General features: G+C 31.9%; 3 protein-coding genes and 1 long non-coding RNA gene across 4 annotated transcripts; 1 reads left to right on the top strand and 3 right to left on the bottom strand.

Annotated features, from left to right (window-relative positions):
* Nucleotides 1–12,964: 12,964 nt before the first annotated feature.
* On the bottom strand, nt 12,965–13,964 carry LOC114400042. The gene is made up of 3 exons (XR_003663891.1): nt 13,793–13,964; nt 13,643–13,712; nt 12,965–13,104 (listed from the first exon to the last, which is right to left on the bottom strand). It is a non-coding gene; the product is annotated as an uncharacterized LOC114400042 (long non-coding RNA).
* Nucleotides 13,965–14,199: 235 nt separating this feature from the next.
* LOC114398732 (kelch-like protein 18) lies at nt 14,200–16,253 on the bottom strand. Its single transcript, XM_028360895.1, has 5 exons — nt 16,112–16,253; nt 15,826–16,025; nt 14,826–14,977; nt 14,418–14,604; nt 14,200–14,247 (listed from the first exon to the last, which is right to left on the bottom strand). The coding sequence occupies exons 1-5, from the start codon at nt 16,251–16,253 to the stop codon at nt 14,200–14,202; spliced, it is 729 nt and encodes a 242-aa protein (XP_028216696.1).
* A 44-nt stretch (nt 16,254–16,297) lies between these two features.
* Nucleotides 16,298–17,044, top strand: LOC114398731 (vegetative cell wall protein gp1-like). The gene has a single exon (XM_028360894.1). It carries the CDS (start codon nt 16,298–16,300, stop codon nt 17,042–17,044), a length of 747 nt encoding a protein of 248 aa, XP_028216695.1.
* A 24,984-nt stretch (nt 17,045–42,028) lies between these two features.
* On the bottom strand, nt 42,029–43,380 carry LOC114399099 (putative nuclease HARBI1). Its single transcript, XM_028361205.1, has 2 exons — nt 42,642–43,380; nt 42,029–42,561 (listed from the first exon to the last, which is right to left on the bottom strand). Exons 1-2 carry the CDS (start codon nt 43,069–43,071, stop codon nt 42,176–42,178), a joined length of 816 nt encoding a protein of 271 aa, XP_028217006.1. The 5' UTR covers nt 43,072–43,380; the 3' UTR covers nt 42,029–42,175.
* Between the last annotated feature and the right edge of the window lie 28,709 nt (nt 43,381–72,089).

Genomic DNA, 72,089 nt, shown 5'->3' with positions numbered 1-72,089 from the left:
AGTTGAACATTGTGAATGCTGTGCAAGTTTAATAGCCCGTAATACTAACTGATAAAAGAAGCATTTATTTGATCTGTGTTTTTTCTCTCTCTAAAAATGTATATATGCTCATTGGATGGTGGAAAATGGTTGTAGAAAATATGCACAAGTTATAGCTGTTTGAGCATGATTCTCATGATTTGAGCCGATGTTTACTTCCACCCAGCTTGCCTTCAGCTTGCCTTCATAATGTTGATATGCATTTTAAAAAAAGTAATTCCTCTCCATGTGCAAATCTAATTCGTTCTCATTTTCACATATCAATGAAGTTGGGTGCCTCGAATTGCATAGAATCAATTACATCAAATCAAAGTTGAAGCTGGATTTGGATCAAGTCAAAAGTTTCAGGTTCTTCATGTTTTGTCGGGTGATATTTAAACCAAATGAGCTTTTTTTTTTTTATCTATGCCTAGGAGGTCAAAGAGTTTAGGAAATATATAAATGTAAATTATTGTCGACGTTCTATTTGAAAATGGCTGGGAGAACCTTTTATACTCCTTCCCAATAAGATTTTGACTAATAAAAGAAATAAACCAGAGCCAACAATGCCTCACTAATGCAAAGAATAAGCATAAGTTTGTCACAATTACATGTCAATCCAAGAACCTGAAAACTTGCTTCCAAGAAAATACCAGATCCAATTTGACACAGTGATTGCAGTACGTGTACAAGAAAAAATAAAATCCAAAGAAAAAGTAGAAAGAAGAAATTTAGAAGCAAAGGATTTCACATCTTGTCAACTTAGCTTTTGAGGCAATCGCTAAAGGAATATAGGTAGGCAAAAAGCATAATGAAGGAGAATCCATCAAATAAAGGATGCAACACAAAGCAACTTACAAATTAAAACATCAACCCTGAAAAGGTAATCTGTACTTCCAGGTATAAATAGTAATATTTTCCAACCTTAACCAACCTGATGACCAATGACCACCCTTTTTAACATTAAAAAATATCAAAATATACTATTACAATCCACACTGCATCCCAGCCTCCACAATTAGCAAAATGGTAAAATTCAGTAACCAAAATAAAATTCTACAATAATAAAGTTGACAACCCCAAAATAAATATTTGACACATGCCTATGTTCAACTTCAACATAAGGTAAAATATTATATAAATAAACATGATCACGGATTGAACAGACAATGACAGAGAACAAGATCTGAAAGAAATTGAAGTAAAGCATCAATTTACTATCACCTGAGTCCTTTAGATTAAAACCTCATTTTACAGTAAATTTGCAAAATTAATTTTCTTCAACGAAAGCATGAATAAACAGGATAATCTAACTTCAATAATATTGAGCTCATTCTTTTTTCTAATTTTACTAACCAACAAGATAACCCAAAGCAACTAAATTTCGATTATTTTAAGAAAAATCTGACATTACTTTAGCTTCAGACAGATAATCAGCCCTTAGACAGATAACCCATAGAAGCTAGCAATTATACATTGTTAGTTAGGGGAAATTAAATATAGTGCAGCATTGACCTTGTTCAACTAAGCTTCGACTTTCTAATTTCTCTACTTTCTGAAAAAAGATAGACATCCTTGCTATGTATCCATGCCTCTCATGATTGATGCACATGTTAATTAATACTATATAACCTAACAACTTTTAACTAAGCAAAAAACTGAATCAATATAGCAAGCAATAAAGCAATTTTAACTAGCAAAAAAGTAGCTATACTTAAGCCAATCAATTTCCTTCCAGCTCAATGAGTTCCAATTTTGTTTCCATTAGTTAGTAAATTAAGAAACATCCAACAAACATTAAAATATTCAACTAATTCACTACATGACCCAAATATTCTGATGCTTAGAACGGTAAAAACCAAACCTGTTGCTCAAACGCCAAGTAAAGCCTTCTCAACTCCTCCTGTAGCTCTCTCCAGAACAGCACGAACCTACACGCACACCCGAGCAATTAGACAAGAAATTCAAAACCCAAAAACCATTATTAAATGAAATTAACCAGAAATATGCAAACACCATGAGTATACTAATTACAGTGGTGAACACCATGAGTATAACCAAAGTAATTGAAAAAATAGAAAAGGAATCTGAGATTGTGTCCTCAGAATGTCTTCGTTTGAGAGAGGGAGAAAGCACATACGAAAGGGAAAAGAATGACCCCCAAATGGCCCTAACATCTGAGATTGTGTCACTCTCTTATTTCACCTCTGTTTTCAAACTCCGAAACATTAAAACCCCCAAATGGCCAAACCCTCAACACAATTGGTAGCTTTTCCTTTCAGCAATGACTATCGGTTCGATACAGAACAAGGAACAACATGCAAAGAAGTATACATTAGAAGTAATCAAATGGAAGAAAAGCAGGAGAACATACCTTCAAGTAACACTCACAAAAGGAAAAGCTTAAGTGCCCTCGGTATGACTTTGTCTGTGCTGTTTGGTTTGCTAGAAACTTTCTCTGTGACTTTGTAAAGAAGTGTCGTCGATAACAATGTCCAAAATTTGAGTTCTTCTTGTCTGTGCTGTTTGGGGGTTTTTGTTTCGAAGAAACCGCGAAAACGGAGGAGAGGGTGTGCGGGGTAAGAAGTAAAGTAAGAGTGTTCTTCCTCAGCTAGCTAGGGTATACCAAAAGTGAAAATGATATACAAAGGCGGTCTTCCATAAAAAACTTCGTTGTCTTACTTCCTCATAATTACAAGTTTGCCACCGAAAGACATTCTAAGACGGTCGTCTATAACCGCCTTAGAATGTACGACGTTAAAGAAAAAATTTTTCTCCTTTATTACAAAATTGCCACCGCTCCGTACTCTAAGACGGTTTTTAACAACCGTCTTAGAACTCGCGTCTTAAAAAAGCACTTTTGTAGTAGTGAAGAGAGACCAATTGGTTAGGAACATCTTCAATCTAACATCTATCAAGAGAAGAAAAAGCTAAGTTTGCCAAGGCATGTGCAACTTGGTTTCCTTGCCTCTTAATAAACTTCAGAACAATTGTCATATGGCCCTTTTACAACAATCTCATTACTATGATTGATTATCAAAGTAAAGGTTTAGAGAAAAAGAGAATCATACATAGAATTTATATTGGTTCAATCTTATAAAAACCTACATTCAGTTGTTCTAAGACCCTTTAGAACTTCCACTAACAGAGAATTAAGTACAAATACTATGCACAAGCAATTCAGTAAAATTATGCTCTTCTCTTAAACCCTAGAAGAGAAAGAACAAGAGTTGAAACCCTATCAACTCATATAAACCCTTGATAACCCTAATCAGGGTTAAAAACTAGAAAGAAATTAAAATAGGATTAAATACATTTGAATGTGCAAATCACAATATCTTCAAGTCTTTCTTTCCTTGCTCAAACCATGATGAAGATTGAATGAATCTTGATCATCATGAACCTTTCGTTGAAATGCAGAGTGGTTCCCTTAAATGGCTCTCAGAAAGTATTTTCAAAAGATAAGATCTAATCAAGAGTCACTAATGAGAATGAAAAAGTAAGGGTATATATAATTTTAACAGAAAAAACATATTTAATCGACTAACTAATAAGGTAATTGATTAATTCATTCAAATCCCTCATGTTTTGCATTTCTAGAAACCTGGTAATCGATTATAGAATGGGGTAATCAATTATCTCGTTTCACAAAGAGTTTCTCAAGCTTCTATGGTTTCTGGAATAATCGATTATCAAATGTGGTAATCGATTATTTCAAAACACAGAGAACTCCTAAGTTTCCAAATGCAATCTAATTGATTACAATATGTGGTACTCGATTATTTTGAGCTACAAAGACTCTCTTCTTTTGAAACTATCTTGGGTAATCAATTACAAAACTTGGTAATCAATTAATTCGATAAAAGTTGCCAATATTTCAAGAGAAGTATATTGCTTGTTCTAATACTTTGTAATTCATTACATAAGCTTGGTAATCTATTACACAATATTGAACTTATTGCTTATTAGAAACTTTAAGATCAATCCATGTATCTTCTCATGTTTGATAACCACTAAGCATGGATAAAGAGAACTATGTCTAAAACACTCAACATGCCTAATCTAAAAACATCCAATACAAATGACACATCTTTAGAAATTTGTTTGGCATTGCAAAAGTATTAAAACCCAAAGATCCTAAGACTAAAAGATCCTAATACTAGTCTTCAAGGTCTTCAAACTCTTTGATTCAAAACTACCTTGGACCCGAGCTCTGACTCCAAGAACTTTGTCGCAACATCCATAACTTCCCCTTGAGAGTTGCTGACAATCATCCCAGGCTTGTACTTGTGTTCTTCCTTATTGCAGCATCAAAATTAATCTTGTAGGTCCCTTCCTCTAGAGCTCTCCATGAAAATAGCTCTTGAACATGATCTTCGAAAAGATGCTGGTTACGTGTCTCACTTCTTATATTTGAAAACATCTTTTAAAGGTTTGCTCACAACTTGGAATTCTGAAGTTATGAACAGTTGGTTACCGTAGCTTCCATTTCTTCATTTGCATCTTTTTTACGACTATAGAGCTAGTCCTAGAAAGATGATATGCAACCAACTTCAATTCTGAGTCCCAGAGGGCACTTGAACCAGATGCACTAGACTTTTGGGCACATGACTAACGCACAAAGCATTGTTTCTTCCACGTTAACATGCCTCTTAGCCAAATTTGTTCAAATTGGTAGGATGTTGGTGCATGCTCTCCAAGCCATGTTCTTGCATTTTGGAAGCACCAACCCTCCTAGATGACCTCGCCTCATCCTAGTTTCTTGATGAAGATTCCATTGGGTGGTATCTTATTCTCGCCACATGATAACCAGACTTCACTGTGTAAATACCATTTGTGGTATACTTCCAAAACAAAAAGTCATTTTTCAACCTCAAAGTTCTCGGGATTACTTTGATGCAAGTCACTATGTGGGGGAGAAAACAAATTATCAAGCAAGTCATTGTTCCACAAACCTGCTTCCTCATTAAAAATCTTGTGAACCATCATATCCTCTTTAACATATTGTTCTTCATCTTCAAGAATATGTTCACCAGGGATGTTTGGAATCCACTTATCCCACAATACATGGATATTTCTGCCATTGCAAACTCTCCACATGCAACCATTCTCCAATATTCCTTCAGACTCCATAACACTTCTCTACATGTAACTAGGACGAAAACCTTTGGTAGCTTCCTATATTTGAAATCTTGGAAAGCACCATGCTTTAATGACCCTTGTGATCAATGAGTTCCCATTAACCATTATCCTCCACCATTGTATCGCTAGTCAGGCAATAGTGAAAGTTCTAACATAGCAAAAGCCAAGACCACTTTCCTTCTTGTGTTTTGCCAGTTTCCAAATCATCCAATGGATTCTTTTTTTCATCTGTATCACCTCCTCAAAAGAAGCAAGTTGTCATGCTCTCTATCTCATCACAAATAGATTGAGGTAACAGGAAACATCCCACAACATATGTGGGAATGGATTGAACAATAAACTTGATTAAAACCTCTGTTCCTGCCTTAGATAGAGCAATCTTCTTCCACCCCTTGAGCTTCTTTCATACTCTATCTCAGACAAATTTGAACACCATAGATTTGGATCTTCCAATGAAAGTAGGGAGCCAAATACCTTTATGACTTTTCATTGCCTTTACACCCAACAACTGTATAAGGTCATTCACTCTGGTACTATGCATATTTTGGCTACAAGAAAGCTTAGGTTTGTTAAAATTAATCCTTTGGCTAAATGTTTCCTCATAAGCTTTGAGGATATAAGAGATATGTGTGGCCTCCTCCTGTGAGGCTTCAGCAAAAATAATAGTCGTATGCAAAAAAAAAAGTGTGAGATCATGGGATATGATTGGGACACTTTTATCCCTTACCTCTAATTCCACTGACTTTATAAGTAAAGCAAAGATAGCTTCAACACATAGAATAAACAAATATGAGGATAATGAATCTCCTTGTCTAAGACCCCTCTGAGGGTGGAAAACTCTATGAGGACTCCCATTTACCATAATTGAAAAAGAAATAATAGACACACATGTGATAATGAGAGCAACCTAAGAATCAAGAAAACCCATAGTGAGAAGGACTTGGCTTAAAAACTCTCACTCAACTCTCTCCTAAGCCTTTGACATGTCCAATTTGAGCCCCATGTATCCTTTATTACCTTTGTCCTTCTTCATATAATGAAAACACTCAAAGAAAATCATGGCATTATCAGTGATCAGTCTATTTGGGAAAAAGGCACTTTGACACTTCCCCACAATATATCGGATAAAGTTGTTTTCAGCCTATTTGCAATGGTTTTGGTGAAAAGCTTAAAAATGACATTGCATAAACAAATAAGCCTAAAATCACTAGCATGGATAAGATTTTTTTATTTTGGGATCAAAACCATATGAGTTTTATTTATACCTGTAGAGTCTCCTTCTTCATTCAAAATATGCAGAACTTGATCCAAAACATTAGGACCCACTATTTCCCAAAACTGCTTATAGAAAAATGTTGGATTATGGGATGCATTTAGGCTAATGCCACCACCACTTCCTCCTCAATGACTTTTTCAAGAGGACTTCTCACATACAATCCATAACTTTCTTCTTAATTGCACCTACTACTTCGTTAACTCCAATGGGGTTCGGTGAAGTGAACAAAGTATCAAAATATTGGGTGAGGACCTCAACTATATCTTCATCTTCATCAAAAAGGACTTCATTATCATTCTTGATATGGTCAATGGAGTTAGTCTTTTTTCTTTGGGAAGCATTCTTATGGAAAAGCTATTGTTTAAATCCCCATTTTGCAATCAATAATTGGCCCTTGAATGTTGTTCCCAAAAAATCTCTTATTTCCAAAGCAACTTGTCCTACTCCCTCTCTATCTGAATAATATCACGATGAACCTCCTCAGATAACTCCTTTTTTTTTTTGCAAAAGCTTGAGTTTTTTTCTCCTTTATTTGATCTGTTTCCCAAAATTTTCAAACTTCTCTCTACCACATAAGTTGAGATTAGTTCTTGTTCGGTTTAAATTTGATTGGATGTTGTCACCCGATCTCCATGAACAAGCCAGCATACTCTTGCACTCCTCCTCTTCCACCCTGACCTACTCAAATATGTACGACCATTATTTCCTCCTTTTAGGAGAAAGTTTGTAACAATTGGTGAATTAAAATTTTTAATAATTATACATGGTTCCAAAATGGTAAAGGATAAGATCACACAAAATTTTAAATTATTTGAAAAGCTAGAGTAATCCTAGTTTTTTTTCATGGATGAAAAGTGTTAGAATGGAAGACATCCAATATTATCGGAGAGGTCGCTAATGTTAGGTCTGGACGATCCACTAACCACTTGACGACCTATCATACTTTGGATTTTGATGTTTACAAAAGTTTAAATTATTGATGAACTAATGAGTTGCTATTAAGTGAACATGACCTACTTCGTAAATGAGATTACTTATTATTATATTAGCATCTACAACTCTCATAAGTATGTGTCCACTCTTAAGTGGAAATTTTTTTTGTTTAAGGTATACTTAGAGTCCAACACATTGTTAAATAAACCACGTCCACTTATTGTGAAAATCAGTGTTTACACACTGAGCTGTTATTACTAACATCCACTAGACTTAAAATAACTTATACACTTATTTTATACCCTCTTAAGTGATGTCCAACAAGATACTAAAGGACAATGTTAACCACAAAGGGAAGTGCACATTCTCGCTTTACGAATTTCAATTTCGTCTCTCTTTATTTGAATTCCTGACATTTCAAATTTAAGGAAATGACAAAATATAAGGGAATAGAAGGTTTTTTGCAGAATATTCCTCAAGAGTCATTTTCATTGTGGGAGAAGAGCACATGCATTTGTCTGTACCTTTATTCCTATCCTCGCCATTCAGAGCATGCGTGTTTTCACCTCCAGTAGTGAGACAACAGACGTATTAAGGCTCAACATTGATCCCGTAACAGATCCTTCTCTAAAGTATATAAAAGGTGTCTCTTGCTCTAAAAATCAACAATGAAGAATAATCAAGTAAAAAATGAGTACAAGTTCTCTAAAGTGAAGCTCTAATAAATTGGTGGATGACATACTCAACACATAATATTTTCATCCTTTGCTAAAAAAAGTTATTTGTATTTAAGCTTAATTGTTTATCTACTCTTTGAGTGTTGTTAGATCATTGTATTCATTCAAACTTTTGTTTGTGAAAGCTAGGAGTGACTTAGTGGTTAAACAATAATTGGGTGTTCTGTGATTCAGGGGGAGTCTAAAGGTGTGTCAAGAGTCGCATAAAGAATACTTGTATAGCTAGGAGTGGCAGGATAGAAAACTTGTTTGTAAGCAAATTTTTTATTAGTGAAACCCTTCATAATTGTGTAAAGGAGAAGTGGACGTAACTTTGTTTGAGTGAACTAGTAGAAACCAAGTGTTTCTACTTATCTTTTAAGCTATTTAATTTAGTATTCTTTTAAGCTTATCTTGACACATTTTCTCACGAAGTGTTTACCCAAAAAACCTTTGTGAAAATCCTACTTCATTATTATTGGACGATCCAACTTTGTTTTTCATCAAAACTAGTTTTTCAACTTGGTGGACGACACTATTAAATCTATCCATTTATATTGGTGATAAAAGTCATTATTTCCACAAAAAAAATATTTGATTAAAACACTATTCAACCCCCTTCTAGTGTGATTGTTGATATTTCAGCTAATGAGATGTTAGGGTTGTTAGCAAAGGCCTACTCAAAAATTAATATACAAGTCTAAACTACAAGTAAATTTATCAAATCATAGTTACTTTAACTAACTCTTGAACAACATGGGATTTTCCTACAATGGATTGTCCTCTAAGCAAGATTTTATAGGAATTAAGGAGAATTGAACCTGCATTTAGAAAGAATAGGAGAATTAATTGTAGATTATCGACCACATTCACGTAGAATATGACAATTAACCCTGAATCCTTAATCACTTGTATCAACTCACATTGGCAAAGAGTAATTAAAGTTAGAGAAAAATATGGTTTTAGTCCTTGTACTTTCGGTCAAATTTGATTTCAATTTTCAAATTGATTAACTTGGTTCCTATACTTAAAAAAAGTGGATTTAGTTTCTATTTGGTGCCTTAATCATAAGTGTTCATGGACTAAATCCATGTATTTTTTATAGTATACGGATCAAATTGATCGATTTATTACAACTAAAACTAAGTTTGACCAAAAATATAGAAACTAAAAACTTATTTTTATCTTATTATGTTCTTTCATTAAAGTGATCATTATGTTCTTATTAACATTCACAATTTCATTTATAAAACATGTTCCTTATATCAAAAGATCATTTTTTTAGAGAGAGAGAAAAAAAAGACTAAGAATGTGTTTGATTCAATTTCTTTTAGCTTTTTTCCTTAAGGAATTTGGGTTAAGCTTTTTAACAAAAATAAGCAACTAATTTTCATAAAATAAGATTTGGAAAAAAAAGTTTTAATAAGTTAGAAGAGAGTTTTTTTCACTACTTTCTACAATGGTTATTAAAAAACCGTTTTAGAAAAGTAACACATTCTAAGACGGTTCTCAAGATGAGCTCTTGAGAACCATATTCAAATGATTACATTCTAAGATGGTTCTCAAAAAACTATCTTAGATTATAATTTTTTTTAAAAGAAAATAAAAATAAATTTAGGATTCTAAAAAACCGTTTTAGAATGCTTACAATTTAAGACGGTTTTTTCATACAACTGTCTTAGAATTTTTTTTTTAAACAAAAAAAATTAAAATAATTTTAGGATTCTAAGACAGTTTTATGGAAAACCGTCTTAGAATGTAATCTAAGACGATTTTTTGGAAAACGGTCTTAGAATGCCTTTTAAAAAATCCATATAGCATATTCAATTCCTTTGTCTATTTGTTTCTTTTTCTTCTTCCTTTATTTATATATCTTCTCATATTATAAATTAAATCATAATTAATTCATTATAAGACATTATAATTAAGATATAAATATAAAACAACACTAATTAATAGAATATAAAACTAGCAATTTTAAAGAAGAGAAATTATTGGTAAACTAGGAATAATAAACATTGAACTTTTTCACTATGTTCAACGTTAAATAATAATTTAATTAGTAAACATTACCAATTAATATGTGATCATTTAAAAAGACATAATAACTAACTTTTAAATTACCACAGGTTGCCCCCTCTGTAAGTGTCAAGTTGATGGTTGTAATCTTTACCTTCATAATCTTGGAACCATCAATTCTATACCTAAACACACCCGAGTAAGAAGAGAAGAAAATATAGGTGATGTTTTAGGTTATTTGAATTATGAAAGAAAAAAAAAGTTAAGTTTATCTCCACATATTTGGTTACATAAAACACTTGAATTAAAAATGTAATCATATTAAATATTTAAATATAATAAAATGATATTAAATGAAATAAGGTAAATGTGTGATTGTATATTTGTTTTCTAAACGCTCAACCAATTTTTTTAAGAGACATGTATATAGTTTTTTTCTCTTCTCATTTTCCCTTAATCCAAACGCGTGAAAAATTATCAGAATTTGTGTTTTTCCTCTGAGATCATATTCTATCGTTGAATCTTTGTGCAGATCAAATGTATCCTCGGTGAAAATCTCTTTTTGAAGGAGGTGTGTATTGCTTCTCCATCCTACTAGAAAAATGAGGTTTAATCTTATCACATAATTAGCAAGTTTAAATTGGTGGACCCAAAGATACTGAGATAAATAGTAGTATTTTTTTTAGTATATGCATATCTATATTTAATTATTTATAATAGGAAATAAATAAAGCTATTATACTATTCTATACATGTCAAACATTGGGAGGAGGTGGCCTAGGTGGGAACATTAAAGGAACCAAACCCCACTAGGATACAATAGGCACTCACTATAGAATGAGGCAAAGCTCATTAATGCAGTGTAGAATGAGGGATCTACATACTACAATTGTCTTAGAATTTGGTGCATTTTGGTGTACATTTTTTCTTCCCTTCGGTGGTTATAGATTCACATTTGGGACAATGGCATTGCCACTTCTTTGGAAAAGTTGAGTAATTTGACAGTTATTTGGCCAGGCATTATTTTTCCAGCGAGTCTTATAAGCCAGTTTATGTCTTCACCATACACCACTTACTCAAAAGTTCTAACTCACAAATAATATATACTATGCACACAAAAATTTAGTGTTGGGTATTGTGCTGGGGATTATAAGCAAAAATATTACCTTGGCTCTTGTTAGAACAATTTTTCCAGATACAAATATAAGCAAGACTATTTTAGGTTGCTTCATATGGTAGATTAGCCCTGGAAACAGCTCTGGATCATATTGCCACCACAAATAAGCAAGACTCGGTGAATCCATCATTTTCCTCTACTTCTAGAATTTAGACAAGCATAGACATAATAGAAGATGGCCCTTTGATAATTTATACTTTCTTCATCACACAAACATCATGATTATAATACTATTAGTGAAGTTTAACCATTTCACTCCACTTAAAATTTTAAAACTCTAAAAGCCTTTCCATCTAGAAGTATCTACAACATTGGGCAATGCATTAAAACAACCTTGTTGATTTTTGGTTGCCATGGAAATTAGTTTCAGTTTTCATCTGCAATTCAGTACCAGTCAATGTTTTCCATACTTTACAGCATAGTGCTTAAAACAATACATTTTTTTTTGTAGATTACTTCATATCAAGTTATATAATTCTAAAAAAACACCCTTAAAATTATAAGTGGCCACTAAACATCAAGATAGCCAAACATTGATTGTGAAAACAAAAAATATTTTGATATAAAAGTCACCAGTGACCAATCCAACCTTACGAATTATTTTCCCAAAAAATAAAAAATAAAAACTTACACTTGAGAAAGCACCCTGGTAATATGCAAGGCCCTCCATCCGTATGGGGAACTTGACATCACAAGAGCCGACAATGTTCTGAATTTTAAAATCCTAAAGCATAATACCCAAGGAACCAATTAGTAATCAAACACTACATAGTCATTAGTTGTAATGCCATGTTATAGTTTGTCATGTCAACAAATTAAGTTAATTATTAGATGGAATCATGATGAAGAAACATGACTAGAATTAAAGTATCAAAATCATATAGTTGTAGTATAGAAGAGTAAAAATACAATTAAGCTTAAAAACAAATTAATCTTTTTTATAATGCCAGTTGTGAGATCAAAGTGATGGATGAAACTAAATTCAAAATCTAATTTCAAGTTCTGTATCCAATTACATGTATAGAGAACCTAATATTCTTGTTGATTACATTACATGCCCAATACTAGCACACAAAAAATAACATCACCGATATAGTTCAATACGTCCAATATACTTTCTTTAGATTCACAACAGCTACTCACAACGACCTTTTTTTCTTGCATTTATTTTGTGACAAGTTGGGCATCTCTTCTGGTAACAAAAAAATAAAAAGAACAAATAGGCATCTCTTTGCCCGAACAAGTGTTTTTGTAATCTGTTACTTTTGCCTTTTGGGCTTATTTATATTATCAAAACTTAATAATCGCGAACTTAGTAACTAAACTGAGAATGTAACATATAGAAGCCAGTAGGGCTTTAAGATCACAATTTCCATAGGGGATGACCAAAGCAACATCCATTAGCTAGTTATTACTTAGATTCTAAAAAAAAAATAAGATTCTTGTTTTCAGTCATTCTCTTCTCAGTAATGAAGATTTATTGACTAGCACATATTCTCTAAGCCCTTTCTAATGATCAGGATGAAGTCAAGAAAAGTTAAGTGAAGCAAATTTGCTCATATATTTGGTTAGTCATTTTATACCTTTAATTGTTTGGCGAGGCCAACATCGGAGAGAAGAGGCTAAGGAAGATTCTTGTATGAATGCTATAATAGTATATTTAAGAATACTAATTAAACTCGATCTAATATAAATATCTCACTTGAATTTCACAATGACAAGAGTTCTAGGCTCTAATAGTTCTTTCCCGGCCAACATGCCTCTTCTTGATGGCAAGAACTTTGAGAAATTAGTCACAAGGTCATCTCTGGTTCCAAGAGGTGCTGAAAATTGTGAAAGGTGGCACTCAAGAATTAGGGGACAGCCCAACAGAAGCACAAAAATCAACTTACAAGGAGGCAAAGAAGGATTGCAATGCCTCTGTTTAATCATAAGACATTTTAAACCGGTCCCATATAGTTGTAGTTAAAGTTAAGAAAGTTAGATTGTAGTCCTTGTACAAGCATGGAGTATGAACTATTACTGATGACAGATCAAGAAAGAAACCACAACTGAGTATTTTACCTGAGTTCAAAAATTCATTAATTTGATGAAACATACATGTGGTGAGATTGGTAAAAAAAATTGGTTGGGAAACCAAGCTTTTGGATAATACGAGCATATCGAAAAGGGGAAAATAGAAATTTTTTAAAAAATAATGTAAATTTCTCAGAATGAGCTGGGCAACACTAACTGAAGAAAAAAATTTAGTAGAGCCAGTCCATGTAAAATCTTGTAACAAATTTAAGAAAATAGATTATGACAAGAAAACAAAACCAACAAAAGGACCAAGTAGAAAGGTCATGCAAAGAATTGACATACCTGCTTAGAGAATAGCTTAACAATACCAAGTGATAATCCCCTAAAATGATTCATCTTGATAAGCTCATACCTGTATACTACACAATGTCAACACTAAAATATACAAGAGAGAAAATAACAAATCTAGGATAACAACATTGCAAAACCAACCAAATATCTTTAGTTCCGTAGAACGTGAACACCATTCAAGCTTTAAATGCAGTCCCACCATTCGCCTCTCACCCACCAACACATGTTTAGACGAGGCAGTCCACGTGGCCATGACACTGGACGTAACCTACCTCCACGGCTCCATGGCCGCCATCCTCTCCGTCCTCCTATACTCCTCCTGCCCCAAAAACATCATCTTTACCATTAACCTCATATGATGAATTAGAAAATAGAAAACAACAAACAACACTAACAACTTCAAATTTTAGTTGATTAAAAATGAAAATGGGGTCAACTATAGGAATAACCAAACAATTCATATAAAATGTTGATGTCCTGTTATATATCTTATACACAAAGTTATGCAAAATTATCTCCTCATCCTATGACTTTACAAAAATTTGTGTCTATGTGACCACTGAAGAACCTTTGTCACTCATGACTGCAGGCAATAGCTAACAAGAAACACCTTTTAACAGCTGTTGTAGTGCAAGTTTCCTGCCATCCCTAACCTTCCTAGTAATTCTCAACCTGTGATGTATATATATTTAGATAGATAGTTATTATCAAGCTAGTCCTAAATGTTTCTTCAAAGGAAAAATATAGTATTAATAGATTTACTCACCGTATCTACAATGTTCTCGCACACTTTAACTCCTCCAATCATATAAATGGATTCCTTGACAACTACAACAGCAGAATACCCCCTACGATGATTCATTGGTTCCCCTATCGTCCATGCCCCAAGACGAGGATCAAACACTTCAATACTTGGAACTATTTTGTCACCATCAAAGCCACCAAGTGCATACCTATGCAATGCAAGAATTTTAAGTGAAACATGTCTCAGTAAGCACACAAAAATTTGAAACAAGAGTTACATTAAATCTATGGTTAGAATAGCAATACTTTATTTATAGAATTTTACCCTGTTTATGGTGACATGATTTTGTCCAAAATGATTCAAAGATAAGTTGAGCACTTTCCAAACACATAAATGAATAACAACCAAGTTTAGATTTATAAAATTTACTGATTATTCCCTCCATTCTTTTCAAAATCATCTTGTGTACAAATTGCTTGGGATTTGGGCAGAATATTTTGGAACAACATTAAGTTGGCATGGTCAAGATTAACACATTGCAAAACACTCACAACAGTATCCTTGAGCAAGATCAATTGCTCCTTCATTAATGAAAATAAAATGCAGTTATGGAGAAAAAAGACGTTGAGCTTACAATTTTTCATTTAGAACAACTAATGAATGGCAGCCTCGCTTTACATTCATGATGTTTGGTATTTTGGTCCAAGAATGATCCCTTGGATCAAATCTTTCAACAGACCTAAAGTTATGTAGAAGTGTCATTCACATTGGTACATATAAAAAATAACACCCTCTAATATATAAAATATATATATCATAGTCTAGATCAGCCATATTTGCATGATAAGTTTCAACTAATTATATAAATAAATTGAACCATTCAGTTAAAAACTAGAACCAAAATCAAGTTATAAATATTAACTTAAGTAATCATTTCCATCAAATCCGCTAGTGGCATAGATTGCACCATTGAATTCCACTGCAACAAGAGCAAATCTCTGGAAATATAAAGAGCATTCAAGTAATAAGATAAATAGTTTTTATTCTTTTCAAAGAAATTATCTAAATGATTACATAATTTATTCTGCCATGTGAGAAAGAAAAGACTTAGGTCATCTTAGAAGTGACAAGTACATTAAAGGTATAAGGCCGGTAACAATACCTGATGCAAACATACATACTAAATCATGATATAAGCTAACCTAAAGGCCTAAACAATTTTAAAGTTAGCTCTTTAAAAAAAATAACTGACAAAAATAAAATTTAAATGGATAAAATGTTGTGAAATATTAATTCCAATTGACATCTTTAGACGCTTAAGCCTAAAAAATCACATAATTTACTGTGTCATTTTGCATTTACCCATAATTATACCTCTCAAATCTTAGTCAAGACCTGAAATATTGATCATTTGATTGTCCCATTTTACCTTGTCTAGCATTGAGTGTGTAGGGATCCACCGCCCAATATCTAACTCAAGCATCTCAACATCTGAAAAGCTGTCAACTCCATTGCCACCACCAACAACAAATAGTTTGTCATTCAGAGCAGCTCCTGACAAGCGTCCTTTCTTCTGGTTCAAAGAGCGGCACAAGGTCCAGCTGTCATGAACTGGATTGTATGATTCAACTACACAAATAGAAGATAAAAGGGTTGACAAAGCTTCATCTCATTCCAAAATATAATTATTTGAAAAGCAGAACTAGATCTCATACCTGTGTCATACCAAACATAACCATTTCCACCACCAAAAACATAAATTTCACCATTCAACCACACAACTAAAGCATATGAACGAACTAAGCTCATAGGCTTAAGAGATGTGATCACATTCTGAGAAGTAAAATACAAATCCATAGTTGCTAACAATGATTTTCAATCAAAGCCTCCTATTAAAAACAATGAATCTTTGGGATCTAAATGCAGCTCATTTGTTGACTTTATTGTTGCTTTCTCAACCGCCACCTCCTCCTCCCTCCTCAACCGCACCCTCTCCAACTCCTTCCCCTAACTCAAATTCCAAATCCATCCCTTTGACGCCATCATCGCCGTCTCCGACCTCATCTCCACCTCCATCCGCTCCGCCCTGGACTGCGGTGCCCCCTCAACTACGTTCGCAACTACCTCACCAACCTCCTCCCCTCCCGCATCCTCAAAATCATCTACCTAGACTCCGACCTCGTTCTCATCGGCGACACCGCCAAACTTGCCACCACCCCCTGGAGACAACAACAATACCATCCTCGCTGCCCTCGAATATTGCAACACCAACTTCACCCCCTCCTTTTGTTGTGCGCGTGGAGGGAGATGATGGCGTTCCAAATGATGACATTTCGATGCGGCGGTGGGGTTTGGAGGAAGAGTTGGTGGGTGAAGGGGATGGAGAGGCAGGTGCCGTAGATGCGGAGGAAAGTGGAGGAGACAAAGGGGTTACGGAGGATGGAGGACTTGGCGGTGTGGGTGTGGAGGAAGGTGGCAAGGAGGGGGAGGTTGAGGACGGTGCAAGACTTGAGGGTGAGGGAAAGGAGGTGGGGGTTGAGGGGGAGGAGGAGTCTATGGAAGCTTCTACTGCATGGAAGAGGTCGGAGTGCGCAAAGAAATTAAAGGTGTACGAAAGAGAATCCAATTCTGAGCGTCAAAATAATTAAGAAGGTGCACAAATTTCAAAGATAATTTTCCAATAAAACCGTCTTTGAATATTTTGAATACTTAATTTCTAGGACGGTTTTTATAAAACCATCGTCGCATAACTTTTATTATTTACAAAATTGCCACCGTGTGACATTCTAAGACGGTTATGCATAACCGTCTTAGAATGTGTGTCGTAAAAAATAACTTTTTTAGTAGTGTTTTAAGATTGTGAGGAGGATCTTTTTCACATAGTTCTCCCTCTTCAAACTTATGATGATCTAACTCAGTTGATTGAGCATAATTCATTAATTATTGTGATTACCTTATACATGTTTTCAATTTTTACGGATAAAAAAAAATCTATCTTCAAATCCCACCACAACTTAATTTTAGTTTTCATTTTCACTCATTTTCCAATTTGAGCAAGTCACTTGTTTCTCAATTAAATAATTATGATATATTATAGTTAATTTTAAATTATTTTTATTTATCGTAAGGTCTTAATTTGTTTTTAAATTACTTATTTCATAAAATTAAAAATATTAATTATTCTTAATTTTTATTACATGAAATAAAATAACATTGTTGAATTTAGTAAATAATATAGTTAAATAAAATTTAATGTTTTAAAAGAATTATATTTTTATTCCTTAATTTATTTTATATTTCGTATATTTTTATTAAAATTGTAATTTGTAGTTAAGTTTTTGAGTTCTTAATTGCACCTATAGATTTATTAAATAATATTTGGATTATTGATGAAATCATTTTGAATATGTATTAACACTATTGGATTTTGTTTAAATAAAGTTTTTAATCCTATAAAAATATTATTGAATAATAATATAGAAATTTTAATAATTTTTCTTTGTAACTAATGCTACACTTAAATTTATTTAATTAATAATATATAATCAAACATTTTTAAATAGTATTTAATGTTAATTTTTATTAATTGAAATAATTTTGATATTTTTAAATTAAAAAATTAAATGTATATTTTGTACTTTTATTATCATTAAAATAATTTTATGTTGATTAAATTAATTTTACATAATATTTTTATTTTTTATGAATATATTTTTTCATTTAATGAGAGCATTAGTTTTTAAAATATTTTAAAAAAATAAAAAATTTCAAACAACTGTTAATTTGAAAGAGCTCTAAAACTAAAAAATTACAAAATTATCAAAATAATTTCTACTTTTTTGAATCCCTGGCTTTAATTTTAAAATAACTTATGTAAAAATCTTTAAAATAATTTATTATAGCTATTATAATGTTTTGTATTTCAAATATTAAATTAGGTGACAAAATGACCCTTTTCTACGCAATCTTGACTCTCATAAATAGTAGCCCCTTGATTGATTTAATTTTTCCCTTTGCCTGGTCACATGTGTTCCTTTTTTTTTTTTATTCATATATCCTTTAACAACCATGAATCCCTTTCGTTGGACAAAATGCCTAACTGCTCAAATAACAGTACCATGAAGATCTCATTGTCTTGCTTATCATTTTCAGTTGGTTGTTAAAGGAACACTACCATGATAACAAATTTGTTATAGCCATTCTGATTAGTGAAACACACATCTTATAATCCACTGTCAGCATCATTTTTGTTGCTTTGCTTATTTGAAACAGATTTTAGTGATAAGTATAAAAGGATCCTTCAAGATTAAGCCATCATCAGTTTTTAATACAAGTTTAATGTTTTTCAAATATATATTTCCATTCATTGGCTATGAAGTGCACAACTAATCTACTAACTTAAATCCAGCAGCAATGAATCATGATAAAAACTTATCTTCGTTAAAGTTAATTTTTTAGGCTTATAATTTAATTTGTATAGCTTAAACATTTATTGGAAGTTATATGACAAAATTGTATCCTTCAAAGTAGATATTAGTAATACGATCAAGTTGATTAGGGTGCATATTTTATGGTTGTGAAGTAGACACTACTAAAAAATATAGATTTAACATCGCACGATTAACATCGATTTTTTAAAAAACCGATGTTAAGAAAAGCACGATGGCATTTTTGTAAATAAGTCAAGTTAGTTAACATTGATTATTTAAATAACCGATGTTACGTATGTTAACCATTTGATATTAACATCGGTTATTTAAATAATCGATGTTATGTAATTCAGGTAACATCGGTTATTTTAAAAAAACCGATGTTGCTCTTTTCATAAATTAAAACACAAAATCATTTTGCCCCTCGCACGCAGACCTTAGCCTTTTCTCCTTTTTCCTCTTTCTTCTTGCTACCACTGCCATTGAAGTTGAGCTGAAGGTACCACTACCGTTGAAGCTGCGACTACCGCAAAGGACTTCGTCTCTACCGCGATTGTCACTGCAACCTGTGTGTCTTTCCATTCACTCTCAGTCACTGCCATTGAGGTACGTCTCTGCCGCGATTCTTCGAATGTTTGTGTCACTGTGTTTTGAGAGAATGGTTGTCCACGAAAATGTTGTTAGTTCCGAAAAAACAGTAGCTTTGTTCACGTGGTTACACAAAATGATCACTGTAGAGGGTTTCCATAACCCTATTTTATTATTCTATTTTTTTGGGTAGTAATGTGAAACTATGATGGTAGTGTTTGTTTTACTGCCTTTGATTTTTATTTTGCTTCATTTTTATTTCTATTTTTAAAATGCAATTTGATTGGAATGTTGAATGGTGTTGTTCTCCACTGCGTGATAGTTAGTTTTAGAAAAAGTTAAAATTGATCCAAAGACAGTGGTATAGTTTGTAATGCTGTAAAAATTAGTCCTTTTCGACAGTTACATTACAGAACACTCTCAATGGTCTAAATTAATGTTTCCAAAACTAAGTCCTAAACATTGGAAGCTACATTTCTTACATGATCTGAAGAGTGAAAGAGATCCTTGCAGACCTTTTTTGTGATTTTGAGCATGTGGCTACAAAAGCGGCTTGTAGATTAGTGGCCCTCTATTTATACTATCCTTACTTATTACTCCTAACCCCTGAAAAAGCATTTACAGTCTTGGAATGGCCTGATCTGAAGCTAAGCTCAATCAGCGATAGGTGCACTGCCAGAAAAACATAGCATCCAAACTATTTAGAGAATAACTTATTATTAGCATACATGACAGTGATTAAAGAGAATTTAAATTCATCATTTTTTTTTTCATATTGAAGAGTTTAATATAAAGCTGGCCTTAACCATACCATTAGGTGAAATATTGAACTGCATGCATGCCTATTAAATGGAGAAGATATGAATTTGAGACACCAGCCAAACAAATTTGAGATTTGAACACTAAATTATTGGTTCATAAATAGTCAAATTAAAACCACAAAAGCCAAATAAAAAATGCAAAACAAAACCAGAGCAATAGGGCTGCTCAGGATGGTTATGGCTGCTGACTTGACTCTATGGTCTAAAGTTCATTGCAGTGTTCTTTCAAATGCACCAGAAAATATCATGGACAATCAAAAGCAAATTATGTACTAGGTTGATCATGTTTGGAGAGATTTTGGAATGTTCAAAGAATAAAGTAATGTGAACATTGAATAAGACTTTGTTGAATGCTGAATTTACAAATTGAACTTGGACTTAAGGTAAGTTATTAATTATTGCCTTGTTCCATGATTTTGATAAAGTAGACATGTGAATTTGGAAGAATACATGGACTGTGGAAATTTAGTAAATGGTAATTAACACTACATTTTGAACATTTGTATTATAGATTCTTACTGTTTCAGACATAAAAAGCAAGTAACAAATAAGTGAGTCTGTTTGTTAGTTAGTAAATAATGCCCCAATGAGAGGGGCTAGCACTTGCTTTCTGGGGATTGATTTATTTAGGGTTTCTGGGGTATGTATATTGGAATCTGGCACCGAAGTTATGCAAGCTTGCTTTTGTAAAATAGGAAGCACCAATATAAATTTGTTGATGCCTAGTATTGATATATAGTATTGAGCATACATGAAACTAGCTAGAGAGAATAGAAAGTGTTGATAATAGTACACTCCATAGCTAGTAAACCGCAGAAAAATTTAGTGGCTTGCATAACTTAAGTTAAATTTAGTGGCTTTTAATGTTTATCCTATATATATTATAATGACATCAGTATTTCTAACGTGTTACCTCCTAAGAGATTCCCTTTGGAGTCCTTATTGGTTTGTTAATCTTTCAGTTGAAACACTACATTTTGTCCATGAGGTTGATATAGGGTTGGATATTTTTTATAAGCTAATAGATTGGTGCCCTAACTTTAAATTGGCAATTGGTTAGTGCCACATTGAAGGTTGTGACAGTTCTGCCATCACTAGTGGTGACTTGAAAAGAGAGGGATTGTCCATTGAGGTATGAGTTTTTATGATTTATTGGTGTGTTCAAAAATTACTGCATTTTGTTGTTTTTATGGATCTGTATTCGCTCAAGTAAAGAGGCAACGGGTACAATAATTTTGATTCCATGCTAAATCTGTTCAAGTTTCATGCAAGTTGCTCAACTAATTTGTTGACCACCAAATGAATATTTGTAGTTGTAAATTACTATATTGAGTTTATACAATGTTGTTGTTGTCTCTCGTGTTTAATATGATTACTAATTGGTTCTTGTCATGCCATATGCATTTAATGAAATAGTTGATATCAAACACACACATACACACACACACACAATAGAGAGAATGAGAGAGAACCTATTGAATGAAAATACACAAATGTTTATTTCTGGTTTTTTGCTGCTAAAGTGTTTTTCTTACTTGTAACTTTTGCCTCTTGAGTTTTCCATTTTAGGACGATATTCTTCCCTGACTAAAAATTTTTAGGGTTCCTTTGCCTTTTGCTAGTTTCAACTATAAGTTTGATCTCTGATTGGTAAATTAGTCTTGCACTGTGAAGGGTATCTATAGACAATCCTAAATGATTGGCTGATACATTATTAGCCCTTCTTTTTCGTGATCAATTGATTTAATCGTTCCTACTTGTTTGTTTTAATCCTTTGTCATTTTCTGTTTCATGATCAATTTCTGATTTCATATTCGGAAGATCTAGTTGTTTGCGTGCTCATTGTTCAACTACATATCTTGGTTAACAAATACAAATTTAATAAATGAAAATTGCTGAAAATAGACCCGCATAAGGGAATGATAAAGGAAAATTGGAATAAACTCATTCTAATTACAAGGTGGCTCAGCTTACTTGCAATCATTGTTTGTGTGTTGACAAGTGCATGTTCCTGAATAAGATTTCTGCATTGCTCTACCCCACCCAAAAAAAAAAGTTTTAATCTTTTTAGAACTGTTTATTTTTTATGAATTGATTTCCAATTTTCAATCTTTTTTTTCATGATACTAATTTCTGGGTAACAACGAAAGTAGGAGATGTTGATCATTTTTTAGATGGGATTACAAAGATAATGAAAGTAATGTTGATCATTGCTGATGTAGCTTGGTCTCTTTCATTCATTTAAGCAGTTGTAGGCTAAAAATCTAATCAATGTTTATGTTATATGTTAATAGGCTCTATATGGATAAAAAGATTAATTGGCACCGATTTTCTGGTCTGGATATTGATTCTATCTATTCACTTGCAATTTCTCTTATCTCACTGCAACCTTCTCCTTATGTGGATTGCTATGCAGCTACAGAATACTCTCATGTTGCTTTCTCCTTTTTAATTGATTTGAAGTTAAATTCTAATTTGTCATTTTGGTCTTAGTTTGAGTAATCTTTGATCTTCTGTGATATTTGACTCCATGTCATGTTTTGTTCCTCTGCTTTTAGAATTGTTTAGCATGCCATATTGTCATCCACTATCCCAAATTCATTTTCCTTGTCATTGTCCTTGATTCTAATAACATATCAAAGTTTATCTATTTATTTATGTTTGGGGCCATATAATTAAATTGTTATATATTACCATATCCTTATTTGTAATTTTACTATATGCATATTTTATTTACATATACTTCTGCAGAACCTATAACATTTTGATTCTATCAAATTTAATCTTTGCTCTATCATATGGCAATTGATATGTGCCAATTTACTTCAATCAAGACCAACAATCAACTGATAACTCTACTTGTTTATCTATTACCTGCAAATGTGTGATGTTTTCCCTTTTAGTAAATCTGGCAACATGATTTCATGGGAGGCCTTGATATGCTTGAAATGACATTCATGATGGCCTCACTAAAATGAAAATACACACATTAACGATTCAGTTTTTTGATGTCCACAAATTAGTTTTTTAATGGTTTGATATTGTAAATTAAAACAACAGTCACTGGTGTGGAACTTCCTATTACTTGCTTTGATGTATGTTAACATAGCATTAAACTCAATAGGCTAGGGACTAATATGCAAAAAGGCTACAAAGACAGGGACCAAAATGCCTATTCACTTCTACTTGTAGTTAAAGTTAAATTAATATCCAAATTTCATTATGTATTTATTATAATAGACAAAAAGGAAGCACTGAGTGCGGCTATTATGTCATGCACTGGATGTCCACGATAATCTTAGGAACTTTCAGGAATAATTGGGAAACGGTAATTGTTTATTTCAAACAAAGTTGATTTTCTTATCATTGTTATTACATTATTAATTTATCTTTTATTTGATCATGCAGTATTTTAATGATGTTAGACCATTGGAAGCAGAGAGATTGAAGGCGCTTCGCATCCAGTGGGCACAATAAAAGTTAGAAATCAAACATAGGATGTTAGGGAACTATGTAACTTTAGGTTACTTAATTAGTTTACCATAACTTGCATTACATTTTTTACAATTGTTGTTTCATTTTAACATTGAATAATCTTTGTTGTAGTTATTCATAGTTATCAATTGATTTTTTACAATTGATAGTTTACTAGCTAGCTTTCTGCTAAAACCTATTTGAAAGCAAAATGAAAATGATATAAGTTGCGTGCTGTGTGTTCTGATTTTAAATTTAAAGGTTAAATTTTGGATTTTTTGTAAAAACAGAGAGAGTATTTTAAAAAAATTCTTAAAAACATCGATTTTTTAAAAAAACCGATGTTGTTTGTGTATCTTAACATCGGTTTTTTTTATAGAAAACCGATGTTAATATCCAAAACGTTAACATCGGTTGTTTCGAAAAAACCGATGTTAACATACACTAACATCGATTTTTGTTAAAAATCGATGTTAATGTTTTGGATATTAACATCGGTTTTCTGTAAAAAAAAAAACCGATGTTGACGTATCTTAACATCGATTTTTTGGAAAAAAAAAACTGATGTTAACGTTTTGGACATTAACATCGGTTTTTAGGGAAAAAAAATTGATGTTAATGTTTTGGATATTAACATCGGTTTTCTGTAAAAAAAACAAAATCGATGTTAACTATCAACATTAATATGTACGTTAACATCAGCTTTTACGTTAACATCGGTTTTTTTTACAGAAAACCAATGTTAACTGTCAACATTAATACTTTTTTGTGTAATTCTTATTATATAACATCCGTTATTTAAATAACCGATGTTGTCAATTTTACGTTAACATCAGTTTTTTTTAAAATCGATGTTAACGATAATACTTTCAACATCGGTTAAAAACTTATGTAAAAAGTCATAAATAACCGATGTAGAAAGTGTATTTTCTAATAGTGGGATCAATAAGAAACACATCCATGATTACACTCCCATGCATTCTTTTGCTAACAATATTTTCTACGTATTTTGACTTTTTTGTACTTTTGTGTTTGTTTGTGAATGGTTATAATGTGACACTCTAACTTCGTGCAATGTTTTAAGAGTTTTTAGACGAAGATATCATGTACACATGCGATTATAGTCCGTGTTAATATTGTCAGGATATTTCCTATCTTTGCAGGCTCACAATAATGTTGGAACTGGATGCATGATATACAAACATTTGAGTGAAATGTTGCGGTAACTAGGAAAGATAGATTCAATTAGCTTTGATTTTCGTGATGTCAGATGGAAGTTGACTCTAATTGTGTAATGCATGTATATGTCTACAATGTGGTTTCTATACATGGTTTGTTTATATGCTGAGTGGTTGAGTGAGTAGTTGTCAGTTGCTTATTTAGGTGCCTATTATAGTGTGTTGAATTCATCATTGTAGTCTAACTATATAACCAAAATTGTCATTATAGCTTTGTTGTTTTTGAATTTGAATCGTTGGAGTTTATCCCGCCTACCATTATGTTCTTCGTGGATGTGGCTCTATAAAAAGGCATTGCAATAAACTAGAATAGTGGGTAATGAGGGGCTTGGCATGGAACATAAAAGTATGCATTGATGAGAAAGGTACAAGGGTAGTGTTGGGAATAAATTTGTATACCCACGATCTAAGTTATCATGTAATCAATTCTAATTTTAATAATAAAGTATTATTTTATTTTCATTGTCATATTTTACTATTTGACCAAATGGTCCATTTGATAATGTCTTTGATTAAAATTAAAGACTTGTTATTATAATAGAGATTATGATAATGAAAAACAAGTTTGTTCTAGTTTTAATTTAAACCGTTCTTGATCATAGGATTATTGTAAATAGGATATCAATAATCCAGATAGATTTATATATATGTGATAGTATTTATTGGATAAATATTAATAGATCTTATTTATTAATTTGCATATATAGATGAGTCACATGTTGATGTGATCATTGAACTGACTCAATTGAAATTTTCTAATGGTTAAAATTTACCATAAACTGTCGATAGAAAATTCTCAAGAAGATGTATAATAGTTTTCTTTGACTTGAAATTGTCATAGTAATTAACAGGTTATTTGTTGTATTTTGATTCCGGACACCTAATGCTTTAGAGCACTTGTTGAATGGATATTGGATATGATTAAATACCTGTAGAATTAATGATTAATAAAGAAGGAATCCATCAACTCTTGATAATGAGTTTGAGTTCTATGAATAAAATTATATCCTGGCCAGGAAAATTAAATGAAAGAAGAAATGAGTTTCTTAAGTCATTATGAGTTAACTCAAAAGGGTTTGACAGTAATATCATACTCTAAAGTTAACCCAGAGTTGTAAAGATGGAAGAAATTATTACACTACTCTGCTAATGGTTCTTGAAAGTAAAATGTTACTTCATGCTATCCGGACATTAAGGAGCGTTGCTAGATGCCTACCTTGATTAGTATATTAATTTGATTAATATATTACCGATTTATTATTGAACCTACGGGGTCACACACAAACGAGTGTTCTAATCTCTGTTAAAGAAATTATTTTAATATTTGATGATTAATTAAATTAGAGAATTTAATATGATCAAATGATTAATTAATTTCAAAAAGGTGGAATATTATTATATTTTTGCTAGCACTGAAAATATAAATAATATGAAAGATTTGGTGAAAGAAGAGAAACAAACATGTATGATTTTGTATTTGGAGTTTGGGTTGAAAAGGCGGCTAGATAAAAGTTTGACTTGGTGAATTATTATTTCAATTTTAATTATTAAATGGTTAGCAATAAAAAGTAACAAGAAATAATATAGCTTAAAAAGGATACTATCAATAAAGATTTTGATTTGATCAAAAATTTGGTATCCTTAGCGTGCTATAAATAGTCTTAGGCTGCACGTTGAATCGATCCCAAAAATCACTTCTCTATTCTTATATTTCCACTTGTCAAAGTTGTTGATGAATAGAGGTCAATCTTGGTGTGGATACATGTAGAGTCTTCACACTGATGAAGAATTTTTATGCTTCAAGAGGTCATCAATAGGTACATTTTTTAATATGTCATATGTTTATAATATAATTTAAATACAAAATAGATCCTTTTATTTCGCAATATGTGTTTTTGAACACCTTTTTTCCTACAATTGGTATCAGAGCCATGGGTCTTTCGTATTTAAATTATATTTAACAAAATTTGAAAAAGTTTCAATTTTTATTTACTTACACGTAATGTTGCCTTATGATTGCATGATTACATTGTCAAATCAATTTTTTTTTGTGCAATTTGTAATCTTGTTACGTGGATGTTGTTTTGAATCGGTGAAATGTTTGCAATTGGTTGTTAATATGGTGCTTGATTTGCTGGAGGTATTCCATATCATATACATTGGTATCTTTATATAAAAGAGAATAAAGTTTTTTTTTATTTGGATTCCTTTTAAAAGATTAAACCTTTCCTTCAATTTTGAGTAATTTTTTACTAATTCTTTTATTTTCAAATTGCTGGATATTAATTTAATGGAAAAACGCTACATTAGGATATGTGATATCAAAGAGGTATGCGCTTCAAGCACTGTATCTCGTTCAATTATTTGAGAGAAATTTTTTTTATATGCTATGTGCATAATTATATAATTGTTATATATCTAAATGATAAATAGGTTTATCATCTGATTTATCTTACATATTAAATTGTTTAATCATAAGGAACGACCTGATTACCAGGGGACTTATAGAAAAAAGATAAATTGAGACATATTATGTAAAAAAAAATTGATTAATAATAAGGAACGATCTGACGAACAAGAGACTTATAATTAATAATTTTTTTTTCTCGCATAAGATGCATGTTTTTGAAATTAATTATATACTGAGCGCCTAGACAACCTAGGGAAGTATTAAAATTAATTTATTGATATCAATAGGATTGACCGACAACCAGGAACTTATGTGATATGACATTTCTTATTTTGATTTGAAAATGTATATGATACATTGTTTTAGAATGTGTATGAGAAACGACTTGATAACCAAGTGACTCGCTCAGTATTTTTAAGAGGCTTTATGTGATCCACTTAAAAAGAAATAAGTATTTCTTACATTACTATATTATTATTGTAATTAGTGGAAATATCATTAATATTTTTATATTTTTAAAAGGTTTGAAAAACTATGCTCTGACATAACTATATTTTGTTGTGTGCTTAATCAACAGTATGTCTTCTCTATCGCTTCATGGTATTCTTGAATCTAGAAAACTAATCGAAGCCAATTATGATGATTCGTATCGCAACTTGAGAATTGTTCTCATGCATGAGAAGCTTATTGACACTATTGATAAGCCTCCCATGGAAGCACCTGATCTGAGTGATGCTGAAGCAACCAAGTTTTTTCAAAAGTACCTAGATGAGTGCCTTATTGCTAAGTGCATTATCTTGGCATCAATGAGTTTAGAACCCCAAAGGCAACATCAAGACATGGACCCATATGAGATTGTCGAACATCTTAAGAAGATGTACGGTGGTCAAAGCAGGACAGTTAGATTTTAGTTATCTAAGGCCCTGTTTAGATCCTCACTTGCTGCAAATGAAAAGGTTGGACCCTATGTTCTTAAGATAATTGATCTCATAGAACAACTTGAGAAGTTTGGGTGCACTCTTAGGAAAGAGCTTTCTCAAGATTTGATTCTACAATCACTTTCTGATTCATTTTTCACAATTTATTGTGAATTTCAACATGAATAAGATGAGTCATGACTTGCATGAGATGCTTAATCTGCTAATTGATTATGAGCATCAAATTGCTTCTGAGAAGAAGAAAGGAACTATCATGGTAGTTGGCAAGAGCTCCAAGAAGAAAGGCAAAGTACCAAAAAAGAAGCATCTTGGACCTAAGGGTGGTATGACCAAACCCAAGAACAAAAGGAACAAGATTGACCAAACTGATGCTGAATGTTTCTTCTGTAAGGAGAAAGGTCACTGGAAGAGAAATTGCAAGAAGTATCTTGATTCTTTGAAAAACAAGAAACAAGGTAAGACATTAATGAAAAATGTTTTCATGATTTCTTTAACTGTCACTGATTCTTCAATATGGGTATTAGATACAGGCAGTAGTTTTAATATTTGCAATACGTTGCAGAGACTACAGATAACTAGATAGTTGAAAAAAGGAGAAATAAACCTACAAGTAGGAAATTGAGCAAATGTTGCCGCCTTAGCTTTAGGATCAGTTTCTTTAATAATGCCTACTGGCAAAGTACTAGTATTGGAAGATTGTTATTATGTTCCAAAATTTGTTTCAAACATTATTTCAATTTCCATGTTGGACAAGCGAGGTTTTCGCATTATCTTTAATAATAACATTTGCTCAATTTATCATGATGATGATTTATATGTGAATGGTTATCTCCAATGCGGCATTTATGTCTTACTCGATGTGAATCATAACTCGATTATGCATGTTTCTTCTAGTTTCAAAAGAAAAAGAGATAATCAAGTAAATAAAACATATCTTTGGCATTGTAGGCTAGGTCACATTGGCGAGAAAAGAATTAACAAGTTGCACAAGGAAGGTTACCTTGATGATTATGATTATGAATCATATGAAACTTGTCTCAAAGGAAAAATGACTAAATCCCCATTTATTGGAAGTGGAGAAAGAGCTTCTCAATTATTGGGACTAATTCATATAGAGGTTTGTGGGCCCATAAAGATTCAAGCCAAAGGAGGATATTCTTATTTTATCACCTTCACTAACGATATGTCTAGATATGGATTTTTGTATCTTATGAAACATAAATCTGAATCATTTGAAATGTTCAAAAGATTTCATAGTGAAGTTGAAAAGCAAACTGGTAAGAGTATCAAAATGCTTAGATCTGATAGAGGAGGAGAATATCTTAGTGATAACTTTATTGACTATCTAAAGGAGAATGGGATTCTCTCTCAGTGGACACCTCCGGGAACACCACAACACAATGGTGTATTTGAAAGAAGAAATCGAACCTTACTAGATATGGTTAGATCCATGATAGGGTTCACCGATCTTCCATTAAACTTATGGGGATATGCTTTAGAAGTTGCAGTCTACTTGCTAAATAAAGTTCCTACAAAAGAAGTCTCTACAACTCCATAAAAGATATGGAAAGGAAAGAAACCAAGTCTTAAACACATCAACTGCTTATGTTAAAAGATTGCAAACAGATAAACTTGAGGCAAGGTCTGATAAGTGTAGATTCATTGGTTATCCTAAAGAAACAATGAGATATTATTTCTAACAACCTTCTAACCATAAAGTGTTTGTGGCAAAGAGGAGCAACCTTTTTGGAAAGAAAGTTTTTTGTAGAAGGAAACCATGGTAAAGAAATTGAACTTGATGAGACTCAAGTCACCAATGATAACATAACTCAAGAACATGAGATGGAAACTGAGAGGCCTTTCTTTGATGTTTTGAAATTAGGACAAAGCTCTTCAACTCAAACGATTATGGCTCAAGAACCAGCTATTGTTCAAGAACAAGTCATTGTTCAAGAAGAAGTTAATGAACCAATCTTAGAACAATTGGAGCAACCTTTGAACCCAACACAAGAACCTCTTAGAAGATCTACTCAAATGCATCGTGCACCTGATAAATTAAACTTAATGGTGCAAGATGACATGTCAAATGAGGTTTATCATAATGATGATGATCCTAAGAGCTATGAAGAGGCCATGAGAATCTCGGATTGCAACAAATGGCAAAAAGCCATGGAATCTGAAATGGAATCTATGAAGATCAACAAAGTATGGACTTTAGTTGAAGCTTCAAAGGATATAAAACCAATTGGTTGTAAATGGGTTTACAATAAAAAGATTGGAGCATATGGAAAGGTCGAGACCTATAAAGCTCACCTTGTTGCTAAAGGATATCGTCAACAGGAAGGAATAGATTATGACGAAACATTTTCTCCTATGGCGATGCTCAAATCAATTCAGATTCTACTTGCCATAGAAGCATACTATGATTATGAGATATGGAAAATGGATGTGAAAACAACCTTCCTTAATGGTGAGTTGAAAGAGGAAGTGTACATGACACAACCTGAAGGATTCACATCATTGATTGGTTGTAATGAAGTTTGCAAGTTGCAACAATCTATATATGGATTGAAACAAGCTTCTAGAAGTTGGAACATTCATTTTAATAAGACAATCGAAAAGTTTGAGTTTGTTAAATGTGAGGAAGAGCCATGTGTTTACAAAAAGGTTAGTGGGAGTGCAATTATTTTCTTAGTGTTATATGTAGATGACATATTACTAATTGGAAATGGCATACCAACATTGCAAGGCACAAAGATTTGGCTATCAGAACAATTCTCCATGAAGGATTTGGGAGAAGCAATCTATATTCTAGGTATAAAGATTTATAGAGATAAATCTAAAAGGTTGCTTGGACTCTCCCAATCTATGTACATTGATACTATCTTAAAGAGATATAATATGGATAATTCCAAACGAGGCTATTTTCCTATAAGTGTTGGAATTACTCTTAGTAGGGAGAATAGTCCAACAACTCCTGAAGAAAGAGAACGCATGAGTAGAGTACCATATGTTAGTGCAGTGGGAGCTATCATGTACACCATGACTTGTACACATCCTGACGTCGCTTATGCACTAGGTGTAACTAGTCGATATCAAGCAAACCCTGGTGAGGAACATTGAAATTGGTTAAGACCATACTTAAGTACTTAAGAAGAACTAAAGACCAATTCCTTATTTATGGAGACTCTGAATTGAAACTAAAGGGTTATACTGATGCAAGCTTTGCATTAAACAAAGATGATAGCAAATCCATTTCAGGATATGTTTTCACTTTAAATGGTGGTGCAGTAAGTTGGAAAAGTTCCAAGCAAGCTACGGTAGCAGATTCAACTACTGAAGCAGAATATATAACGGCAAGTGAAGCCGCTAAAGAAGCTGTTTGGATGAAAAAGTTCATATTTGAACTTGGTGTGGTTCCTTCAAAAGAAGAGTTGGTCCCATTTTTATGCGACAATAATGGGGCTATTGCTCAATCAAAGGAACCAAGATCACACTAGAAGTCCAAACATATTTTGCGAAGGTATCACTTGATTAGAGAGATAATAGAACGTGGTGACGTTAAGATTGAAAAGGTAGATAGAAAGGAGAATGCAGCAGATCCCTTCACCAAGGCGCTTGGCATAAAAGAGTTTGACAAGCACAAATGAGAATTAGGAATGAAGTTCATGAATGATTGGCTCTAGGCAAGTGGGAGATTGTTGGGAATAAATTTGTACGCCCACGATCCAAGTCATCATGTAATCAATTCTAATTTTAATAATAAAGTATTATTTTATTTTCATTGTCATATTTCACTATTTGACCAAATGGTCCATTTGATAATGTCATTGATTAAAATTAAAGACTTGTTATTATAATAGAGATTATGATAATGAGAAACAAGTTTGTTCTAATTTTAATCTAAACTGTTCTTGATCATAGGATTATTGTAAATAGGATATCAATAATCTAGATAGATTAATATATATGTGATAATATTTATTGGATAAATATTAATAGATCTCATTTATTAATTTGCATATATAGATGAGTCATATGTTGATGTGATCATTGAAATTTACCATAAATTGTCAATAGAAAATCCTCAAGAAGAGGTATAATAGCTATCTTTGACCTGAGATTGTCATAGTAATTAACAGGTTATTTGTTGTATTTTGATTCCGGACACCTAATGTTTTAGAGCACTTGTTGAATGGATATTGGATATGATTAAATACCTGTATAATTAATGATTAACCAAGAAGGAATCCATCAACTCTTGGTAATGAGTTTGAGCTCTATGAATAAAATTATATGCTGGCCAGGAAAATTAAATGAAAGAAGAAATGAGTTTCTTAAGTCATTATGAGTTAACTCAAAAGGGTTTGACGGTAATATCATACTCTGGAGTTAACCTAGAGCTGTAAAAATGAAAGAAATTATTACACTACTCTTCTAATGGTTATTGAAAGTAAAATGTTACTTCATGTTATTCGGACGTTAAGGAGTGTTGCTAGACGTCTACCTTGATTAGTATATTAATTTAATTAATATATTACCAACTTAGTATTGAACCTACGGGGTCACACACAAACGAGTGCTCTAATCTCTGTTAAATAAATTATTTTAATATTTGATGATTAATTAAATGAGAGAATTTAATATGATTAATTGATTTCAAAAAGGTGGAATATTATTATATTTTTGCTAGCACTGAAAATATAAATAATATGAAAGATTTGGTGAAAGAAGAGAAACAAACATGTATGATTTTGTATTTGGAATTTGGGTTGAAATGGCGGCTAGATACAAATTTGACTTGGTGAATTATTATTTCAATTTTAATTGCTAAATGGTTAGCAATAATAGGTAATAAGAAATAATATAGCTTAAAAAGGATACTATCAATAATGATTTTGATTTGATAAGAAATTTGGTATCCTTAGCGTGCTATAAATAGAGTCTTAGGCTGCATGTTGAATCGATCCCAAAAATCACTTCTCTATTCTTATTTTCCATTTGTCAAAGTTGTTGACGAATAGAGGTGAATCTTGGTGTAGATACACGTAAAGTCTTCACACTATTGAAGAATTTTTATGCTTCAAGAGGTCATCAGCAGATACATTTTTTAATATCATCTGTTTATGATATAATTTAAATACAAAATAGATCATTTTATTCTGTAATGTGTATTTTTGAACACCTTTTTTCCTACAGATAATACCAGGATTGCCTACGTAGATCCTTTGCCGTACATTCTTTTCGTAGTTTTCATGGTAGTACTTATCTAACTACTGCCACTGCAAGATGTTTATAGTTTATATATTTTATCTCATATCATGAAGAGACACTTACATTAATCTTTCATTTAATTCATAGAAAAGATTCAATTGAATTATTTTAAATAATTAAAGGGTTCAATTAAATCCTTTAATAATTAGAGAACTTAATTAAACATTAAAAATTAATAAAAGAATTAAACAGTAATTTAATCATTTTTTTATAAATTAATACGAATGAGTAAATTTTGTACTTTGTAGGCAGGGACAGAACTAGGAGTAAGAGCCACCCCAAAAAAACCAAAAATTTGTTGATGTTTTTTTCTTGGAAAAGAACTTTCTCCCCCTCTAAATTTCAATGCTAGATGAATGAATAATTTTTTCTCTATTTAAGTCTATCAAGTTTTAATGCTCTTTTAGCACTTTTTTAATGTTGAGATCCTTTATCCATACATTGTGATTGCAGCGTTAGAATTATATAGTTTTAATTTTGAAGTTTGAAATAAATATTTATCTTTTTGTTATAAGAAAAAACAATCATATTGTAAATAAAATAATTATAAAATTTTAAAGTAATAAAATCCTTAAAATGTCTTAATTGATATTATCAATTATTTATTTATAATTTCCTATCTTGTCTTATTTTGAAAAATAAGTAGCAACATACAAAATCTTAGCTTGAATAGTGAAAGCAAAGTTTAAGGTGTGGACCATATCACATTATATGGATTTAATATAGTAAAGATTAAAAGGTGATATTTTATCTTATATATGAATTTAAAAAAATGAAAAAAATAGAATGAAGAAAAATAAATGATATTAAAGTTTATTATTTAATAATTTAAAATAAGAGAAGATAGAATAAAAAGAAACTTTATTATCATGTGATAAATTTTTGCCCCTTTAACAAATTTTTCTGGTTCCGCCGTTGTTTGTAGGATTAAAAAATAATAATATCAAAGGAAAAGTTTTGTTAAATTTACACATGATTGTAGCTCTAAAAATAATAAAAAAAATAAAAAATACTTGCATGGTTCGGTGTCCCTATCTCTGAATGTACATAATCTTTATTTTTGCTTTAGATCTTCAAGCAAATCCAAACAATTCCAATATATCACTTTAATCAAATTCAAACACAAAAGTTTCCTTCATTTAGCATATTAGGAAGGAGCTAAATTAGAAGATAATGCATTTATAACAATTATGAAAGTGCTAAATTAGGAGAAAGTTCTCGTGCGTTGCCACCCCCACCTTGTCATCCAGTGCATTGTGCTCCCCTACCTTTATCCAGAACCATCAAACCCCGTCAAACCTAAATGGTGCCTTGTCACACCTTTGTTGTGTGTCACCATTATCGTCATCCAGCACATACACCCCAACGTCGTCCTCTAGCACAACCATGCACACCCCGTTGAGATCCATGTCGTGCCACCCCATTGAGATTCATGTTGTCATGAGTGATTTTGTTATTGAATGTTTGTGTTGTTGTGAGTGATGAAGAAATGCATGCCACTTGTATCGTCTGAAAGGGAAGGGAAGGGATGTACAACGAAAATACATTTCCACTTAGTAAAAAGTGAAAAAAAAAAAACAATGGAAATATGATTATGTTGTTGTACAACAACGGAATCATATTTCCATTATGTTCATGTTTCACCCTCCGTGTGCACAAAAAAAATAAGATTTTGTTGTACACTATATACAATAAAATTGTGTTTCCGTTGTTATTTTTTGTACACCCCCATATAGGCATTGGAAAAACGATTTCATTGTGTTTCTGTCTAAGGGGTAATTTTGAAATACAGCTAAAAGGCACCCAAGTGGGTGGGTAGTGCCATTAACAATTTTGATAGTGTCAATAGCAACATCCTTCCACTTTCCTTTGTGTTAATTCCTCCTAGTCTAGTCTATACGCGTCTTCTAATCCAGCCAGCCCACATGGCATTGGACTAGTGGACTTGGAGATTAACCATTTGGGCTTGGAGTTTAATACATAGAATAACCATTTGGTAATTGTTATATATACCTTCCTTTATTACTAGCATACCTCTTATTGAATTTTTTCTCTCTCTAAAAACACCCTTTATCTACACCTCCCTAATTGAATTTGCAATACCAATAGCAACACCTCTAAACATAAAATGCTAATAATGTTAGAAATAATGGTGCATGGAAATACAAACCAAGAGGGGGGTGAATTGGTTTTGAATCGATTTTAGACCCAAATTAAAACTTTTCGCATATAGGTTTCTTTAATCCATTTGAAACAAGAGATTTAGGTATGTTACACAATGATACAAAACAAAATATCAACACACAAATGTTAAAAAACTTAAGTAAGAAGCAATATAAGAGTTGAAGGGTTAAATAAAAGATGCAAACACAATTTATGTTGATTTACTTTCAAAGAAATCTAGTTTTAGTTGATTCATAGTAGCCCACTAGGATCTTTGCATTATAATCTTTCAATTACAACCAAATTCATGAGCAAATGCACTCACAAATGCAATAATCCTTGAAAACTTATCAAGAATTAAAACCTACATGTAGAAAATCCATTACATGAACACAATTGAGAAATCCACTGATGTGTAAAAATAATGCTTATCCAAGGGCAAATGTATCATACGCAATAATAATAGTGGACTAAAAGTCCAGTTATCTAACCCTTGAGACCAGTTATATTTCTAAATAATCAAAATTATTAAACTAAACAATTGAGATGCTTGAAAAGAAGATTTAAGTATTTTTGTGGTTTTTGGTTTTTAAAAGAAAAAAAATAAACAATTGCAAAAGAGAGATTTAAGCGATAGTAAAACGACCAATGATTATGATTCACTAATATTAATTTTCCCACATTCCCAATTATAATGAAGTTCCTCCTTCAGTTAATTATTGATTCCCAAAGTCAACCAAAGTCTATAATTAAGGTCAAAAGGATGCTTGTTGCCATAAATTAATACTCTAATGATCATGGATATATCAACTTAAGTCAAATGATATAATTAGTTTCAGGGATGATCAGTTAAAGATTAACTAATATATTAGAGATTACTCAAACAGTTTGATCATGTAATTTGGTGTAAAATATTCTCTACCTAGGTCTACCAAACATTCGCAAATGATCACCATAATACATTTGATTAAACATAGGATTGATAAAATTCCAATTAAATAATAAGAAAAGGGTAGAGAATGAATTAACATAAAAGCATAGAGGAGTTTCATTAAGAACCAAGAAAGGGGTACAATTAGACAGTTACATCATAACACATAGACTAAGGTGACTAGCCGCTCATGGTTAAAGCAAAACTAGAAAGCTTATAAGAAATTAACTTAGACATACCACAAGGGAAGAACGATGATTGATAAACCTAGATTTGATTGTATTTTGAAGTGAGTTTTCATGTCATGTTCATACACTTTGATATATTTTATTTGACAAAATTCACGGTTTAATATAAGTTTGTGAAAGACATGTGCTTAAGAGGTTTCATGTGAAAAAGAGTTAAATATCATGAATTTTTGGAGCTAATCCGAAGACCACGATCATGGTAATTTTGTAAGACTGTGATAATTTTTTACATGTGTGGTAATTTTGTATAATCGTTGTAATTTTGTACATGTGCAGTAATTTTGTACGTCTGTTGTCTACCTGTCACTTAAAGATTGCAAGGTTCACCTGTCAAATTTAAATCCTAATTGATAATATTCTATAATTAAGAAAAAATAGAAGGAAAACCTCCACAAAATATTAGAAATAAGGAATGAGGCCTCTCTCTTTAAAAAAAAACAAAAAGAAAAACTTTAGTTTTATTCTTATCTTTTACAAATTTGAGGAACTTTGAAGGCTTTTGAGAGTTGAAGAACATGGACAATACCGCTAAAACGGATCGTGATCATCGTTCCTACCTATAGGTATGTTTATGTTTATTTTATCGAAGATTGTTATGGTTGCTCTGATCATGAGTGACTAGTCCTCCCTAATCTGGGGTTATGGTGTAACTGTCCATTTGTATCATTCTCCTTGTTCTTAATGGAATTTCTCATTGTTTTATGTTAATTAATTTTTTTTTCTTATTTTACTGTTTATTAGAAACCGGTCATTCTAATACTCAATCAATTGCATGGTAGTGATCATCTACATGTAATTGATAGATCTAAGTAGAGAATGTTTTGTGCAAAATTGCATGATCAAATTGTTTCGGTAATCTCCGATAGATTAGTTAATCTTTAACTAATAATCCCTATAATTGATTTTATCCTTTGACTTAAATTGATAGATCCATAATCATTGGGGTGTTGATTTAAGACTTTAGTTGATTTTGGGAATCAATAATTAACTAGGGAAAGAATTTCGTTAGGACTAGGATTGGGGAAAATTGGTACTAGTGAGTCATAACCCCTAGTCACTCTTATCATAACTTAAAACCTCTCCTTATATTCATTTATTTGCTTTCTTATAAAAACCAAAACTACAAAAATATTTAAATCATCTTTTTAATCATCTCTATTATTAGTTTAATAAACTCAACTAATTGGGAATATAGCTGGTCCTTTGGGTTCAGTATTTGAACTTTTGAGCCACTCTTATTATTGTGTAAGGTACACTTGCCCTTGTGCAAGCCTAATATATTTTACGCATCAATGATCATGATTCGTCCTCAAGGTGTTGCCTTCACCTTACAACCCTCAAAAGGGCTTTCTAATTTTTAAAAATGACAAAAGGTATTATTTGTAGACTTCGACTCCCTTATTTATAGCTTCCTAAGAATAATAACTAATATGAGGCGCACTACAATAGTGTTGAATCCACTACAAGCGTGGTCGAAAACTATGACGTTGAAGCTCTAGGACGTTGTGGAATGACCATGATCCTCATGGTGTGGACCACAATCATGGTGAATTCACCATAATCTTCGTCGGAAGGCTGATGCTGTTTAGAGAGGGTTGTCATCATATTACCATGGGCATCATGCTCACCACGACCGTGTTGGATGCACTATGGTTGTGGTCAAGTGACAAATTCTTCAAATCTTTAGGTAAAAGTGCAAATTTCCACTCTTTTCACTTAATGAACAGTTATGCTTCTGCAAGACAAAACTAACATTCAAACATGAGTCTGCCAAGAAAATGCATGCAAATGGCACAAAAACCCAAACAAAATATCATTGCAAAAGTGGTGTATCATCCACTCAATAAAAATGAAAATCAAAACACAGATTAAGGAAAGATTTCACCTAATAAGTGAAAGTTTGAAAACTCTTCCTATGTAGTATAAACTTTTCTTCATGATCCAATGCATAGATTCATTGATTCTATGTAAAAACAAGTTTCCAATCAAAGGATCAAAGTGATGATGACACTCAGAGGTTTTAAAGCTCTCTCAATGAAAATCAGTGAAAAATATGAGAGAATGATGCCACACAAAGCTCTTTAAAAAAAATCATTTTATAGCCTCTAAACAAAAATAGTCAATTAAGTCATAAAGATAGTCAACTATATTACTCTTTGAATCACTTGTGTTTCCTAAAGAATATATAGTCGATTATATTCCTATATAGTCGACTATTTGCGGAAGCGAAAAACTCTTCAGACCGAAATAGTCGATTAGACACTAAGGATTGTCGACTATTTATGGTGGCACCTATCTCAATTCTGAGATACAAAGGTCACAATTTAATCTACTATATTAGCATATGGTCGATTATATTGATATGTAATTGATACTTAGACATTTTAAAAACTAAGTTACAAAAGTTCAACTCTTAAAGGCTAACCATCTTGGATCAATGCAATGCCGATCAATTTGAGCACGTTGAATTACATGTCCTACGATGGGATGTATGTATGCATTACTTCACACACAATCAAGCATTAAAGCAACAATCAAGACTAGTGTTTATAAATTACAACTCATCATCGAAAACATAAAAGAATATACATAATGAAATCTTCATGTTTACAAATAGCATTATAAAATGATTTACAATGTAAAGAGAAATGTTTTCAAAAAAATTGTTGGCATATGCAATGATTTTTGGAGGGTATGGTCATAATTAAGGGTGGTACTAAAGGCCCCAAGGTTGTTGCTAGATGCACCCAGCAATATTGCTTGTGCACCCAACAATTTAAGTGAAGTGACAAAAATGTTTTTTACTTAAATTTTAAAAACCCTCTCCCTCTCATCTCCCTCGTGCATTCCATACATGCTTCCACCACAACGCAGTTTCTTCCTCCTCCGTCTTTGCGTTATCGTTGCCGCGTTGTCGTTGTCGTCAGCCTCCATTGGCTCCGTTCAGGCCGTCTACACCACCTTCGTCGAGGTAAGGTTTTTCTTTTTTGTTTTTTGTGGTTTAGAACCACGCTTGGTATCCGTGTAATACATAAAGATTACCTAATCCATACCAGTTATACAGATTAACTAATATGGATTAGGTAATCCATATGAGTTTCATATAACTCATATGGATTACCTAATCCATATGAGTTATACAAATTGGTTAATGCGTATAACTTATACGGATTAGTTAATCTATATATTTTTTAAAATTTATTAATAAATTAATTTTATTTATATATTTTAATAGTAAATATTTTTTATTTATAAAAATATTATTTGATTTTTGTTTTTAAATAGTTTTTTTATTAAATATAAATATATTTTTTTGTTTGTAAATAGTTATTGTTTAATTTTTAAATAAAAAATATTATTTTGAATTATTTTTTAAATAGTAATTGTTTTTAATTGTAAATATATTATTTTGTTTGTAAATACTTATTTTTAATTTTTAAATAAAAAATATTATTTTGAATTATGTTTTTAAATAGTAATTGTTTTTTTAATTGTAAATATATTAATTTTATTTTTTTAAATAGTTATTTTTTCTTTTTTAATAATCATATTAACATATTTATAATTTAAAAAAAATAAAAAAGTTAATATTTTTTATTTTAAAAAAAATAAAAATTCATATAACTCTTACGGATTAGTTAATCCGTATGAGTTATACAAATTACGTAATCCGTATAACTCAAATGGATTAATCGATCCGTAAGTTATATAAAAAAAATTTACTTAAAAGAAAGCCAAAAATATTTAAGGGTATTTTTGGAATTGTGTTTTAATGTTGGATGCACAAACAATATGTCTCGTGCACCTAGCAACATCCAAGCCCCAACCAGATAAAAAACACAAAGTAGGTCTTGAAAGAAAAAAAACGCTTGAAAGGAAAAGGCAAAAGCATAGATAAATGAATGTACGCTTGGTTGTGCATGTTATGTAAGTTAGCTAGGAAGCCAAAATTTCCTTCCCTACAAATTAAGATGTATTTTTCTTTCACAATTGTGTGCTTTGATTGTTGTAATAGTTGATGCTAAATCAATGTTATGTTTCTTTTTTATGTAAGTCAACAATATATATTAATAATATATAAAATAGATAACAGTGATACAATAAAAGTCGAGCCAAAGGTGGAACAACACAAGCAATGTCCCCACTCACAGGCAACCAAAGCACAGACATAAACATGCTAATAGGAAAAGTTCCTTATTTAAAACTCTACTATCCCCGCATCAGTCTCATGATATCATCCCCACTCATAACAGTCCACTCACCAACACTTTCCTCAATAACTTTCGGATTGAATCATCCTCCAACAGATGTCCTGTGCACAAATATCATTAGCACCTCATCAACCGCATGGTAGGTAGATTAACATTAGCCGTCCATGTTTCTTAGACATAGAGCTGGGCAGTTATACCACTCCGCATTTTAAAAATTAAAAGGCTTAATTTTAGCCTTAATCCATGTCCAAGATTTAAACATAGCCCCATCTAAAAGATCACCAAAGGAGGTATGTTTGGATTGGATGCATTATTGTAAAAAATCTTATAGACAAAGAACTAAGTTTTTATTTGAAAAGTTACTTTTACATAAATTAATTTGATATTTGGATGATAAACTTTTATGTGCTTATTTAAATTAATATGGTGTTTGGATAAAATTGTAGAAGGTCTTTTGCATAATTAAAATTACCAAAAAGGATATTATATGCTTTCACATTATTAAAACTAATAATTAAATATTTAAACATTATTATATAATTATTAAATGCCTTAAATAATTAAATATTATTAAAAATAATAAAATTACTTTTTTCTTCTATTTCATTTATAAAAATATTTTAACTTTATCATTATATTTAAAATATTGTTATATATTTTCTAGAAATTTTGATTAAAAAATAATTATTTTTATAAAAATAAAATAAATGTATCTCATAAAAATATAATTATACGTCTTTCTACATAATTAATTTTCTTATTTAAAATCTAATTAATTTATTTTTTTAGTAATATTATCACATACATTCTAGTTTATAATTTAATTATTATCTATGTAATTATAATTTATAGCAAAATATAAAATGTCATTAACCTGGTAATAATACGATCAATAATGTCTTCCAATATAAAATTATTCAAATGTACCCATACCATAAACATGCAAACTTGTATTATTAAAAAATATAGAAATTAAATACGTGTTGAAAACATATTCTTCAGAGATTCTCTAAACCATTCCATTTGTAGAGTACTTTGAGCATCCGATTCTTCCTATGTTGTAGTACTAGGACCAACTTCACTTTCATCCTCATCAGTATCTATATATTCGTTATCTTCATCAAGTGAATCAAATTCTCCATCACTCTTGTCATTTCTTTGAATGAAGTTATGTATTGTCATGCAAGCAACAATGATTTGGTTTTGTGTCTTCAAAGCAAAAGGTGACATATTACCTAATATCTTCCATCTTGCTTTACATAAATCAAATGCATGTTCAATTGTACTTCGAAGACTAGAATGATAATAATTAAAAACTTCAACTCTTCCCCTGATTCTAGGCCCAATTCTAAATTGCGGGATATGATACCTAGTTTTCTTGTACAATCCTAGAAAACCCATAAAAGTAGGGTAACCAGAATCAACAAGATAATATTTACCTAAAGAATAAAACAATAGAGCATATTAGAACACAAAATTATAATGATACATATATTTATAATATATAAATTTTAAGTACCTTGAGGAGGATGTGCAAAATGCAATGCAAGCTTACGTAAAGCCTCCATAAATATCTTAGTATCATGTGCAGAACCTTCCCAACCTGCCCAAACAAAAGTGAAACACATGCTAAAGTCACAAACAGCCATGACATTAGTGGTAGTGTAGCCTTTTCGACCAATATAGACTCCTTGTAGATGAGAGGGAACACAAACTCGTATATGAGTACCATCTATTACACCAATACAATTCCTAAAATAAGAGCAATATCTGGCATCTTTTAGAATCTCATCAGGAGTATCTCTAAATGATGGATCAATAGGCTTAATTATATCCTTTGCAAACATACACACAGCTTCTAAGACACTATGGAAATGTCTAGATATTGTTTCACCTGAATGTTGAAATATTTCCTCGTAATTACGAACAGAACCTGGTTGACTCAACATGTATAAAAACAAGTCAACTTGCTCATAAATGCTGACATTTCAAGTTTTCTTTAAGTTGCTCATAAAAACAAAACCACTGCTTGTTTTGAGGTGGGGCACATGGTGCTTCAAGATATCAATTCATACTCTCATCTTTTTACTTATAAAATAAAATGAACATAAATATATTTTATGATAATATAATTTGATTCATGACATTTTAAAAATATATCAGGATTGTATCCTACAGAGCACACAATCACGAATCCACTGTTGCTCTAATTTTGAAGTTTGGTTCCATTCCATGACAGAGAAAAGCAGGGCACCCCACGTTTGGTCAGGGAAAGCACCATTGCTCATCCTTCAAAATTAAACCTTATTGAGAGCTTCAAAAGTTCAGGAGTTACTATACTCTATGTTTGTATCTTTCAAGAAAAAAAATAATAAAGCAAGTTGATGTTGTAATCTCCATATTAAGTGGACATTTTTCCTATGTTGTTACTAATTTTAATAAGGATACTAATTTTAATATCAAATTATCCTATGTTGTTACTCATTATTTTTATGTTTGTTTCCACAAACATGGTTCCATGTGCACAAGACATTTTCAGCTTTTAATGAGAGCCACTATGATGAATTTAACAATGCAAGAAGTTCTAACATTACAAATTTGATAGTTTTGGATGGGGGTGAAATATTCACAAATTATTATAAAATTTCGGTTGGCAGATAAAGCAAACCAATTTAATCATATTAAATGATTAATCAGCAAAGTTAAATTCTTTATTAATCAGCTTGAACTAAGGATGTCATAAAAGAATTAGGGACAACACATAGTGCAGAAGTGTAGACATTAAATTCACAAGTACATGAAATATACAGACTATTCGTATTGATATTCCCCTATTTTCTTTCTTCTATTGCTAGGGGTGGTAATATAATTTCCTGAAATAGTCATTTTGTGTAAATCATGATTAATAGAGAATTGATCTTTGAATGAAATGATATCAACTTGCAGATATCTTCAGTGGGGAATGAGAAGAACATGCTCAATGAAACTAATCAGAATTTAAAGAAGGAACTTCAGTCTCTGATATTTGACCTTGAGGAGAAGCTGAAGGAACAACAGAAAATTGAAGGTTCCCTAAGATCTGAGGTTGAAACTCTCAAAGTTCAGGTTGCTGAGAAATATGCATTGCAAAGTCAGCTAGAGGAAATTGAAGAGAAACTGGCACAAACTGAATCTAGACTAAACGAAGAGGTTAGAACTGAGAGTTCCTGATTTTTGTAATTAAGTGCAATGTTTAGAAACATAGTACTTATTGGGAACTAAATTGTTAAAATGCTGTTAAATTGAATGAACTTTGCTGATTAATCATTTAATCTGATGTTTTGCAGGTTGGAAGTGTTCAAGCTGCTGCTTCTACAATGGAATCCCAGCCTTTTCAAGTTGGCAGATAAAGCAAACCAATTTCGGTTGTGTTGATTTTAAGGGAAGTAAAAAGAAAGAGGAGGTGAGAATGAGATTGAGATTGAGACATATGGTATCCCGTGGGAACATGGAATCTAAACAAATGCAAGTAAATACCATTGCCTAAAGAAGCATAAGGGAGTCAACAGAAAAAGTGAAATTGGATAACAACTAATTTGTTGCTACCACAGAAACTTGTCAATGCTATAGTGTATAATAAGCATGAGATGAAAAAGGTCCTTGTGCACTTTCTCTTTCTCATTTATTTCCTGTTTTCAAAGATTTGAAACTTTTAGATTGAAAACAAGATAGTAATTAAAAGTGAACACAGAAAATAAAACAGACCCTTAATTTTCATCATATCCAGATCAAAAATAGAATCGAAAAGACCAAGTGCCTCTAGATTGAAAACCCCCAAACATTTGGTTGATGCACCTCAAGCATAAGCCAACCTTCATTGACTCCCTATTTTTAAAAAGAAAAAGAACACCAATTTTCTCAGTAAAGCCAATTTTCTCAATAAAGCCCAAGATCCATTTATATATCATTGTTGTGTGGTAAACAAAAATTGAAATGATGCATTTCAAATTCAATTTTCCCTCCTCTCCCTCTCTTCCTCTTTCTCCCTCGCCCTCTCCTCCTCCACCACCTCCTCATTCTCGTCTAACTAACTGCAGTGTGCTCTTTTTAGATATGCTGGTAATACAACTACTTTCTACATAATTTTCTATCTTTCTAGTCTGGTAGTACATCAAGCTTATTTCCTTGTTGACTTTTTAAATCCTAAACAACATAACAGAGCAAAAGCAAGCATCATGGCACAAGTTCTTCAATTTGTTTCTGAAGGTTTAAAACATGCTTAAGATTCTGAAATTGCCCAAAATAGTAGGCTCCATAGATTACCATAACAGAGCACACAGCTGGTGATAAAAATTACCATATAGTAAATAACAGCTTACACCATAGCAGTGGCAGCCTGACAAGTGCAGACTCTGTAGAGTTTCACCATCAACTCTCATCCTAAGTCTATAAAGTCAAAATATAATAACCATGTATGATAGTTAAATTAACCTCCACCTAAGTTTCTTGTTTCTTAACCGTGTTCAAAGTTTCAAAGATGGCTGCTTTCTATTAAATTAAAAATATGTTGGTGTGTTCCAATATTATTCCAACATTCAACAAAGTCTAGAGAAGCATAAAATTGCAACAGAAAATAAAAAGAAATAAAAACAGAATCTCACATAAAAAAATAAAAGAACAAAAGATTGGCCTGCACAAAAACTCTATTTTCGTTGAATAATACATACCTGAATTTTGACTTCCCACCATTCATCACTAGCAGTAATGGTTTTCTTCTCCCCCATCCCAGCCAAGACTTGTGTCCTTCCCAATAAGCTTAGCCCATAATTTCCATTCCTTTTTCAAAGAATCCCACCTATTTCTAAATTGTTTATATTCATATCTCAAATTTGTTGTCTTATTGAACTTTTCTACAATATTTGCCCAACCAAGCTTAGTGAAGTGGTTGTGAGGTTTATTTCCAGCATTCACCTCTTCTATGCACACTTTCAACATAATCTGAGTATTCTTATCACACCATTTTGCTTTCTTTCTTTTCACAAGAACTTTATTGAGAGACATTTCACAAGCTTAATGAAACAAACAAAAGCATAACCCTAATTCATAACAATTCAAAATTTAATGAGAAGAAAATTAAATTAATGAAGAATTGGATAACCTGTGATGCTAACAAAGGAAGAAGAAGAGATGACGAAGGATGATCGGAAAAGATGACCAAGGATGATCGGAAAGAATGAGGAAGGAGATTGAAGCACACATGAGAGAGAGGAAGGCACAGCACGTTACGTTGTGAGGAACAAGAGAGAGAAAATTTTGAGGTTTAGAAAATGAGGAGGGCATGCTTTGTCATTTTGAATTTTTTTGAGGACATAATTGTCCAAACATAAATTAGAGAACAAATTCTCAAAAAGCAAAATTTCACAAGCTGAAAATAGGAGATTTAGAACAAGCTCTGCTGAGAGCTTTTACTTTTGTAAAAGCTAAAAAAATTTTAATAACCAAACACTCTTAAAAAATAAAAAAGATCTTTTTCTAATAGATAAGATGATAAAAGATTTTTTGGGCTGCATCTAAACGGGCCCAAAATACCATTTTGGAATAAAATCTTATTGTGCTTACTCCATAATGACCAAAGAATAGTAGCCCACACCAATGTTCAAGCCCGAGAGCCATGCTTCCCACTAATTAATGATTTGTGGAACCAAAACAGATTCTCCAACCACCCATAACAAGCTTTCCAAATTCTATCAAAAACATAGTAAGTGACAAGAAGATGATCACTTGATTCCTCAAAACCTCCACAAAATAGACATGCAAAAGAGTTGCTTGGTAGCTGGATGTTTCTTTTTCGAAGATTATCCTTTGTTGGTAGCTTATTAATAGCCGACCTCCAAATCATAAACGACGCTGAAGTAGGTGCCTTGATACGACATAACTAAGTGAGAAAATCTAACCGTAAGGAAGGTGTTTGTGACCTTAGGAAAGAATATGTCGAACGCACAAAATAAACAACACAGTCATCAAGATTCCACCATCTCTTGTCACATTAATTCTTTTGAAGAATGATTTTGACCAGCTCCTCTTCGAGATTACTAGCACCTTCGCATTCTCATAAAAACCATTTCCCCCGCCATCCCAAATCCCACCTCTACACATCATCAATCCAAGTCCCCAATTCATTCACCACATGCATTTTTTGCAAAGAAGTTTGATATGCTCTATTATGTTTTATAGAAAATATCTCATGCCTCACCCATTTATCCTCCTGAAATTTAACTTTTTTCCCATCACCAATTTTCCAAGTGACATCTAAATTAAGCCACCTCCCATGGTCATTCTCCCCACAAACCTTTCCAAGATCTTTTCACCACATTGATTCTCTTTCCCCCTTTCCACCACGTCCTATTGATTCCCAACCTTGATACTTTAAAAAGATTACCTCTTTCCAAAGTTCACCCTCGGCATCCATCAATCTCCATTTCCATTTTGCCAAGAAAACATCATCAAAGAAAGATATGTCTCTTATAGCAAGACCTCCACATTCCAGGCATATTGTATCCCATTTAACCCAAGGAATTTTCTTCACATCCTCCATTCCACCCACAAGAAATTCCTTTGTAATGTCTCAAAAGCTTTGACAACTTTCAAAGGCATTTTAAAGAAAGAAAGCATATATATGGGTAAAGAAGTGAGAACCGATTTAAGAAGACAAATTCTTCCACCAAATGATAGATACCTACCTTTTCATTTAGACAAACTCTTTTTCACGTTCTCCAAAAAACCATCCCACATCCTTTCCTTCCTAGGGTTCCCCCACACCTTCAACCCTAAGTAATCAAACGGAATATGCCTAACATTACAATTTAGTATAAAAGCATACCTCATCAAGCACTCATCAAGCATATTAACCCCTTTAAACTTGCTCTTGTGGAAGTTTACCTTGAGATTGGATGCTAGTTCAAAGCATCTAAGGATGACTTTAAGGACAAGAATGTTCTTAGTTGATGACACTCCAACAAAAAGTGTACCATCCGCAAATTGCAATTGGTTGACCTCCACATTCAAAGATCTAACCTTATAACCTTCAAAAAGACCTTCGACCACCGCTTGCCTCATCCACCCACTAAGGTCCTCTGCCGCAATGAGGTATTGGAAAAGGGCAAGTGGATCTCCTTACTTAAGTTCTCTAGATAGGGATAAATTCATTTGTAGGACTTTGATTCACAAGTATTGAAATAGTGCTAGATTCCAAGCATATCCTCATCCAACTCACCCATGTTTCATAAAAACCCAATAACTCCATCATGTGAAACAAGGAAAACCAAGAAATTGAGTTATATGCTTTCTCATAGTCCACTTTGAAAATCATGCATCCTTTCTTCATCTTCTTTGCTTCATCAACAACCTCATTTGCCACCAATTCCCCATCAAGCATATTCCTCCCCCAAATAAAAGCTCTCCATCTCTCATCAATTACATCATTCAAAACCTTTTTAAGTCTACTTGCTAGAATTTTAGATATAATTTTGTATTTGCATCCAATCAAGGAAATTGGCCTAAACTCATCAAGCTCTTGTGGGTTTGCTATTTTTGGGATAGACTAATGAATGAAGAGTTACAACCTCTAGGCAAGACACCATTTACATGGAATTCATGAATAAGTCTCAACATTACCTTTCACCAAATGGCAAAACTTCTTGATAAACTTGAAATTAAAGCCATCCAGTGTGGGACTCTTGTTATCATCACAATACCATACCACCTTTACCACTTCTTCCTCTTCAAAAGGAGCTATCAAAAAGGCATTATCTTGTTGATTTATCATTTTAAAAGGAACACCGAAAAGCTTTGGTCTTGTCATGTCCTCCTCCAAAAATCTATGCTCAAAGAATTATTTTACTTTGTTTGTGACATGGTGGGATAATCCTCCCACCTTCCTTCCACCATCAAACCATTCAAAAAATTCCACTTCCTCCTCCAATTCACACTAAAATGAAAAAAAATCTTGAATTACTATCCTCCTCTAGTAGCCATTTTACTCTATATTTTTTATGCAAAAGTGATTCGATCTTCACTAGGACACTCTAAAAATCCTCTTGTAGCTCCCTCCTTGTGATAATGTCATCCTCCAACATCTCACCTCCCCTCATATTTTAGATCCAAAATTCTCATCTTTTCCTCAAAATCTAACCTTCTCACTTGTAGGTGTCCAAAAGAAAGCTTGTTCCACTCCTTCATTTTCTCTTTAATTCTCTTCAACTTCTCCTTTAACACAAAAGCACCCCATCCATGTACATTAATCTTCCCCCATTCGTCCTCAACAAATTTTGCAAAGCCTTCATGTAGGAACCAACAATTCAACACTCTAAATGGTTTTAGACCCCAATTAAATGTTGAATCCTTCATAATAATTGGGCAATGGTTTGATATGTTCCTTTGCTAAACAAATTGTATACACCTCGACCATTGGTCCAACCAAGTATTAGACACTAGGAATCTATCCAACCGGATTTTAGCTTGTCCATTGGATCTAAACCAAGTGTACTTCATACCCACCAATGGTATATCTTCCACCTCCATCTCTTCTATGAACATGGAACATGTTAAACTCTTTGATCTCCACTCCCCCATAGTTGTATTATGACATCCTCTCCTCTCCTTCATGGTTCTAATTGAATTAAAATTCCCAAGGAAACACCACTTTTGTATCCCACTAGTATTATTGATATTTTTAATAATTCCCATTGTTGCCTCTTCCTATTCAAATCCGAGGATGGATAGATAGTGGCAAAAGAACATGGGATCCTCCGTTTCTCCCAAAGACCTTGGATAATTACAAAACCATCTCCTTTCTTCAAAGCCTCTTGCATTTCCCGCTGTTGGGCATTCCCTCCATTCCATCTCAGAATCACCTCCATACAGCCACACACATCTCTTTTGTTATTACCTCCACTTTAATTTCTTGTATGCATAGCAACTCTACACCTTCTTTTGCTATCAGCTTCTTTATTACTTTCCTCTTTGCTCTCCCACCCAACCCTCTTATATTATAAGTCAGTACCTTCATAAAGACTGTTGTTGTGCACCTTTTCCCTCTTTTTTTTGCACTTTGCATGCAGCCTCCATGTCCCTTGCCTCCATCGTCTGAATGTTCTGCACCATTGCGGATGTCTCTCCATCATAAACCATAACTATCATCTCCCCAATTCCCCACAAAAAAATTGCATCTGAGTTCACATTCTTTATACAGTGAGGTAACAAATTCTTCATCCCACATGCAGACCTGGATTTACTCTTGTAATGCTCCTTCCTCCTCACTCCCCTACCATAATATGTTTTACTATCATCCATGTGTTATCAACGTTAGGTTTCAGTCTTGATTTTAAGCCCTTCAATCCATATACAATGTTAACCACAATGCCATCATTTTTTAAGAATAAAAATGAGAGCCTAAGTCTTTTGAAAATGAAAAATGCTTAAATGATGATATGGTTTTACATCTGGAGTGTACACCCACTTCTTGAAGGGGTTGTATCTGAAAGCATGTCTCTGAAAATGAGTTTTTGGCCAAGTTTTTAATTTTGAATTGAGGACAATTTTGAAAAAAATAAGACTTAAATATATTTTTAATTCCTAATAAATATTTAATTTTTATATTTATTTTTTAATAAATTTTTTATTTGTATTAAATCTCTAATAAAACAATAATTTTATTTATAGTTGATGTGCCATCATTTTCTTCTATTTTCTAAACCCTTTTTGCACCAATTTAATTTTTGATTGGTCTTAATTGTCAATTAATTAGGCAGTTTTATTATTTGGGCTCATTTAGCTAATTTGATGTTTTTATTCTAATTTCAGGAATTAATGAAACATTGGGCTTAATCCGGATTTTGGTTGTGGACTTGAAGAGGGCAAATAAAGCAGCGCTTACCTTAGTTAATTTCTAATTAGGAAATTTCGCAATTTTATTTTATGTTGTTCAGTGTTTATTTCGTTTTGGGCCAGAGTATTGTAATAGGGCCCAGTGACTTTGAGTGACTCTTTTTAAATAGTTGCCTTGGGATTCGTGCAGGACATTCTATTCTGCTAGGCTATTTTCATTATTCAGAGCTTTGGTTTTAGGTTTTTACGTTTTTCTGTTCCCTTGTTACAGTTTTCGTTCTTAATGCAAATTTCCGTTTTCTGCTTCTAATTACGAGTTCATTCTTGCTTCTTCTTCTATGTTCATTTACGTTTCTGTTCATTTACGTTTCTTTTCATTTACGTTCTTGTTCATTTACGTTTCTGCTTCATGTTTCATTTGCATTTTCTGTTTGAATCCATGGAAGGCTAGATTTTCTGGTGTTGTTTCCTTTTGAGGACGAAGCCCAACTCTCTTTGAGGTTTCGTTTGTAATGTGGTTTCCTGGCAGTTTTCCCTTCACCAGTTATCCCAATTTCGTGAATATTAATCAGTGCACGCTTCGTGTTCGATTAATTGCCTCTGAGCCTAACTTGCGTTCATGCTTAATGGACGAAGGGCTAACTGGTGTATGTGGTGCCTAATCACGTATTGAAAACCCTAAGTTGATTTTCGATTAGTAAATTGAAATAGGGTTGGATTAAGTGGTTGACTGTTAGGGACGAATTCTCCATAACCCAGGATAAGAGAGTGGCTTCTGAATCAGAGGAAACAACCCGTTTTTAATATTAGTAGTTTCGTATTCCATTTTATTTGTTCTGCTCTTTAATTACCAAACAACCAAACCCCCCCCCATCGTTACTGTTACTGCAAGTATATTATGAACATTTGGCTTGTCACTGCTCGTTGGGAAACGACCTAGGATCACTTCCTAGTTACTGCATTTTCATGTTTATTTGATTCGGGTACGGCCTCGATCAATAGTCTTTGACATTTATTTTTAGTCCCTAATAATTAATGAATTTTGTGTTTGTTCCCTAATAAATTTTTTCATTTGTTATTAGTTGGAGTTAAAATAAAATTCACTAATTTATTAGAAAATAAATATAATATTCAGTAATTTATTAGAGACTAAAACAAAATATCAAAAATAAAAAATAAAAATATTATTGTATTAGGACTTAACGCAAAATAAAAAAAAAATTAAGAAACAAACACAAAAATCAAATATTTATTAGGAATAAAAATATATTTAAATAAAAAATAATTAAAAAGAGAGGTATAGTAACAAAGTAGGGATATATATATATATATATATCAATTGCCTATGCATTTTCTTTCAATATCAATTGCCTATGCATTTTCTTTCATTTCAAGCCCAACGGATGAGATTTCACATTTCACTTAAACCGTTGGATTGAGGATTATACTAGAGACCAACTTTTATCTCGTTCATTTGTGTGAATAGGATGGGTCATGACTCATGGCTGTTAATGAGCACCCAACATCCTAAAACCTTAAAATAAAATTTTATAGGAATTAAAATCATAAATTTTTTATAAGAATTAAAAATATAATCATATATTATTAAAGGCTAGAAAAAGTCACAAAAATACTACACATCATAGATCTTTTGTTGTGCCTCTGCAAAACAAAGAGCACACAGCCTTTGCATGCAAGAGAGGTAGCAACCACGACGATTGCAGGAATGGCAGTGAAGATGATCTTCGATGGTCTTACAACAGTATTTTTGCGACGGAGGGAGAAGTAAGTGCAAGTCATACGCGCTTTAAGGGCTTGTGCAATATGTGAATAGGATCCTACCATTTCTACTTTCGATTGTTCATGATCTCTCTTTTTTGGTATTTTATTTCTGAATCTCTTTTGGTCTAAATCACTGGTATCTTCAGGAGGAAGCAATCCTATTCAAACTGTGAATTTGATTTGTAATTTTGTTTTTTTATTGGTCACATTTTTTAAAATTTGAGATTTTTTTTTGTCATTATATTTTGTTTTCTCAATATGAATTTGCTTAGTTTGGTGACACTTGTGGAGTGTCTTGTATGCGCATGATTGTGCCTTAGTTCTTTTTTGTTCGTTCCATGTTATAAAAAAAAAAACCCATAACACATCAGTTTAACCTAGGATTTCCTCTATAATTTTCGGTTGACATCCCAGGTCAACCCTTCCCGGTCCCATCAACCCATTTTTGGAATTAATTTTCATATTATTTAAGTTTTGGTCATATAAGTTAGGACTTTTTTTATTTTTGTCCCTATTTTTATTTTTCTAATTTTAGTTATGTAAGTTAGTATTTTTTTTAATTTTGATTCCTATAAGATACATATACTAAATTTCTTCTTTATTGTTTCCATAAATTCACATTTATAAAATTAAAAAAATATAAATTTATATAGACTAAAAATAAACAAAATATTTTACAGGATCAAAATTAAAAAAGTATAAACTTACAAAAACCAAAACTAAAAAAAATGAACTTAGCAAAACCAAAAATTAAAAAATTCTAACTTATAAGAAAAAAACACATAGTTAAGCATGCTATTTATTCATCATCCAATTTGTTATTTGGGCTTTTGCCTTTGAAGGCCACCACGATACTTGGCATGACCTTTGTTTCTCTTTCTTTCTCTTCCTTTTAAAAAAAAAGTAAGAATTTGAAAAAAACAACAAAAAAAGAGTTAAATTATTCATTTGATTTTTAAAGTTTCACAATTCGTATCTTTTTAGTTTCTATAATTTGAAAATGGTTTTTTTAGTCCATATAATTTATATTTTAATTCTCTTTTAGTCTCTATAGTTTAAAAATTATCTTTTTAGTCCTTATCGTTTGTATTTTAATTCTTTTCTGGTTCTTATAGTTTGAAAAGTGATCTTTTTAATTTCTATAATTTGTATTTTAATTATATTTTAGTCCTTAATACAAAAAGAAAATTAGCTACAAATTAGTTATAAATTATTAACTATTTTTTTATTACAAATTATCTTACGATAAATTAGTTGTAAATTATTTGCTAATGTTTTTGTAGTTAATTGTAATAGATAATATTACTCATGTTTTGATAGTAAAGACTAAAAGAAATTAAAATATAAAGTAGACTAAAAAGATCATTTAAAATTATAAAGACTAAAAAAAAATTAAAATACAAATTATAAAAATTAAAAAAATTACTTTCAAACTATAAGAATTAAAATGTAAATGATAAAGACAAAAAAAATTACTTTAAAATTATAAGAACTAAAATGTATAAATGATAAAATTATAGGATTCAAATTAATAATTAAAAAAAAAAACAACTGTTACTGGTAAAGTCGTAGGCTACGCGGCAGGCTGACAGCGACTTGGCCCAAGCAAACTACAGTTAAATTTCGTTTCCCAATTCCTAGTGTCCATCCACGTGTCCATTTCAGAATCCATCAGCTTCCGAGATTTCAGCTTCACATGTAGTACTGTATCTTTCTGCTCAAATTCTAGGATCTATCATAATTTCGTTTAGTATGGAGTTTCTCTATAATTTAATGATATTTTAAATTTTATGGAAATTTTAGAGATTTAATATATACTAGTACTAAAAAAATTAATTCAAATAAATGTTTTAGAATTCATTAAGTTTTTAGTTATTAAATTTTAAAAAAAATCAATTTTTTAATTCCTAAACTTTTGTTTAACTAATTAAGTTCTTTAAATTTTTAAAAATTTCAGTTTTTGGTTTCTAAAAGAAGTTTGAACTCATTATTTTATTTATTTAATGATATTTCATGGACTAAAAATTGAATTTTTTAAAATTTAAGGACTAAAAATTTTAATGAAAAAAGTTAAGGAATATTCACCCGTCAAATAAAAGTTTAGGGACTCAAAATCTTAATGAAAAAAAAAGTTGAAGGATCATAACCAATCAAACAAAAGCCTAGGAACTAAAACTTAGTTAATCCAATATTTTATAACATATCAATATAGTATATTTTAAAATATATTGTAAAATAATTTTTATATTAAATATTTATAATTTAATTATAACAATGAATTTAGTATGAATTGAATTAGTTTATTTTGTTTTCTTTGAAATATTTTAAAAATATTAATTTTTTAAAACCAAACCTAAATAATAATTAGGTTATTTTTTAAAAAATAATTAGGTGTTAAATACAATATAACTCAAAGGAGAATAACAAAGAGAAAGTAGAGAAGAAAAGAGTTTAGAGAGAATGATAATTATGTACATTCATTCCAAGAGGAGTAACATATTTATTAGATATGCAAGAAGTTACAAAAGATAAATACAAATAAAGATAAATAAAATATAAAAGGAAGATATGGACATCAAGAAAAAATTATTCTTAACACTCCTCATTGGATGTCGATTATCTGAGGATGTGTCTCGTTAAAACCTTATTAAGAAAAATCTTATAGGATAAAAATCTAGTGAATAAAAAAAAGTACATCATATTCTTTAATATGTTATCACTTGTCTCGTTAAAAACCTTGCCAGGAAAATCTAATGGGATAAAATCACGATTAAAGGAAAAAGAGTGTAGACGTAGTGTTTCTCCCCCTCATGCTGACAATTATTTTTAAGACGATGAAATTCAATCTTGTTAACCAGTTGCTCAAAATCTTCATTGGCAATGACTTTGTAAAGAGATGACTAAATTCTCATACAAACAAACTTGGAGAATATTTATATCATTATTCTTTTGCAGATCATGAGTAAAAACTATGATTATTATTCTTTCAACTGAGCAACATTATCTTCACATATAATTGTTGATGTATGCTTTTTTTTTTTTCTGAAGGCAAACCACATGTTTCTCGTACATATTGAAATAACTTGCATATAATTATCTTCACAAATAACCTACATCTAGATAGCCAATTATATCTTACTTGAAAAATTTTGAATAAAATAAGTCAATATTCATTGTTCCTTTAAGATAACAAAGTATATGATTCACTCCATTTTAATATATTTGTGTAGGTGAAGAACTATATCTTGCTAATAAATTGACAACAAATGCTACATCGGGTATTGTATAATTATTATTACTCTTATGACACTAAGATATGGTATGAGTGTTTATGACTCGGTTTGGTTTGATTTTTGATAATAAAAAAAATCCAAATCAAACTTTAAAAACACATGTATCTTGGTTTGGTTCAAATTTTTCATTTAAAATAAAATCCGGACCGAACCAAACCAATATTTTGTAGTTTGGTTCGGTTTAGTTTTTGTGGTTTTCGTCACTATAAAATTGTTGAATATTTTATAATGTAAATTTACCAAATACTCTCCATAATAACGGACATGTTCATATTTTCAAGTTGCTACCATATTTATAAATAAATGAAAAAATCTCATAGTAAAAAAATCTTAATACAATTATACAAACTTACTAACATGTTTTGATAAATATAATTCCACTACCAATAACAAATTATCATTTATCTCATTATAACATTTTCTGGAAAGCCAAAATATTATATAGAACTAACAATAAAGTGAGCATAACATATACCCACACAAGTCACCAAACACACATCAATAAAGTAAAGCAACCCAACTGAATATTTTTACTCTCCATGAATAAATAAATTGTAAAACTCCATAGATGCCACACCCACATGCTTGCTAATTAACTCAATGTCTCAAAACATATAATAGAACATTACAACATGAGTACTTGTATTCTTCAATAGGTATTTGTAAGGAAAACAAAATCAAACCCTCAAACCTCAATCATAAGCATTTCGAAAAGTTATAACCTTAGTAATATTTGTTAATCCAAGCTAAACATTCCAGAAATTTTCCAAACATATTTTCACCAAACCTAATTTATTCTTCAATCAGTACTTGGAGGAAGGGGGGATAAACCCTCAAGCATAAGTATTTGCTAAAGTATAACATCACTAACATTTGTTAATCCAAACAAATTTCTTAAATATATTTTCACCAATAGGGAGAGAGAGAGAGAGAAAGAGAAAGAGAGAATTTAATTTATAAACAAAAAGCAAGCAATAAGTAGTTGCCTAATGTATAAAGAACTATATTACTCTTATTCAAGAATGTTTTACTTATTTTCAGATAATAACTAGAACAAAAAAATTGAAGAGTTCCATTTCGTAGCCGATTTCCAGCACTGAGAACAATGCTTAGCATCAAAATTGAAATCAAATATTAAAAAAAGCAAAACAGTTTTGCTCCCACATTATTGAAACAGTGAAGAGGAAACCCAAGCAAGGCATTCACAACGATTGTAATAAAACAAAGGGCATGAATGGAATTAAGCGCGAAATATCTAAGCGAATGTGAGGGGGAGAATCAGAATTCAGAACCAAGTTGAGGATAGAAAAGAGCTTCAAAGCATTTACATTTTAACATTCAAAAAAAGAAAGAAAAAAATTCATGAAAACCTCGGTTGAGTTTGAGAGAGGTGATGAGAGGTTGAGAGTAGAGAGTTTGAGAGAGTGAGAGACGAAGAGTGGCATTGTACAAAGAGAAGAGAATAGGAGAGTGATTCATGGAAATTTAGTGAGGGACAAGGTACACCACTTACCGCTACAACATATTTGAAATTTAGGTTTACAACATACACCTTAGTCTATCTTTGTTAAAAGAGTCTCTTAGTGATTGAAAAGGTTTGGCCTCACAACATAGTTTTTAAATTGACAATAAAAAGGTTTTAAAATATTTTTAACATTTTCTGAAAAAAAACATTTTTCCAGTGGTAACCCATTACCAGGCATTGTAATCAATTACCAAAAAACAAAATTATTTTAAAAAAAGCTTTTTCAGAAAGTTTGAATTTGAAATTTGAAAGTTGTAACCGATTACCACTTGTCTGTAATCAATTACCAGTAACAAAACTACAAAAATTCAAATTAAAAAATCACGACTTCTCATTACATAATTGTATAATCGATTACCAATGAGGAAATTTTAAAAGTTGCTCTAAAAGGTCACATCCCTTCATAAGTTTTTGAAAAGTCACCAAGGGCCTATAAATATGTGACTTATCTAAGAGAGTTTTTCAGAACCTTATTATCTTATCCTCTAAAAAACAAATCATTGGTCAAACACTTGCAAATCAATTAAGGATTCTTCTAAGAAATTCATCTTGTGTCTTCTTCTCTAAAAGAGAGAAAAACATTTGTACTTTCTTTAAAGACTTATTGAGATCAAGAGGTTGTTTGTCTCTTGAATTGTGAGTTTCCTGAACACAAGGGAAAGGGATCCCTTGGGTGTTTAGAAGTTGTAAAAAGGATTTTTACAAAGTTAGTGGAAATCTCAAGTGGGTTGCTTGAGGACTGGACGTAGACACAGGAAGTGACCGAACGAGGATAAACTGAGTTTGCATTCCTCTCTTCCCTATCTTGATTACTTTATCTTGCATATTTTATTTGTCTTGCACACCTGAAGTATTCTGTTGATATAACTTTCATCTCCATCTTCAATATTCTTAACATATAGATTTAAAAGGGGATTTAGAAGTCAATTAAACAAGAATTTTTTTAACTTAATTCACCCCCCCCCCCCCCACCCCTCTTAAGTTATTGAGGCCACTTGTCCAACAAGTGGTATCAAAGCTTGATTCTTGTATAAAGTTTAGAAACTTCAAGAATAATTATGGCCTCATCAAACTTCCTATTTCCCGAAGGAAACTCCATTAATAGGCCTCCTATATTTAATGGTGTGGGTTATCATTATTGGAAAACCCGCATGCAAATCTTCATAGAGGCTATAGATTTAAACATTTGGGAAGCCATTGAAATCATTCCTTATATCCCTACAATGGTAGTAGGAAATGCAACTATAGAAAAACCTAGGGAACAATGGGATGAAGAGGAAAGAAGAAGGGTACAATATAACTTAAAGGCTAAAAATATAATTACCCCTGCATTAGGAATGGATGAATACTTTAGAGTCTCAAATTGTAAGAATGCAAAAGAAATGTGGGGTACATTGCAAGTAGCCCATGAAGGAACAACTGATGTAAAGAGATCTAGAATAAACACCCTAACACGTGAATATGAACTTTTTAGAATGAATCCAAATGAAATCATACAGGATATGAACAAGAAAGCAAAGAAAGCTTACATCACTTGGGAAGATAACGATATAGATTCATCAGGAGATTCAAAAAATGAAGTCGTGAATCTGAGTCTCATGGCCAAAAACTATGACAGCGAAGAAGAGGATTTCTTGAAGAAAAGCTGGTACATTGATAGTGGATGCTATAAACACATGACGGGAGATGCATCAAAATTTACTCATATATTTCCCAAGAAAAGTGGACATGTGACTTATGGAGACAACAACAAAGGTAAAATTCTTGGAATCGAAAAAATAGGTACAAATCGATCTACCTCCATTGAAAATGTTTTACTTGTTAATGGTCTTAAGCATAGTCTACTAAGTGTTAGTCAATTATGTGATAAAGGCTTTCTAGTATAATTTGACTCTCATAATTTTGTTGTTGAAAATAAACATGATAAAAATATAAAACATATAGGCTATAGAACCAATAATGTATACATGATAAATTTAGATAAAACATCAAATCATGCTCAATGTTTTTTTTTGGTAAAGATGATGATTCTTGGTTATGGCATAGAAGAATTGCTCATATAAACATGGAACATTTAAATAAACTAATTTCTGGAGATTTAGTAATTGGTTTACCAAAACTCAAATTTGAAAAAGATAGATTGTGTGATGCATGTCAAAAAGGAAAACAAGTAAGGGTTTCTTTCAAATCAAAGAATATTGTTTCTACAACTCAACCTTTACAACTTTTGCATATGGATCTTTTTGGTCCCTCTAAAACTATGAGTTTTGGAGGAAATTACTATGCTCTTCTTATAGTTGATGATTATTCAAGATTCACATGAACATTATTTCTCACTCACAAAAGAGATGTTTTTCATGCTTTTAAGAAACTTGCTAAAATCATTCAAAACAAGAAAAATCTCAATATTGCATCTATTAGGAGTGATCATGGAGGAGAATTTGAAAATAAGGATTTTGAATCATTTTGTGATGAAAATGGCATTGAACACAATTTTTCTGCACCTAGAACCCCTCAACAAAATGGAGTAGTTGAAAGGAAAGATAGATCTTTAGAAGAAATAGCAAGTGTGACACCCTCTACCCCTCACATATATATTAATAAAGGAATAAAAATTCAAATATTAATTAAAAGTATTTTTAAAACATTTTTAAATACAAGCTTTTCAAATGGGTAAAAGGCTCACATTCACTTTCTTCTGCATCATATTCAAACTTGTCCAAATAAATAATAAAGTCATCTCGACACAAAGAAGGTCATCTAAGTTTCATACAATTAATATAGAACATATATCCTAATGTCACATCCTATCAGAGTGTGGTGTTCCCGTGTCCTCTAGCATGAGGTTCTTCATAGTCATCCACCTATTCATCTGCTCCCCCAAACACAAAGTTCAAGATCATCACAGGATCCAAACACAAACAGTAAACCAAGAGTGAGTTATCACATTTCTAACTACTAGAGAGAAACAACACAACATATAGTAGCCAAATACAATTTACTTAGCATATCTCACATTATTTCATCACTTTGTCATTCATCAATCACACTTTTCATCCATCAATCACACCTTTCAATCATCAATCACAATATACAGGAATCACACACTCCGATCAAGACATAATAACACATCAATTTCATAATAAACAATTAGCAAGCGTATGCGACAGTTATGTTAAGACTCAAGCTTATATGCAATGTGGTACCATGTCAGTGAAAAACCTCGTCGGGCGCCTAGGAATACATGACAAGACAAACCACACAATAATAAGTCAAGTCACTCTCACTAGGTAATATCATAGGGAGACCAGTCAGGGTCACAGTGTTTTGCGAGAATGCTCCAACCATATGGGATCAACATAGGCTTAAAGGAGCACTCAAACCGTGTGACCCCCAAGGCCTACACTCCGAAGAGTCCGTCAGGGCCTCTCCCTCCTGATTCAGGTCCAACCCAGAAAACATTTTAGCACACAGACTCTATCTATGAACTGTACAAAACACACGACTCCTCAATTGTTCTCAAAATAATTTTAACCCGTCGCCCTTTAAGGGTCTTATCATTAACTCGTCGCCCTTAAAGGGACTTAGCATTAACTCGTCGTCCTTGAAGGGACTTATGATCGTGTGATTGTACAATTCATAGTTCACAACTCAATGCACACAACACTTCAATGCACATATATATCTCAATCATATACATACTCAATTTATCACATACACTTAATCCCAATCACAATGGTATAATCTCAATTTAACATGTTATCACACCTCATGAATCATATACACTTTATCTATGAACTATGCAATACACACATTTACTCAATTGTTTTCAAAATCATTTTAACTCGTCGGGTTCCCACAGTGGATCTCATCACAATACTCGTCACCCTTAAAGGGTCTTACAATTGTGTGATTGCACAGTTCATAGTTCACAACTCAATACACACATCTCATCTAAATACACATGTATTTCATCATCCGTCACATGTTCAATTTATCACTTACTCACAGTTTGAAACATCATTTCATAACCTCAACATAACAATTTATACAAAAGATTTTATTACAACATGGGATGTAAAACCTCTAAAATAGTTTCTCACAATTATATCAAAATCAATTAATCAAAAGCATGGGTTAAACACAAAGACATCAAGAGTACTCAAGTTTATCAATCAATTCTCATCAGGACATCAATTGGTACATAGAACACAATAATATTGCATTCATAATCATAAAGAAAAATTATAATTCAATAAACATCCTAAAATAAACCCAAATTTAGTTCTCTAAGGATCCCTACACATGTTCTCACTAACCCCCAATTGTGAATAACTCATCCCTTACCTCTGAGCGGACTCACGTGTCTTCAGCCAACGATACTAACATCTCTAGCGGTTCCCTGAGATTCCTTCAGTTATTCCTCCGACTATTCCGATAGAATTCTCAACCGTCAGAGAGACAGAGAAGAGATTGAAACCTCCACTTGTACTGCCTTCATGCGATTCCTTTTTCTCCCTCCACAAATATTATCTCAAAACATCCAACGTTAGAAATGTGCGCAATTGAATTTCGAACAACATATCCAAATTTCATGAAAATCCAACGGTTAACGAAACTGGGATCGTAGTTTTACCGAGACAGTTTTGGGTTTTTGCGGGAAATTAAAATGCTACAATGCGAAGGGTTTTCCTCTAAGCTCAAATATGATTATGAAATTCCCAACCGTGAGAATGTTTGAAATTGGGTTGTGAATGTGGTACTCAAATTTCACGACGATCCAACGGTGAACGAGTCCGAGATCGTTGTTTTTCTGAGACAGGTTTGGTGGGCTACGGGAAAAAGAAAGGGTTTTGAGAGGAGAAGGGGAAAAACGAAAATGAGGCCAAAAAGAGGCACTTGACTTAACATAACTATTTATACCTAGAGTATTCAGCCTATTATTTTCTCTATATTTATTTATTTATATATTTTATAAAAAAAACTCTATTTTATTTTCTATCAAACAAATAAATGAAATATCCTTTTATTTTCTCTCAAATCATTATTTTAATTAATAATTATATCTCCTTATTTATTTATTTATAAAATCTCATCATTTTTCTAAAACTCTATTTATTTATAAATAACAATCCTTTTTAATCTAGATTACAAAAATTGGGATGTTACAACAAGAACTTTGCTTAATGATACAAATCTTCCTAAACATTTCTAGGCTGAAGCTGTTAATACTGCATGTTATATAATGAATAGGACTTTAATTAGACCAATCTTAAAGAAAACTCCATATGAATTGTACAAAGGAAGAAAACCAAACATTTCACATCTTCATGTTTTTGGATGTAAGTGTTTTGTGCTAAACAACGAGAAAGACAACTTAGGCAAGTTTGATACAAAATTAGATGAAGGTATTTTCCTTGGCTATTCCTAAAATAGTAAAACTTTTAGAATTTATAACAAAAGAACTATGATTATTGAAGAATCTATTCATATTATTTTTTATGAGACTAACCCTATAAGGTCAAGAAATGAAACACTTGATGATATTACAAATTCTTTAGAAGATATTCACATTCATAAGGAAGGGCACAAAGACAAAGGAAATGGAAATAATGAAGACTCTCTAATTGATGAAACTAAAACAAGAACAGATACAAATCTTCCAAAAGAGTGGAGAACTTCAAGATATCATCCTCTTGATAATATCATCGGTGACATATCAAAAGGGGTAACAACTAGACACTCTCTGTTAACTCGTTGGCAAGTGTACCAAATTTGTCACAAGTAGTAAAGTACTCGGAAGTTTGAGTGTCGAATCCACAGGGACTTTGTTTGTAGTTAGATTAATGCAAACCCAATTTAAAAGCAATAGATAAAGAACTTAAAATAAAGATAAGAAAATATAGTAGATAAGATAAAGATTTAAAGATGAAAATAAAAGAGTTAAATTAAAAGATGATAAAGATAGAAGATAAAGATAAAAGAAAATAAAAGTATAAGATAAGAAAAAAAAAGATTAAGATAAAGATAAGAAAAGATAAGATAAGAAAAATAAAAGATAAAAATAAAATAAAATCAGAATATGATAAGGTTGGGACCTGGCCTGCCTTGTTTGCCTAGGATGTATGAGTTTATGATTTTTCTTTATCAATTTAGGTGACTCTGTTCTTCCCACATCTGTTCAATTACTTGCCCCTGATTCCTCACGATGACAAGCCTATTTTATTTATCTATCTTCCAAATTCCTTTGCAAAGACTCAACAAATAAAATGCATGAAGTATGAATTCTAGATGTTTGCAAGAATGCATGGGCATAAAATTATCATTTTATTCCTAGCAATGATTTTCTTATGAAATCCTTTATTCTTGTTCTATTAGAAGTTACCCTCTTCCAAGCGTCTAACCCCTAAAACCAATGCATGCATACCTTTTTTAAATCTTATTTAGAAGTTACCCTCTCCCGAGCTTCTAACCCCTAATAGAATATAAAGATGACTAATGCAAGATTAAAGCAGAAAAGATAATAGAATAGAAAACACCTTTGCATTGATAAATAGTGAGTACATCATACATCACTTGGCTTTTAGGTCTGTCAGGCCCTAACTAGCAGTTTAGCAGTAAATGAAACCCCTAGGAGAGGGGGTTCTGTGGTGTTTTTTCTACTTTGCTTGACCCCTTTTTTATAGTTGTTGTAGTGGACTTGGGCCTGATGCTAGAAATCTTCCTTTTTGATATTTTTTATATCTTTTGGATTTGTTTTACTTTTAATCATATCTTCCTAATATTTTGGATATTTTCTCGATCTTTTTCTCTTTTAATCTCTCATTTTCATATCTGTAAGTCATGAATAAGAAAAATATCAAATCTTAATATTTAAGCCAAAGATAACTGCTAAATAAATATTTTTAAAGATATTTTCAATATATTTTTATTATCAAAATAACTCATATTTAGCAGTTATCACTCTCTCAAAGATGCATGCAATAATATGGCTTTTGTTTCTTTAATTGAACCTAAAAACTTAAATGAAGCCATAATTGATGAACATTGGATCATTGCTATGCAAGAAGAGTTGAATCAATTTGAAAGAAATCAAGTCTAGAAATTAGTTGATAAACCTAATGATCATCCAGTTATAGGAACTAAATGGGTATTTAGAAACAAGTTGGATGAACATGAAATAGTTATTAGAAACAAGGCTAAGATTAGTGGCTAAAGGGTATAATCAAGAAGAAGGAATAGATTATGAAGAAACATATGTTCCAGTAGCCAGATTAGAAGCCATTAGAATGTTATTAGCCTTTGCATCCATAATGGATTTTAAACTTTATCGAATGGATGTTAAAAGTAATTTTTTAAATGGTTTCATCCAAGAAGAAGTTTATGTTGATCAACCTCCTGGTTTTGAAAACTCAGAAAAGCCCAATCATGTCTTTAAATTGAAAAAGGCTCTATATGGTTTGAAACAAGCCCCTAGGGCTTGGTATGAATGATTTAGCAAATTTCTTTTAGAAAAGGGCTTTACAAGAGGAAAGGTTGATGCCACACTCTTTATCAAAATAAAATTGCATGATATTCTCTTAGTACAAATATATGTTGATGATATAATCTTTGGGTCAACTAATGATTCTCTATGCAAAGAATTCTCTCAAGATATGCAAAATGAATTTGAAATGTCCATGATGAGTGAGTTAAATTTCTTCCTTGGACTACAAATAAAGCAAACAAAGAATGGAATATTTATTAGCCGGTCAAAATATTGCAAAGAACTAATTAACAGGTTTGAGATGGAAAATGTTAAACACATGGCCACTCCTATGAGCACTGCTTGCTATCTGGATAAAGATGAAACCGATCAGTCAATAGACATAAAGAAATATAGAGGTATGATTGGATCTCTTCTTTATTTATCAGCAAGTAGACCTAATATAATGTTTAGTATTTGTATGTGTGCAATATATCAAGCAAATCCCAAAGAATCTCACCTGAGTGTCGTTAAAAGAATAATGAGATATTTGTTAGGCACTATAAATCTAGGGTTATGGTATCCTAAGAATTCCTCTTATAACTTAGTAGGATACTCTGACTCTGATTTTGTTGAATGCAAAACTAATAGAAAAAATACTAGTGGCACTTGTCATTTCATTGGTTCTGCTCTAGTATCATGGCATAGTAAAAAGCAAAATAGTGTTATCTTATCCACTATAGAGGCTGAATATATTTCTGCTGGAAGTTGTTGTGCACAGATCCTTTGGATGAGACAACAACTTTCTGACTATGGTTTAAAACTTGACCATATACCTATTTGCTGTGACAATACTAGTGCAATTAATCTGTCCAAAAATCCTATTCTGCACTCTAGAACAAAGCATATTGAAATAAGGCATCACTTCCTTCGAGACCATGTTCAAAAAGGGGATTGCATATTAGAATTTGTTGACACAAAGAATCAGTTAGTTGATATCTTCACAAAACCTCTCCCCAAAGAAAACTTATTTGCTATTAGAAGAGAATTAGGACTCATAGACCTAAATAACGTAGAATCCTAGCCACTTTGGATGTTTATACTATTTAATTATCATGCTTGATTATGATGGTTATGATGAATGTTTAACTTTGATTGTTTATCATGATTAATTATGATTATTGTTTACTTTGGTTGAGTAAAATGATTGTGTTTGATAGTTATTTTTCAAGCTTGATTATGATGATTGTTTACTTTGGTTGAGTGAAATGGTTGTTTTGCTTGTTTATGATGATTGATTACTTTGAATGTTTATAATAATTGCATTTGATGGTTGTTTTTCGTGATTGTTCATACTCATAAATGTTTTTGATTGCTTAATTGTATATTGATTGCTTATAATCACATATTTGTCCTAATTTCTAGCATTATCTATCTTTAATTTCCTTGATATTTCAAACTTTCTGCATTGGGTTTATTTCGGATTTGGTTCTTTATATTTCTGTTTTGGACTTGCTGTTTATTTCTTCTTTTGCTGTTTTTCTATGAATGCTTTGGTTATTTATAAATACTGTTTTGGACTTGCTCTATTTGGCATGTTTAGCACTTGGTTGATTCCTCTGTGAATGATTGGTTATTATGTGAATGATTATTTCTATTTCAGTGCTTTCATCTTTTTTATGCTGCCAAAGGGGGAGAGAATCATGTAAGGTACAGGTACAGGGTATATATTGCAAACCTTTCTGAAAATATTTTCAAAGAATCGCCCATTGTGGATATAGAAAATCTTTAAGGGGAAATACTCTCTTTTGGTCTTCTGATTCGATGCCATTAAAGCTTCTGAATCTAGTCACAGTAGACCATTCACACATTTTGATGAAGTTGTGGCAAAGTTTCAAAGACTGGCATTTGATCAACACTCTTTTTCTAATCCAGATTACAAGCCTCAACTTCAACAGTCAATAAATGAGGTCTTTAAGTTTAATGACATAGTGGTTGATGAGATTTGAAAGGAGACAGAATTTTTCCTCAATATCTTCAATAATGCCTTTGAAGCTCATCAATTACATAGTCAACATACCACTAATAGTCTTCTACAAGATCTTTTGGCGGTACTTAGGCCAATTCAAGAAGAACTTCATTCCACTCGCCTCAAGCTTGAAGAACTTCGATCTACCAAAGAAACAGAAGAGAACAATAAGGATTTTTTCCACTCAACTGCTAAGGACATAGTGTAATAGCTGAAAGGCCCTCTTGAGAAGCGCAAGTAACTCGGGTTTGCTCAAAAGGAGTCCATGAATGCATTATCTATGTGGATCAAAGCCTTTAATGAACTGAAACGAAGCCATTTTATTTGATTTTCTAAATCTTCCTCCGTTGTAGACTCTTGAACAAATTTTTAATTTATTGATATTTTTGGCATTCATGTAATTTCCTTTCGAACAATTTGCACTTTAATTTTCTATGTTATGGAAATGTTTATTTCAATTATCGTCGGTCTGTATGTTTTTAAGTATTTTACATTAACCAAGCCAATATAACTATTTGTGTTTACGTCTAAAATTGCACAAGCATTTCCAGAGAAAACCTTTTTGATAACAAAAGGTCCATCCTAATTTGGTGACCATTTACCAAGAACTTTCGATTTCTTATCAATGGGTAATATAACTTTCAAAACTAAATCTCCAAGTCAAAAATATTTTTTCCAAAATTTTTTTATTATAGTGCTTAGCCACCTTCTCTTTTTGACGAATAATATTTTCTAACGCAATTAAACATTCCTCGTCCAAGACATTCAACTTGTCATACATCATATCCCAATAGTCTTGAACAAGCATTTCATTTTGTCTATGAATTCAAATTGAATTTAAACTTATTTCAATAGGTAAAACCGCTTTATGCCCATAAACCAACTTGAAATGAGTAACACCAGCAGTGGCCTGTTTTGGCAAATTTCAATAAGCCCAAAGAACTTGGTCTAAACTTTCATGCCAACTTCTAGGTTTTTGACCAACGTGTTTCTTAATTAAGCTTATCAAAATCTTATTTATGGCTTCAACTTGGCCATTTACTTAAGCATAGTAAGGGGTAGAAGTTAATAATTCAATATTTTGAGAGTTGGCAGATTGAACCACTTTTCAACTAGTAAAAATGGTGCCTTGATCTATTGTAAGTATTTCCGGGATACCAAATCGAAAAATAATATTTTGTTTTATGAAGTTTACTATATCCCCTTAATCAATATTTTTCAAGAGAATTGCTTGCACCCATTTGGTGAAATAATCAACTAAAACCAAGATATACTTGTGTCCCTTCGAAGAAGGTGGATGGAAGTGACGCATTAAATCTAATGTCCACCCTTGAAAAGGGCAAGGTTTTGTTATTGAATGTAACTCACTTGCTGGAACTTGTTGTATGGGACCATGTTTCTGGCACTCCTCGCATGATTTTGCATAATTAATGCAATCCTTCAAAATAGTTGGCCAATAATAACCTTGTCGAAATAACATCCACTTCATCTTTCCACCAGCTTGGTGAGATCCACAAATTTCTCCATGAGTTTCAGTCAAAACTATATAAGCTTCTGATTCTACCAAACATTTTAACAAGATTCCATTTATACTCTTTTTATACAACTCATCTTCAAAAATGACATAATTTACCGCTTTACAACTCATCTAGTAAAGGCTTTCTCCAATCATGAGTTGTCACCACATCTATATTCAAAATTTCTGCTTCTTGTAATTTTTCTTTGATAGTTATCAAAGCTTCAAAATTTTGTTTACTCAACTTACAACTAGATGCAATTTGAGCCAAATCATTAGCTTCTTTATTTTGCTCTCGAAACACATGTTCAAATTCAATCCATTCAAATTGAGCTAACAACTTAGTTGCATATGAAAAGTATTTCTGCAAGTTACTCTTGATGTATTTAAATTTATGAGTTAATTGATTAATGACTAACTCAAAATCTCCTCTAATCAGAACGTGTTTTGCACCTAAATTCAATAATGTCTCCAAACCAACTATTAAAGTCTCATATCCTGCTTCATTATTAGAACACACAGGTTGTATTTCGAAAAGGATCTTCACAAGTGTATTATTTGGAGAAATTAAAATGACACCAATCCTAGCACCATTGACATGTTTCGATCCCTCGAAATACAATATCCAAGGTTTTATTCCTATGTAACATTCCAATATTTCTACGTTTGAATGATCAACCAAGAAATCTGTTACAATTTGGCCTTTAATAGCTTTCAATGGTACAAAGGTATGTGAAAATTCTACTAGTGCAAGGGTCCATTTTCCTATTCTATTATGCAGAATAGATTTAGACAACATAAATTTAATAACATTATTTTGAGACAATACTTGAACATTGAAAGACTTTATATAATATTTGAGTTTAGTACAAGAGTAATACAAGCACAAGCACAGTTTTTCTATTGCACTATATCTAATTTCGACATCATTAAGAATTTGACTCAGATAATAAATAGCATATTCTATGTCGTTATCATCCTCTTGCACTAGCATGCTAGCAATAGTCGAATCTAATGTTGAAATATACAATCCCAACTCTTTTCCTTTTATAGAAGGCACTAAAACTGGTGGATTGGCAAGATATCTCTTAATGTTATCAAAGACTTCTTGGGGTTCTTTTTCCCATTGAAATTCAACTTCATTCTTTAATTTGAGTAAAGGTGAAAACACTTTAGTTTTTTCTGATAGATCGGAAATGAATCTTCTGAGAAAATTCACCTTACCTAATAATGATTGAAGTTGTTTTTTATTCTTTGGAGGGGAAGTCTCCAAAATGGAATTTGCCTTATTTTTATCTACTTCGATTCCCTTTTGATGGATAACGAAACCCAATAATTCACCTACAGAGACACCAAAAGCACACTTCAATGGATTCATTTTCAATCCATGTTGTCTCATTCTTTCAAATGATAACCTTAAATATTCTAGATGATTGTCTTTCAATTCCGATTTTACAACAACATCATCTATATAGACTTGCATAAATTTTCCAATCAAATCATGAAAAATAAGATTCATTGCTCTTTGATATGTTGCACTAGCATTTTTCAAACCAAATGACATTACTATCCATTCATATGTTCCTAATGCCCTAGGGCATCAAAAAACGGTTTTAGATATATCATTTATAGCGATGTATATTTGATTGTATCCTAAATAACCATATAATAAACTTAAAATTTGATTTCCTGTTGTTGAATCAATTAACATATCAACAATTGGCATAGGGTATTCATCTTTGGGAGTTGTTGCATTTAAATCTCTAAAATCTATACAGACACGCATTTTCCCATTCTTTTCATCATAGGAACAATATTAGAAATCCATTCAACATACCTTGAGTTTGAATAAACTTGGCTTTCAGTACTCTTTCTATCTTTGCTTTGATAGCCTCCACGACATTAGGAGCAAATCTTCTTGGTGTCTGCTTCACTAGTTTCTTACCTTCACAGATAGGAAATCTATGTTCCACCAATTCTCTATTGAGTCCAAACATATCTTCATATTCACATGCAAAATAGTCCTTGAACTCATGTAACAAAGAAATTATTTTTTCTCAAAGCCCAACATCTAACAGCTTACTTACATAAGTCGGTTTTTGATTTCCTTTAGTACCCAGGTTAATCTCTTCTAAAGGATCCTGAGATTTCATCTTTTTTAATCCTGAGGACATTGGCTTCTCAAAGCCTAAAGGTGAATTATCATAAATACTGTCTAAGTTTAAATCTTCACCTTTTCGTTGAAAAACATCTTTTGATTTCTCATTATTAGCCCTTTTTTTTTTGCTCTCTGAAGGCATCAGTATCCATTGCTTTTTGTTTTTCTTTGATGGAATTAGTATCCATTGCTTTCCCTTTTTCTTTAATGGCATCAACATCCATCACTTTCCCTTTTTCTTTGATGGCATAAGTATCCATCACTTTCTTCTCTACGGTGGTAGTAACCATTTTTCCTTTTTCGATAGTCGTAGTATTTGCTTTTTTTATTTCCACGACCACAGTAGCCATTTGTTTCTTATTATTGACTATATAAGCCGATAGGCGAGCCATGAATCCCACATACACTTCTAATGAAGTCGTAATTCTTCAACTTTCATAATTTTTTCAATGGCCTTGATAATTAACAGGAAACCTCTATTCGCATCCTAACAAAAGAACTTGTCTTTTTCATCACCTAATTTGTTGTTCACATAGAACAAATCTTTGATTTCAAACGAAGCAGTCCTTGTCATTGCTTGATCACCTTCACTTACAAAGGCAACATAAATTCCATACGATGATTGATTCGCTTTTACCATCTCGAGTTTTCCATCTTCATTGCTAAAGAACAACTTTTGATGGACTAATGATGGAACCGCTCCTACTTTGTGGATCCATTCCCTTACCAATAACATGTAGAAATTGGCTTGTGAAGAAATTACCAGAAACACTGTAGGCCTTTCCCTACAGCCTACTAAAACATCCAAACAAACTAACCTTTCAGAATCTAAGGGTTTTCCACAAAAATCTGACACCACTATGTTGTGAGGTATCAAATCCTCTACACTCTTACAAAACTTGCGTAACATAGATCTTGGCAGGATGTTGAATGCAGCCCCTCCATCGACCAAAATCTTATTAATAATTTGGTTTTGCACTATAGCAGTCAAATGGAGTAGCTTCACATAACATCTCATATCATCAGTGGGTGGATCGAAAACTGCAACATTTCGATGAGGAGTGAAATAGGAAACTTGTGTAACCCAAACTTCCATGAGACTTAGAGAAAGGTCATCAAAGTAATCCTCTCTAGCATAATCACTCAATATGTTCCTAGAACCCTCAGTAGTTCCTCCTCTTTGAAGTGCCAAACTATTAACTTTGAATTCTTCAAAATATGAATTGGATCCCTCGTTCCCTGTTCGAAACCACTTGTTTGGCGAAACATTTGTTTGATGGGCATAAAACTTATTCTGAGACAAACTGTAAGGCCTCTGAACTTGGCTCATGGTCA

Source organism: Glycine soja, chromosome 19 (genome assembly GCF_004193775.1).
Source record: "Glycine soja cultivar W05 chromosome 19, ASM419377v2, whole genome shotgun sequence".
Classification (NCBI taxonomy): Eukaryota; Viridiplantae; Streptophyta; class Magnoliopsida; order Fabales; family Fabaceae; genus Glycine; species Glycine soja.
This window is presented reverse-complemented; position numbering and strand designations above follow the sequence as displayed.

What these genes read in the sequence shown, in the direction of transcription:
- LOC114398732 (XM_028360895.1), bottom strand. Translation starts at nt 16,253, where the DNA reads ATGGATTTGTATTTTACTTCTCAGAATGTGATCACATCTCTTAAGCCT. An exon ending in TTATGTTTGGTATGACACAG is followed by an intron (nt 16,026 to 16,111) that starts GTATGAGATCTA and finishes CTATTTGTGTAG; the next exon opens with TTGAATCATACAATCCAGTT. An exon ending in GCGAGAACATTGTAGATACG is followed by an intron (nt 14,248 to 14,417) that starts GTGAGTAAATCT and finishes GTTTCTTGTTAG; the next exon opens with CTATTGCCTGCAGTCATGAG.
- LOC114398731 (XM_028360894.1), top strand. Translation starts at nt 16,298, where the DNA reads ATGAATCTTTGGGATCTAAATGCAGCTCATTTGTTGACTTTATTGTTG.
- LOC114399099 (XM_028361205.1), bottom strand. Translation starts at nt 43,071, where the DNA reads ATGTTGAGTCAACCAGGTTCTGTTCGTAATTACGAGGAAATATTTCAA. An exon ending in TTTTGCACATCCTCCTCAAG is followed by an intron (nt 42,562 to 42,641) that starts GTACTTAAAATT and finishes TTTATTCTTTAG; the next exon opens with GTAAATATTATCTTGTTGAT.